Source organism: Ochlerotatus camptorhynchus, unplaced genomic scaffold, assembly GCF_037179485.1.
Source record: "Ochlerotatus camptorhynchus isolate MF236.1 unplaced genomic scaffold, CSIRO-AGI_Acam_v1.1 ptg000147l, whole genome shotgun sequence".
NCBI classification, from domain to species: domain Eukaryota; kingdom Metazoa; phylum Arthropoda; class Insecta; order Diptera; family Culicidae; genus Ochlerotatus; species Ochlerotatus camptorhynchus.
Window position 1 is genome coordinate 5,812 of NW_027040637.1, and position 72,089 is coordinate 77,900.

At 39.6% G+C, this 72,089-nt stretch overlaps 1 protein-coding gene across 1 annotated transcript; it reads left to right on the forward strand.

The window, feature by feature from the left end:
* Nucleotides 1–34,696: 34,696 nt before the first annotated feature.
* On the forward strand, nucleotides 34,697–48,682 carry LOC135701037 (homeobox protein abdominal-A-like). Its single transcript, XM_065221745.1, has 3 exons — nucleotides 34,697–34,837; nucleotides 35,384–35,470; nucleotides 48,207–48,682. Exons 1-3 carry the CDS (start codon nucleotides 34,697–34,699, stop codon nucleotides 48,669–48,671), a joined length of 693 nt encoding a protein of 230 aa, XP_065077817.1. The 3' UTR covers nucleotides 48,672–48,682.
* The last annotated feature ends 23,407 nt before the right edge of the window (nucleotides 48,683–72,089 follow it).

Sequence of the window (72,089 nt, forward strand, 5' to 3'; positions counted from 1 at the left end):
ATTTTCATAGAATTGTGGTAAGAATTTCTTGGTATTGTCATTAAATTTCTTTAAAATAACCCTCAGAACTCATTCTCCTCGAAAGCTGGAATGACAGTTTGGTTAAAGCTACACCCAACCGGTGGATGTAAGATTCGCTTACAATTATGTGGGATTCATCTTCAGAGAATGTAAGTGGAGACCGCATGAACCGAGGATGCGATATACCTAGCTGCGGTCCAATGCATGAAAATTGGAGACCGAAAAATGTAGAGTGTATTAGTGAGGTAAATTTATTATGTCGAAAAAAAAAATAGGAAAAAGGTTGCCGACTAGACTCGAACCACGAACGTTGCGGTTATCGGACCTGTGCTTTCTCCACTGCTCTCTCCATGCTTCTGAATAAGGATAGCATAAAAGCAAACAAGAAGCGTTCCATTCCTCTCACACTCGACTTCGTATGCTTTTTCTGCTGGAGAGATTCGCGGCAAGGGTGTGCGTCGTTCTACCATGTTATACATAAAAATCAAGGCAAATGCTTGCTTGTGTAGGTGAAAGCACAGACAGAACACGAAATAAAAAAGGCAAAAAACCATTACATCGCCTGTAAGGTCAACTTCTAACATTCGCTGCGATGTTCATGAACAGAGGATGATAGGAAATGGAACTAACATTCATTGTAATAGATTTTTGGTTTGCGTGTAGTTACTTAGTTTTCTTTATTAAAATACTAGTCTGTTGGGATAAAGTCCCATTAAAAAGTTCCTTTAACATGATCCCTAAAATTTTCCTGAAGTTTTCCTCACAATCTCCAAGAATTTTTTCTCATCTATATGATGAAATTCTTATCATAACTTCTATACAAATCGACTAAAGTTCTTCTCAATAATCCCATGAAATTCTTTTCAAAACCTGTTTGGAATTCTTTCTCTAAGATCAACCAAGTCCAAGACATTAACAATTTTCCAGGTTTTTAAGTGATTCGGAATAACTGTGACTTTTAAAAATGGTCATTGAACGCTTGCAGGCATTTTTGATATCAGTATATTCCAGATATACTACAAATTTAACCTTCGACTTAGAATACTTTAATTCAAACCTCTCTCCCTTTACCATTAATTGCCAGTCACATTTGTCACAAAAATGAACCACAACTGGCTCGTACGTTTTAGCTCCAGCATTTTTGGAGTCCTGGCGATGCGTCTAAGCTCTGATATTGAACGGATTTTCCACGCATGGTTCCTTTTTTACCTCTATAATGATGCGAAAAATATATGTTTCATTCTTTCTAAGAGATTTCAGTTTCTAAAAGATAACACACCAATTTATATAGATTTGTGACATGCACCATTTTCACGTCCATGGCTGCTTGAAATCTAAAATGAAAGAAATTTCAAATCCTACTATGAATACAAGCTGATATTTGAACATACTTTAAAACAAAAATACTACATTTTACCCATTGAGAATTGCATACTTGTGCAATCGGTGACAGTTATTCTGAATCACCCTGTAGAAACAGGGTAGAAGGCTATGAACAAAAAGTTTTGCTTCCCCTTAGTAATTCCCATGCAAACTTCAAAAGAATTGTGCACAGTGTTGGTTCCATAAAATGCTATTCGATTAATAGGTTCCGGAGTATAGGGATTGTGATTTTTCTTATAACATCATGATTTATTTTCCAAACATGATTTATTTGCCTAGCAAGACAACCTAGATTTCAATCGTATTCTGTCGTCGATACATTGCAAGTAGGGCACTTTTATAGCATTTGCACGTGGATGCGCCTCTGACCTGGAACATGTACTTGTAACCATGGTCACTCAAAATGGCTACAATCTTATGGTGACATTCACCGTAAAAATGGTGGAAAGAAGTACCTTTTTGTACCACTTAACGTTTAAATTTCATAAATTATTACAAACGGTGATCGATATTAAAGCACCTAATATAATAGCTACCTAAGAACAGCTATGAACCATGCAACGGCGCCATTCCATGTAAAGCAAAAACGAGCCATGGCAACGAATCGTATCCCTTCCAGTTCGCGTATCATCATCCGGAAAGGCCCACCGGATTGAAACGAACCATCCGAAGAACCGGTCGGTAGTGAATCGCCGCAGACATGCCTGGAAATGATATTAAACATCAAAGAAACGATAAATCAGCAAATTATCGTTAATTATTATGTCTCCATGGCTCTATCGCTCTCTCTTTCTCTTGGTCTCGGCATTTTCTCACAGTAGACGGAAGGAAAGATGCTACCAGACATCAAAAGCCCGCGGCTCTCGCTCATCGCCCACTGACTCGAGGTTGAGTTGAGATCGGTGAGATGGACCCAGCCGCCAGTGACGGGTTGCTATGACAGCCACATTGTGACGCCATCTTTGCTGTTAAGCACCTGCCGCCGCGCTTGACAGTGACACATCGAATAAGTAGGCGGTAGCGGTCGATCACGGTAACTGTTGGGTAATTGCCGTTTTTTTTTTGGTAAATATCGAATTAATTGCTTTTAATTATAATTAAGCGATTACCAGTTTGAAAAAAATGCCGCCGGAAGGCCTTCGAAAGATGCAAATCCCCACCACCAATGATAGTAGCGGTAGATATTGAACTCACTTTAGTTCATCTGCGTGGGAATATCACAGAAGGGAAATGAAGCTTGGAATTTTGCACTTTTCCTACCAAGACAGACCAACAAATGGGAGTATTTATTTTTCATTCCGTTTCGTTATGAGTTTTTCGATTTGCGGATTAAAAAGGTAATATTTTTTCAGCCTTTTCCTCACTTTGTTCCGCACGTAAGTTTCGCAAGACGATACAAAACGGATGGTAGGGATTAGTGGTTAACCAGCAGCAGTAGCAGGTACAGTCTCGGGGGTTGGTTGTTATGGGAGAAATAATTGCGGGTTGCTTTGTTCAACAAGTGCACCAACTGTTTTCACTTTTTTATGATTTCTATTATACGTTCCATTCTCGAACGTCAAACATTTGTTACGCCTAACCTCATTTACCAGAACGAGCACGGTTGGTTTGTAATAACTTCATCGTTCACTGAAAGCCTGTAATTAAGCTATTATACAGCCACCATCATTCTTGACGTGAGGATGGTGGCTCTCGGCAGAAATTAATTGATATTAATCCCGACTTCCTTCCTTAGCGCTCTATTCTTCACGCGGCGGATAGTGCCAGCCAAATGTTGTTCTTCGCCTGGAAACCGGTTTCCTTCTTGAACCCGTTCGTTCAGTTTTCTTTTAGCGGTCCAAAAATATGCCCTCTAATCCGATAGGAAAATAATTGGTTGTCTATTTTGCTAACGGCTTAAACGGAGAAATTCTTCAATGAACCTAACCATCACCGGGGCTGGCAGATAACCAGTTGGGCGTTCGTAGGAGGCGAAACAACAGAAAATGTAGGATTTCATCTCGGCTCGCAGTAAACTGTTATTGTTTGTGTTTGAACTTTTTGCTCATTATTTTAAAGGATTATGAAACTGACTCGAAGTGAAGCACATCTACGGGTTGCCATGGAAAAATGACACGTCTGTTTTTGGGAAAATCTCACACCATCGTTTTTAGGACTTCCTTAAATATATATTTTCGCTTCAGTTTGCAAAGCCTAAAGTCATTTCCGTCTCAAAGAATGCAATATCAATGATGTTGTTTTAACACATTGTTGATTGTGGTAACATTTTGAAAGAAGTTTTGGAATTACCAGCCGAAGTGAATTTGAACAACAGATTTTTTTTTATTTTCAAACCCCTATGAAACAACAAAGTTTAACACTAAACAATTTACTGATTCAAATTACCATTCCGTGATTATCACACACTATAACCACCCTCATGCTCGCTGTTTGGGCGTGTAGGCAAAACTTTTCAATGTGTAAAACTATCAAGTGCACGCCAAGCCACTCCAGCATAGATGGATGAACCACAACTACACACCCACACACACACACACACACTCACACTAACAGGTCTATTTGCAGCTTCATCACAGCGTTGTTTAACAAAACATGTTCAAAAACACGCCAAACTCCCACTCCATCGTTTGCTTGTTTTTAATCCAATTAGATCTGCATTTTTGATTTAGAAATGTTGTATATTTGTGCTACCTACCGCCGGCCCTAAGCTGTGTTCAGTGCACAAATGACGACGACGACGACGTGCCTGCAGAGAAAAATGAAAAAAAAACTGACCGTTTAGTATGGGCAGCACTTGAAATGGCATTATGTGTTGAAATTGTGTACGCCAAGTGTGGCTCCACTTTTAGTATATTTTTATACATCCTCACAGTAGTGCTTTTATACTTTGAGTGTATGCGTGAGCGTCACTTAGTCGTTGATAAATGATAAATAACTGTCAGGAAAAAATATAGCATTTTATCAGTTTTCACCTCCGGTAATGCAGCGGTGTGTGACATTTAGAAATAATAAATATCAAGAGGGTGGTCACCAGGGCGGTGTAGTTGGAGGCGAAGTCGTGGAGTCGAGATGATAGTAAAGTACCAACTCCGACTCCGACTATTCTGAAAAATAAAGTTAGGCCGACAACATAGTAGAAGCGATTCGATGCGATAGAAATTGGCAAAACGAAATGAAGCGGCAAGCAAAGCAACCTATGACATAGTGGAAGCGTTTTTGAAAACATTACGTAATGCAAAATATTTGTTCAAATTTGTTTCAATTCAGAATGGATGAGGAATATTTCGCTTCCTCAAGCACGATTAATTTCGTAAAGAACAACAAAAGAGAGTTTGTAGTTCACCCGATCAATCGAAATAGAAGGCGAGATGAGGTGTTGTTCAGATTGTACGAAGATCTTCGTAAAAATCCAGAGAAGTTTCGGTCTTACACAAGAATGGATATGGACACATTCGATCTGCATCAGTGTTCACTCGGCTGTCGACAAAAGCAGGCCACTCTCGATGTGTGCTACGCGATCGTCTGTTTTCTCGGCAGCAACTATTGTGTGGTCTTCCTCATTGTTCTTCATCAGCACAGTTCTTCCGGTCGATGCGTCGTCGACTTTGGAAAGCAACCGTTTCGTGATGAGTGTGTGAGTGCTGACCACGTTTTGCGTCCACTGCTGCAATGGACGCGCTCTGACCCTCGTTGTCGTACAACAATTTGCCATACAATGAAACTACTGGAAGCGGCTCCAGTTCTGATGGAGGAGGCTTTTTGGATAGCGGAAGATAAAGTGTTTATTGTGTTGTACCTTTTGACTATAGTTCTAAGATGTATTGTATAGTGACCAAGAATCCTCGGCTCTGTAAAGTTAATTCGGTTGAGCCTTATCAAATAAATTAACAAACAAAAAAAAACATTCGATCTGATTTTGAATCTAGTGACAAACAAGATTATCAGTCCACTTCCGTTCGCAGGCGCCAAAACACAACACGAACAGCTCTGTCGCTTTGCTGAACGCTTCACACCTCTTCGCATCGCTTTCACTATGATAGGTTTGGGCGATTCCCATAGAACGCTCATAGTGGGAGCTTTCACGCAAGCGCTTCGCTTATTGCCAACGCTTCGAATCACTTCGAATCGCTTCTACTATGTTGTCGTCCTTAGGCTCGGACGTCAAGTTACTCCACGAGCTCATCTGCACTAGAGTCCTCGAGTTGAGTATGGACTCCACTTGGATTAGGAGTGTGTTCAATTCTTCATGTGACAATTAGCTTTCGTTGAGGGTTTTATGAAGATGCGACTTCATGCATTTAACATTTGCCTCTCAAATTCCACCCTGGTATGGCGCTTTAGGAGAATTGAAGCTCCAGGAAATCCCACGTTGCTGACAGAAATCGTTCACACGGTTTAATTCAATTAGTTCGGTTAGTTCTTTTTCAGCAGCACGGAAGTAAGTCCCGTTGTCAGAGAATACGTTCCATGGATTTCCACGTCGGCCTACAAATCGATCTAGTGCCGTTAGGAAACCCTCAGTAGTCAGTGATGTCACCAGCTCTAAGTGTATAGCCTTGGTGAATATACATACAAACAAGCAGACATATGCTTTGATTCGTGTCTTACCACGTCCTGCCTTGATAAGAAATGGACCTGCGTAATCAAAGCCGGTTCTAGAGAAAAGCTGAGCTGCTGTCACTCGACACCTCGGGAGACCTTGAAGCATGTCACGTTCCTCAGTTTTCTTTAAACTAACTTCCTCTTGAAGATGCAATCAATTTCTTCACGGTACACTACTCGCTGAACGGTAACTACCAATGTCAGCAGGGCTTTGTTGTGTTCGACGTTAGTCCGTCTACCGCTACTGCGATCGACCTGACGTTTATTCGTTCGACAGTTAAAGACAAATCGATTGATGTAAGCGAAAATCCGTTGTAACTTCCGGAAATCGCTGCATGTCAGAATACCATCATACGGTTCATTAACTGGTACTGCTACTGTTACTATTTGTTCAATGGCCTGATCACCAACTGCAACAGTTTCTACTTCTTCATCATACTGGTTTACTATAGTCTATAGTCTGGAGAAGTTCAGGGCCAGTCCACCAAAGTTTATTCTTCATCAAGTCTTTTGGGAAAACTCCACGCGAAACTAAATCTGCCGGGTTTGCCTTGGTCGACACATACTGCCACGAATCACTCGGAAACAGTTCGCGTATCTTCGTCACTCGATTCCGAACAAACACTGAAGTTTCTGATTTCGTTTTCTTCAAGCAGCACAACACTATTTTTGAGTCCGACGAAATGCTAAAATGGCTCCGCCAGCAAAAGAGCTGTACACAACTCCAGCCGCAGTATTCCCATCTCAGCAGCCTGCGCTTCCGCCGATTCTTCACACTGTAACTCCTTAATGGGAGCCACTCGTGACTTTTCGCATACTAGACGCACCTCTGCAGTTCCGTCGCTCTTTACTCTTCGTAGAAAGATGCAGCATCATCTACCGTAACTCGTCACGCGATCTTTATGCTACTGATGCTACCAAGTTCCAATCAAAAACTTGTCCAAATCCGGAGCGGCTCATCGGAAACAGGTTCATCCCAAGTTGCATCATCACCTTTTTGGCGATCACAACAATCGGCGTCAGTAATCCTAACGAGTCGAGCAACTTGGGAAACCGGGCTTTATCGGGAATCCCATTTTTAGCAATTCTTCATTGTTCGCACACCACTTGTGGAGTTCAAATCCACCTTTCGAAAGCAATGCAATCAAGTCATCACGAAACTGCTTCACTTGCTCTAGTGTGTCAGCGCCAGAGAGTACACCATCGATATAAAATGGACTTTAGACAAAAATCGTAGGTATTTTCGGTGTTCTTCGTAGAACATTTAAACATTTTAGGCGAAATCTCATAAGTATGTCGAAACCTGACTCTTACACTGTTGGGCCTTTCAATAACACATCGTTCTTGGACAACTATGTAATGCTCTTCGCCGAGGCATCGAACACTGCTCTGAGCTGTCTGGCTTCATAACGCATTGATGCGGAAGGTAATAGCCCAAGTAACATTGCTAGTTTTATGGAGGTTAACATGCTACAAGTCTAAATCATGGTCTACAGAACTCTTATAAAACCGAAATTGTTACTTGGGAGGCGAACTACGTACATTTGGCCTCGTCATCGGGTACAACTCGGCAATGACCTAGCGCGAGGTATTCCACGTACATTTTCTTCATCTTCTGCATTCTGTCCAATTGCCTTTCTAAGGAATCAAATCGTTGTTCTGCTTGCTACCTGAATTCATCAAGATCTCCAACATTTTCACGGAAGGGCATCATGCCGACGTTTCTAAGAAGTGTTGCTCACATTGTTCATCGCACGAAAGAGCCGAATCACCCTCTGTTGAAGCACACCATCGGCTTCGGGCTCTACGTGATTTAAAATTGTAAGCAGCAACAATACAAACCCCCCGACCCGATGGTAGCGAAGCCCGCCTACAGAACAATGTACAGTTCTATTCCCACTACTGTATCAGTTGTGTGTATACTTCATTGTGTATTGTTATTGTTTACGTTTATATATAGTGAATTGTTGTTGCATCTTTTTGATTTGGAATTTAATTGTTGGTGCTATAGTATTTAAAAGAAGACGATTTGTATGTTATTTAAGTAATACGTTAATACTCCGAGCAGGCATTATGCCTCTCGGAGGCAATAAAAAGTCAATTATAGGTGGACAAGTGGTGACATCTATGGACAGGTTCAATAACTGTGTTATGCTTAGGGTAAAGGCGGTAATCGTTGCTTGCACGAATACCCTCTTTCATCAATCTTCCAAAACTTCCTGAGCATCTAATTCAGCTGTTCGTTGGACGCCTCTGTCGAAACAGCCTGACATACCTTCACTTTACTGATCCTCGAATCGCCGGCTACTGGGCCCGAGACCAGCCAGTCCAGGAGGCTTGCTTGCAACACAGTCTTACCTGCGTCGAAACGACAGTCAAGATGGCCGAAATGGGTTCCCTCCAGCAACGGTACCAAATGACTGTAAAATCGCCCAATACGACAGTATGGTGAGGCATGCGATCGGCGAACTTAATGGACAACTAAAGAGCCTGAATTTATTGGCAAATCAAAGTTGGCACTCGTGGAGAATAGAAGAACTATAACAGTGATGATGGTTTCAAAATTTTCCACGGGGAAGTATACGAATGCAATCTTAAAATGCTTTTATTTTGCAAATGGAACATTTTATTTAAATCTGGTTGCTGCTACAGTGGTAGAAAAGCTCAAATCTATGTGTACACCTAAAAATCTGAAAAGAAATTAATTTTTCTGTATTATTTGTCTATTGAGTAGTCCTTATGTTTTCTACTAACATAGCATCAACCAGATTTAAATAAAATGCTCCATTTGCAAAATAAAAGCATTTTAAGATTGCACTCGTATACCTCACCGTGTAAAATTTTGAAACCATCATCACTCTCATAGTTCTTCTATTCTCCACGAGTGCCAACTTTGATTTGCCAATAAAGAGACGACATCTTATCAATTTGACAGGTCTTCTGCTCGATTGGAATGACTTTTCCTATGACTTTGACAGACAATCGATTGTTCCAATTTTGACATGTCGCCTCTTTATAAATTTAGGCTCTTTATGGACAACAATATTGTGAGAGCTGCGGAGAATTTTTTGTTTTGTTTTATTAGTTTGCTATGCAGAGCGAACGATAAAGAAAAAAAAACCACATCATGGGTGATGGGTTTTGTATTTCGCCCAAGTTTGAATCCCGCTCTTGCCAAGAGTCTTCTGGGATGAACATTTTCTCACTTTCCCTACGTTTTTCTTCAGGTACCCTTGCCAGTCATTGGTACCAATTGGTATGGACTTGGATGGGAAATCCACAGAACTTTATACTGATGTCCATACAAGTCCCTGGGAGATGTCGATACGAATTAACCCCAAATATTCCATCAGATCTGGACCGATGTACGATTGCCTTAGCGAAACAGTACAGGATTTATAGGAACAGATCAATGTTATCAGAAATGCAATTACATTCTATTCCGTGAGTGCACCCCATTATAGTCACTATATTTATAGTCTGGCGGATAGAATTTCGATCTATCAAAAAGCGGAACCTATTCAATATATTGTAGACCAACAATTGAAAAGGTTCTATCAACTTTTATAAACAAAACGTTGATTATTCTTTCCTCGCCAGTCGAATGCAAATTACCATCATCATCGGATAGGGGAAACTTTCCCCTACCCAAATATGGTGTTAGTTTACATAGGCAAGCCTTGAGTCACGAGAAAAGGGTTTCCGAAATTTTGTTCGCAATAGCTGATGTGCTCTTTTCTGTTGTTGGTCGTGATTTGCTCGATTGGTTCCGCTATTTGACAGCTCAATTGGTTCCCGAGATTCTATCTGCCAGACTATGAATGTAGCGACTATACAGCCCATCACCAACGATCCAATGTGTTTTCTTCTGTTACACTAGTTCGTCTCAAAAGGACCCGGTGCCAATTATAAGGCCTTGCTCAATCTTAAATGTTTGATTCGCGGCAGAGGAGGTTTCGGTCCCGCATGACGACACTAAGTAATTTGATGTTCGACAAGATCCAATGAGTGTGCAGATGAACAACAACAACTACAGGGTACTGTCTGCAGTTGAACTGCAGATGCGAAGCATATCTGGATCGCGCACCATTCCCGAAGTATGGCAAATATGAAGTGGGGGGACATTTGTGGCACATTGGCCACTGGTTTTGATTGGTGGTACATTGTGGAAGGTATCACAACTGCAAAGGATCATGAACTTGGTAGGTTTGAACGTGTGTAATTGGGTGGTGGTAGGAGTCATCATTATCAGCGGTACGATAGGTTTGGGTGATATCTTCGAGGTCACGTGTTTCTGAGTCGATCAGAACTGTTTCGAGGATCAGAACTTTTGCCTGTTCGAGTTCTGAGTTTGATTTTATCGGGGAGCATTTTACTGGCAGCTGGTGAAAAGTTCGTCCACCATCGATCAGGCTAGAGCTTCGTTTCTGCACACGTTTCTTGTGGCCGGGTCGCATAGGTTGGATTGCTTTCAGTTTCTCTTCCACCGCCCACTCCACTCTCGTTCTAATGAGAATGAAGCTTAATGTTTGCCATGAACCATGGCGATGAATTAGAGAAATTGAAAATTTAAACACAGTCTAGCTTCATGGTTGCCAAACTCATGGGATATTGACACCTTGATTGATACACATCGGCCTACTTCGGAACGATCAGCACAACGCTTGGCGCAGCTTAATCCCTTGGTACAGATTAAGGTGTGCAGAGTTGAATACCCATTGACATAACCATATTGTTAATGTATAATAAAGGATGTATTTGATGAAAATGGCACACACATATTTACTTACCAAAATTAAACCGATTATCGGATTTTCTTGAAATTTTCTGGGAATGAAAAACTACTAATAATGAGTCATGAATTATGATTTACATAATTTGTTTTATTCAATTTCGTCTCTAATCCCGAATGCTCGCTCCTTCCTTTTCACTCCACCCATCAAATTTTGTACAACCGATTTTTTTTTTTGTCTTTACCCAAATTTTTTTTCTACTCCAGCTCTGTTTTAATAGTTTTGGGACGCTTGTGAAGATCCGTATTCATAATTGCCCAGAATTTTTCAATTAGTCGAAGTTCCGTTGTATTTGGTGGGTTCATATCTTTTGGCGCAAAATTGACTCCGTTGGCTCGGTACCACTCCAACACATGTCGAGCGTAGTGGCAGGATGCTAGATCAAGCCAAAACAGAGTTGATCCTTTGTGCTTCCTTATGAATGGCAAGAGACACTTAAAGCGATCTTCCGTGTAAATCGCACCGTTGATTGTTCCGGAAGCGATGAAGGGAGCGCTTATTTCACCACACCCGAAAATCGCCTGCCAGATCAGGAACTTCTTTGCAAATGTTGATAATTTCTTCTTTGGAACATCCTCCGGAACATCGAACTTAGACTTGGTAACGAAATATTCTTGCCCAGGTAGTTGACGTAAGTTTCGTCATCCATCACGATGCAACACGATTTAGTGAGCAGCTTCGTGTAAAGTTTCCGGGCGCGGGTTTTCGCAGTGATGTTTTGCATTTCATTCCGGCTTGGGGCTTTTTGCACCTTGTAAACATGTAACCCAGCACGCTTCATGGTTTTCTGCACAAAACTGACTGACACGTTGGACTTTTTAGCGACCTCTCGAATTGACATGTTTGGACGGTTCTTGAACTGTTGCACCACTTTCCTAGCCATTTTACTGTCCATTGGACGCCTCTGGATTTTGATTTTTTTCACTGACAATTTCTTGTTTCGATGACATAACTGGAACTACTGTATGAATAACTATGAAACTTGACAGATGGAACCAATCTACTATGAATAGGATTTACTCAAATTTTCAGTTTTTTCACTCATACGGTTCAAAAGGTACAGAAGATTTTCGGTGTGCCATTTTTATCGAATACACCCTTTATTTGGTAAAATGTTACTCAACTGCGAGTTGGTTTAAGATGTCAACTGCTAAGCGCTCAATTTACAGTGTACTAGTCACCTTTCGTGTCACTGGTGTCACTAGTGTCGGGGAAAATCGTGTCTTGGGGATAATAGAAGCGTGAATCATATTGTTAATTTATAATATTTGCAATCATTCTTTAAATCTGATGATGAACTATTTTTTACAACAAGGATTTAATATTAATGTGCGTGGTTGGCTACCCGGGTACCCAGCTCCCAAGTTTTCCAATATTCCAGAATTATACAGTTTTTCCAGATTTGCTATCAGACAAGATAGCGGCCATTTGTGGATTCTATCAATCTTGACCTTAAAGACTTAAAGGATTATCTTAGGAAGTTTGTTTAGATGATTATTAAGTTCAATTGGTCCAATCCAATACTTTTATAAAATGGTGTTTAGAGTTTAACAGTTCAGCTTACGTTGTGGGTTGCGCATATGGTCGAAATGTATGAATTCGTTTTTTATTTGTCAATGCATAAAACAGTTTTAGCAGTTGAGTGCATCTCGTGCAGCATCCAACAACGTCATCCCAGAGTGACAAATAGCCATTCAGTGAGCGTGGTAGATATGTCTGCAATTCATTGAATTTGCGTCACTTGAAATAAACTATACACTAGTGAGCGCGTTCAAGTGACACTTCGTTTTAGAAATTTAATTTATAATAAAAAAGTTTCTCCTCTCAACTTTTCCAATTGCGCTGATGTTGCCGCAGGCTGATATACCTATCTATCTGGCGCTTTGGTGTGATGACACATTGGGAATCGCCGCGAGACGGACTGGTGGTAGCACGTGGATAGAAGCAGAGGAATCCGGCGCATCCACGCTCTACATAGGTACATACATATATCAGCTGGAGCAAAAGTTGAAACTTTTAATGCTTGCGGATGTATGCATAAACGATGTGCGGTCGGTAGTCGGTAGCGGAGCGATAACGTCCGGTCCGGGTCAGAGTTATATCGTATAAATTTAGAAAATAAAATATGGCTGCCAATTCGTTTTCGAGAGGGTCCACTTGTGAACGAGAGCGAGCGCGCGCGTTTGCTACTGCTTGTTTTTTTTCGGATCCACCGACTGGCCATCCTTCTAGGCAGTGTAGCCACATATACAGATTTTTCTGGAATACTACCGATTTTTAGGCAATTTTAGATTTTACAGATTACAGATTACTTCAAAACAATATACAGATTTATACAGATTTTAAGAAAATACCCACAGAAGCTTAAAATCGATAAACATGTGTGGAGCTTAAAAAACGGATGTAAAACGTAGCATTACAGCTTCTAGGGATCAAATGTACAGATATTTTGCAACGTTGTTTTAATCAGTAATACTGGCGTACAGGATCTTTAGGCAATGTTCCTTTTAACGAGTTTTATGATACTCGCAGTTAAACGTGACATTTCATACCGTCAGTAAATCCGTAGTATCACAATTCAGTAGAAATTGTATCAAAGAAGATGCATTTTCACCACGTCGAAAATATGCTCTAATTTTAATTGTCACGAATGAAAAAATAAATGGCATTCGGGTAGTGAATGCATTGGCATTAGATGGAATTGAGCACATCGATGTAAATGTACTTTTCATAATAACATGATTTCCATTAATTGTGTAGGGTTGTGTCACGAAATCCCAACAGTAAACAATTTTTTGGCTTTAAGTTAGAAATTCAAATCTATTTTATTATTACAAATAAACACTTTAGATTAAGTTTACTTACAATTTTAGTGTAGGAATTGTCAAACTGGAGAAATCTTATCGTGAATCCACGTTTCTAGGTTAGCTGTAAATATTAGTTCGTAATTTATTTTTTAAGCTCAAAGAGTTTTAGTTTAGCTACGTGCATTAGCCTTAGCTTCGATTTTACTAGTTTAGGCAAATTCAATAGTTTTAAGCACTAGTAGTAGCTAAGTTATTTATTCGAGTTAAATACGCCCGGCACTTCCCTAATCGTATACAATGACTTTCGAACTGTTGTAACGATGACTATCGATTCACCGCTAGTTTTGACTTGTCACTTATCATCCATGACAAATCGATCGGATGCGGCATGCTGGAAACCGTGTCGATCTACATAGGCAGCGTTGCTGCATCGAGGGGTGTTGTCGTTATATACCCCCGCCCATAAACCTAGGTGTTGTCCCAGATTTGCTGGAGACTCCATACGTTTACACAATTCTCCGACGTCCAACATTGCTGGCCTAACTACAGGTCGCCGTAGAACTCCACTCGCTGTTCGCACTAACGCTTGGCGAACTTTTCCATCACGTCCTTTGATGACTTTTTCCACCCTTGCACGGATCCATTGATTTCACCCAGTCCCATTCACCACAAGAACTAGATATCTCACTTCTAGCTCCTTGCCTTCCTCGAACCACTTGTATCGGCGGGTTATCACCGGCAGGTACTCCCTTCCAAGCAGTTTCGGCATTTGTGAAGGTGGTTGCTATGGTTTCGTGGCTGGCCGCAATCTCCTCCTGAAGCTGCCTGTTGGCTCCTTGGAGCAAGTGTCATTAGCGGAGTAGAACTCTGCCGGTGACCCACGATGACTTATGAACCTCCATACGGCCAAACACATGACTCCGCAGACAAGCTATGTACTACCTCCATGTGTACAGCGCGAATTGTGAGACACGTAAATAGCGCGATCCAGCGTTTCACCTGACTGCGGCCCACTTTGACTAGCACCGGTCCAAAATAATCTACCCCGACGTACGTGAATGGGCCTACCAAGGGTTGCAACTTTTGTTCGGGAAGAGGTGCCATTACTGGTGCTTTTGGGATGGTTTTGGAGATCTTGCAAAACACGCAGTTCTTTGCAACCTTCTGAACGAGAAATCTAAGTTTGGCCACCTCGTAGCACTGTCGCATTTCGTTCACCACTGTCTCGCGGTTGGCATGACGAAATCGACGGTGGTGCCAATCGGTAATGAGATATGTCACAGGATGACACTTTGGGAGAATAGCAGGATACTTTGCTTCGAAAGGCATATATGTTGCGGCTTCAATACGACCACGCATTCGAAGAATTCCTTGCTCATCCATGAAGGGCCAGGTTTTGTAGATGGAGCTCAACTTGGACACGGTAGTGTGGCGATTCTCTGGAGTACCTCGAGTTTTCTCTAATATGGTTCTCTTTAGTAGAATTTCCGCCCTAGCTACCCAAGTAACCAACAAGCCCGTTAATCGCCCTTTTTGCTATATAAGGCTGCTATACGACTGATATAAAGTTCGGAAACCCTATATTTACCTTATATCGCAAAAAGGGCGATTATCGGGTAGTTAGCGGGCTTGGTGGTTACTTGGGTAGCTCTGAGTACCTTTAACTGTAGATGCTGTCCAATGTTCATTCGCCGCGAGCTGCAGATGAAGCGGATCACGTATGCTGTCGTTCGCTGCAGCTTCTTCCACCGGTTGAACCGGGAATAATCCATCGGCGGTGTAGGATTCCAGTGCACCTGAACTCTTCGTACTTCTTCGTGGGTCGTCACTACTGGAGGCTATTCCGGTCAAGATTCCTCCTCGTAGCGATAGAAACTCGGGTGCTTGCAACCAGGATCCTAGATTCGGCGCGTTCTTCCATTTTGTGGCGACATCCGACACGATTTTCTTCGATGGGACCCACCTCAAGTCCTTTGGATCGCTCAGAGTTAGAATTTCTCCGATTCGAGCCAACACAAACTTGTGGAAACGCCGGTGGTCAGATCGAATCCACGCCAACACCGTAGTAGAGTCACTCCAGAAAAAGCGTTGAGAGACCGGAAACGTGTGGTATCCTAGAACCGAAGCCAGGAAATGAACTCACAAAACTGCTGCATTCAGTTCGAACCGTGGGATTGAGAGCGTCTTCAGAGGAGATACTTTGCTTTTTGCTCCCACAAGTACCAGCTGAACCCTGCCATTATGTACCAATCGAAAGTATATGGCACATGAGTACGCTGTATCGCTGGCGTCCACGAAGGCATGTACTTGCAGACCTTCAAAAGTATCCGGGAATGTTGAGAAGTAGCACCGTGGGATTTTTAAATTATCCAGCATCGGAAAAAGATCCACCCACTGGCGCCATCTTTGGTAGAGATCTTCGTTTATTTGTTCATCCCAGCCCGTTCCTGATGCCCAGGTTCCTTGGATGAGGATTTTTCCGTGAACGAGAAAGTGGGAAATAAGCTCCAGTGTATCGAAGAGGCTCATAACAGCCTTCAACACTTCTCGCTTGGTGGGAATGTGTATTACATCAACGATAATACCATAGAGATAACTTTAAGACCAGAAGGTCCCGAAGAAACGTGCTCAACTTTTTGGCTCAGCTCTGGTACTCTCTTCGGTCCCAAGCTAATCGATGCACCCCTCGAAACATAGGAAAATCCACGAACCCCTCATTTTATCTGTCAAACTTTCATAGCGAATCAAAACAAACATACTGTAGTACCAGAATGTGGACTAGAATGGGGTACGTTAATCGATTTGCTTGGGACCAATAGGCTATTCAAGTAGTGAGCCAATTTAAAATCGTTAGTTTCCACCGGTTGATAGTACGAAGATCTTCTCGTAGATTCACCGTGTAAGTGGAACAATCTTCCTTAGGGAGCCACTTCATCCCAAGTACAGATTCAGAAGTGCCTTCTCTTTCTAGCATCAGATTCTTCGGTTCTTCGGCAGAAAGTTCTCCTATCTCACAAAGAAGTTGAATTGAGTTCGAGCGGAATTTGCGGATGTTGAAGCCTCCCTTTGCGTGAACCAGTATCACCTCTTTGACGAACTCCGCAGCTTCTTCGACGGTCATGAAGCTGTCCAAATAATCATCCACGTAATGGTTTTTGACTATGACAGCGGTCGCACGTGGATAGAGTTCGGCAAAATCCTGTGCATTGAGGTTTTTGACGTATTGCCCAGAAGCTGGTGAACAAGTAGCGCCAAAGGTTGCTACGTCCATGATAAAAACCTGGATTGGATCCGAAGGACTATTTCGCCAAAGGAAGCACTGCGCCAAACGGTCTTGGATACGAATCAACAGTTGGAGAAACATTTCCCTGATGTCACAACAACCGGCCACGGGAAACTGGCGGAAGTGGCCGAGAACAGCTGGTAAAGGTGTCAGTAGATCTGGTCTTTTCAGAAGTTTAGAGTTGAAAGAGACTCCATTCGCTTAAGTTTACTTACAATTTTAGTGTAGGAATTGTCAAACTGGGGATATCTTATCGTGAATCCGCGATTCTAGGTTGCTGTAAATATTAGTTCGTAATTTATTTTTTTAGTTCAACGAGTTTTAGTTTAGCTACTTACATATGTTGTAGGAAAATTCAATAGTTTTAAGCTCTAGTAGTAGCTAAGTTATTTATTCGAGTTTAATACGCCCGGCACTTCCCTAATCGTATACAATGGCTTTCGAACTGTGCGTAACGATGACTATCGATTCACCACTAGTTTTGGCGTTCCTCCTCATCGCTTGTCACTTGTCATCCATGACAAATCGATCCGATGCGGCCTGCTGGAAACCGTGTCGATCTATATCTAAGAGGAAGAGGTGACATTTGGCTTCTTGCTCTTTTATTTATATCTCTATCTCTATCTTTATCTATCTCTATCTCTATCTTACGCACATGAAATCGGCCAATCAGGAGCTGGTTCACGTTTGACAGAAAAGTGGCCCCGTATTGTCACCTCTTCTCTTAGATAAAAATCATTAAAAATACCTTGATTTTCAAAACGGCCCATCAACAAAATTTTTCGAATCTTTCATAGGCCCACATGCTAGTGACGTAGGACGTAGAAGGGCCAATGATTAAAAAATTTCAAATCAAATGCTTGCGGCAGGGCCGATGATTTGTTTTGCATTTATTTGACGTTAAGCAAAGGCTTAGCAAAGGGCCTACCATTTCTGATGACAAACATAACGGTTTTTGTTAAGCATAAGCATAAGCATTGAAACATTGAAAGGTTGGTTCACAAAAAGGCTTATTATTGAATGAAATAAATTTTTCATCGATTTTCATGTATTTTTGAAAAAAAAAATCCTCTCTTTTGGATGCTGTGTACTGAGATACAGTTTTCACATTCATTTAAGTGCATCCAGCTATATGGAAAAATCGTACCCATAAAATACATAGAATAGCCGTACATCCATTCAATGTGGATGCAATTACGTTATTTTTTTTACATTTAAACGAGTAAATTGTAAAATTGAATAATGAAGATTCTCCCTTCACACCCATCCTCTCGTTATTAAATCTAACGAACCATTCTCACCGAATGGAACCTAATGAAGCATATCAGTTTCCACGGTAGGCGCTAGTCACTGCTCCATTCGGGCTGAATAGGGAATATCGTTGTCGTCGACGACATTCATTCAATTCATGGTGCAGATATCTATAGGAAGCTGCTGAGATCTGCGCTCGCTGAGTTTGCAATGCAACTGACAACCGTATGATTACCGTTGATAATTACGACGATGATGCCCGCTGATGGGATAATGAGGTACACACATTAATACCAACTACCTGTGTGTCAAAATGAATGGAAGCAAAAATGTATGCTTTCTTCACTTACGTGAATTTGCAATGCTGCAGGCTGACTGGCAGGCTACAATCCCGACGGTAAATGTGAGATTCAATGCAAAATACATTGCGGAAGAATTGTGGCATGTGCGATGTCGTCTGCAAAATGGAGGCAAAATTGTTTGCGAAATTCAATGGGAGAAAATAATTAGAGTGGTTGCCACAGGTGAATGGGAAGCGCCCGCTGGCCGCATTTTTCTAAAGGCCAATGCCGGTCATACCTACGTATCTGGTCCCAGAGAACGAAAGTTTGTCGATGATGCAGATAATGACACCATTTGCTTACGACCGACGTCCGAGGTAGGGGATATATGGGATTGATGGCGCTAAGGTAAGTAGGTACCTACATAAACCTATAGTGAGACGGGTTCCTCCCTCTTAGTAGAGCGTAGCGCAAGAATAGACAGAAGACGAGGAGATGGTGTCAGCTTTTCATCCTGCACGTATGAGTGAGTACAGGAGAGACCACTCGTCTCGGCACTCGAGTGGCTCATAATAACTCACTAGTGGTTACTTTAACTATAATATATTTTCATTTCTTTTCAAATACACGTATTTAGAGACCTGCTCTTTTTACTCATTTTACAATTTCGAAGTGTGAATGAGGCACTCACCAACCAGCAGCAGCATAACATAAGGCCACCGAGGATCCGCCGGGACTCCAACCAACGCGCCATCCTAAGGTTAAAGAGAAAGAAAAAAGAGAATATGAAATGAATATTTACATCGTATACCTACATTTGAAATCCGGATACGATCAACGGTTTGGTATGGAGGATGCTCGGGAAGGTTGAGGGATAGTTTGAATTGACACTTCAACAAAGTTTGCGGAAAACATAGAAAGCAGGGTTCAGAGTTCTTTTATTTTATTATTCAGGAATATAAAACTAGTTGGATGTTGGGTTGTGTCTTTTCCAGGAGCTAAAATTAAATATTTAACAGAACAATATTAAGAAGAAGTAAGGTTCCTTCGACGCTATAAAAAAGCTATTACAGATAAATAAAGTAATTACATGTTATAATGATATTTTGAACTTGTAAGTTTCTAGAAGAGGTTATATAGTATATGTGTGACACATAAAACCTTTATAATAATAATAATTTGACCACCATGGTCAACCACCCCCCCCCCCCCCCCCCTCCCCCCGCATGCTCATAGTGCAGTTAAAGATTCTCGGTCCTACTCTCCAACTTGGCTATATGCAGCACACAGCTAATCGATGTCCAGACGGTGAGAATGCCAATAGTTTCATCGTCTGGGACGTTTTCCACATTTCACACAAGTAGATATGGGCCGTATAGGCTTATTGGGGAAATGACTCTAATGCTGGCCTATGGTCTGTTCCTGATTTTTTTGTAGAACAATGCATCATCTAGACAATACAAATTGAATGCTAGTGAAACATTTTCAAAAAATGTACTTCGAAATATTTGTATGGGCCCAATATTAGGGACACTTAAAGGGTGTCCACGATGAAATTGCCACACACAAAATTGATTCGCAAAATTCGAGTTTTCATTCGATTGCCATCAAATTTTCAGGGATTGAGAAATAACTGTTTAACTTCATTTTACCATTTTACTCGTATTTTATTTACAGTCCATACGCAAATGCCCGCACGTTGGCCTTAACCCCGGCCATAAGATTCTGCACAACCTGTGAATCAACGGTTTTTTGCATGTAAACCCATACTTTCTTCAGTTCCTCGACTGTCTTCACTACCTTAGGTCGTTTAAGAAGGTGCTGCTTCATAATCGCCCAGTACTTCTCGATGGGGCGGAGCTCCGGAGTGTTGGGAGGGTTGAACATTTTCGGCACGAAATTGACCTTATTGTCCGCATACCACTTCAGCACGTCCTTGGAGTAGTGGCATGAGGCCAAATCCGGCCAGAAGATTGTTGGGACGTTGTGGGCCTTCATGAGAGGAAGCAGCCGCTTCTGGAGGCACTCTTTTATGTACACCTGTCCGTTCATCGTGTCCTGGTTCACGAAAGGTGCACTCCGCTTCCCGCACGTGCAGATGGCTTGCCAAACCAGGAATTTCTTCGCAAATTTGGACATCTTCTGAGTGCGGACATGCTCCGGAACGCTGAACTTATCCTTGGCCGTGAAAAACAGGTTGCCGGGGATCTGTTTGAAGTCGGCCTTCACATATGTTTCGTCGTCCATGATGCAGCATTCAACTTTCGTCAGCATGTTGAGGTACAACTTCCTGGCACGGGTTTTGGCGGACTTGTTCTGCTTCTCGTCGCGATTAGGGGCCTTTTGTACCTTGAACGTTCGAAGCCCAGCCTTAGTTTTGGCCTTCTGGACAAAACTTCGGCTTAGGTGCAGCTTCTTAGCCACATCCCTAACGGAGGCGTTCGGATTTCGGTTGAAGGTCCCAACTACGCGGTTGTGATTTTTGGTGTTGTACGGAATATTTTTTCCTTCACTTCTGGGCTCCGATCGGTGGTCAACCGTTCCTCGAACCGCTTAATCACTCGCGACACCGTGGAATTCGCGATTCCCAACGTTTTAGCGATGGAACGATGCGAGAGATCCTTGTTCTCGTGATGAATGCGCAAGATTTTATCACGCACGAGGTGTTCTTTCGACTCCATTTCCGCGAGTTTTTATCACAGGACTTTAAAACTTGCAGGATGTAAATAATGCACTATAAACTAAATCCACCCAAATTTTCATTAAATTCTACCCAATGGTTAAAAAGTTAGAGCAATTTCATAGTGTGGCAATTTCATCGTGGACACCCTTTAGACCGACATTAGGGATTCTATTTGCGATACTGTGCTATCTATAGCTTCAAATAGATGCACTCATGCCGGCGCCAGTGTTGTAGTGGTAAGCGTGACTGCTTTCTAACACCCCAATGGATCTGGGTTCAATCCCAGCCGAGGTCGGTGGGATTTTTCTGAGGCATAAAAATCTCTGGTCACGTCTTCCTTCTGGTCCCTTCCTTCACGGAAGGGAAGAAAAGCCGTTGGTCCCGGCCCATGTGTGTGAATGGGTGCGATATTCTACGCAGGTGTGGAAGCTGCCTTCCTGCACATTCGATTGCCGTCAATGGATGGCAATCGATGTCCGTCGGTGATTGGCACTAGATTGCGGAACAGAGACCGACGTTAAATAAAAGAAGAAGAAATAGATGCACTCCTTCATCTGCCTTCCTCCACTTCCTTTGTCGCAGCAGCAAGAGAAAATTGTAATCAGAACCAAACGGTCCATCACACAGAGAAGTATTTGGGTCAAAAAGCTGGCCAAAATTATTTCCATTCATCTTTGAATTGAAACTGGCTTGTTTTGTCATAATTACATAATAAATGGACTTATTATTGTTAAAAATTGGATTTTATCCTCCTAGAAGCTATATTATTGGCTTTTTTATGAAAATGAAAAAAGTTAAATAGACCTTTTCCGGTTTGAACTATATTTGGTGGAGGTTCTTATTCGAGACGAACTTCTAACAATCCAAAAGCTTGTGCCGATCGATCCACTTGAATGCCCCGTGGGGTAAACTGTACAAACATCTGGAAAACATTATTTTAAGTTTCTTATGAGTGTGAAATGATCTGAAAAGTTGTCAAATCAATTGTGGATGATAAATGTGCCTTTGGCTTATGAATAAATTTGCCTTACATTTTTATAACTAATTTATTAAGCTTGAATGGAAAGTGAAGTGTATATTTGATTAGAATTCTTTGAATCATCAGTCATAATGCTTATTCGTTATCTCAACAGATTAGAGGTTATAAAAATTAAATCAATACTTCATGTCCCTGAATCAGCGGCGTCTGATTTACTCTCACTGGCATCTACACACAGGCATGGAAAATCATTTGCATTCATTTCGTGCATTCATTTCGTGCATTCATTTACATTCATTTGCCTCTAACTTTTTTCTTCAACAGCATTCCACAAAATGATGTATAGAGCTTTTGTAGTTTTTGTTTTAGTTTTTGAGCTTTTGTATAAATTTTGTTAACAAGTCAAATCCGTATCTCTTATGCATGAGGAACCAGAGCAAACAGAAGCCACTACTGTTTTTCAGTGAATGTATTTTACATTCACTGAAAAACAGTACAACTTCTGCCCGCTCTAGTTCGTGATGCATAAGAGATACAGATTTAAGTTATGAGCACAAAACCTATAAAAGCTCTAGCTTTTCCAAGCCTGTCTACACACGTCGAAAATCCTGTTTTCAGAAGTTGTAATGTTTCATGGGATAATGACAAGAGCAAATTTTCATTATGTCGTAAGTAACGTCCGCACCGATCCGAGAAAAATAAGTTTTGTTTTGATGACCGAAAAGTTATTCCTATTTCCAATTAAACACATATAATCTCATAGTGATAGCAATGTTTAACATATTTAGCCGGGTTTTAATCATACAAAGGCAAATCGCTAGCTTTCATGCTAAGAAATACTGGTTTTTGAGTCAAAAGTTATTATACGTCGTTTGGTGGCCCCTATTGTTACTAAAGTCAAAGTGTATTTACCAGGATATTCGGGAGAATTATCAATTACGTCTCCTTACGTGCAGCCCATTCATCATTTTAGGACCACCGAAATCATCTTAGCAACAAACAGTTCGATTTATTCACTTTAATAATGAGAAAGCGAAACGACGAAAGTACACTTTTCACGGGTTTCTCAGTGCTGTTACTTAAGTCAAACGGCATCTCCATAGAAATTGGGTGACTTAAGTAACATCGAAAACTATTTTGATCGGAAGGTGATTACGTCAAAAAGCAATTCGACTGGTAAATAAATTTAAAAATGGCATGTGATCCGATATTCGGACAGTATATAGTGTAATAGCAGGAGCATCGATTGACACTGATAGCTCGACTTTGTTTACCTTTGTTACATTCGACGTAATGAAAATTTGCTCTTGATGAGATGTTTTTCTTCTTTGCCTTCGGTCTCATGCTTGTAATTAACGGATCGGAGTTCAAAAGTAGCCTGTTAAGAATGTCACTATTGCATGCCTTCCGGGAAAATTTATTAAATAAGTTCAAGCGATACGAACGGAAATGCTTATTTCTCGCCTCGGCTGCCTCCTCGGAAAGCAATCCTATTAGTAAAATCGCGTACTCAATCTTGATAGCACCGTGCATTAACACTTTGTGGAGAGTTGGTGCCATTGGGTGCCATGGATACAGATTGACGTACAACTCAGCAGTTTGGAGTGCATAAACATCAAATTTCGTTGCATCGATTTCGTATCCCTTTGTTAAAACTTCAAGAATTACCTTAAACCTGATGATAAGATTAAGATCAATGCCCGTGATCTCGGAAGCTTTTTCTGGTCAGTGAAGCATCTTCGAGCGGTGTTGATATTCCCACTTCCTGCCTTCGGAATGTCTACCAACAGCCCCATATCCTGCTTGAATGCATCCTGTAGTTTACGCTTCGTTTCTGCAACTACCGTATGCGTGATAATGTTTGCACCGTTGAGCAATGTCAAAATTTAAAAAAAATCTCAAAAATTTCGTTTTCGAGTTTTTTTATTTATTCAAAGGGGGGATGTTTCTCAGAGTCTTAAACTATGTTAATCATCGATCGAGTTTCCACTTGCTGCAATTACGGCTTCCACACACTTCCGGAATGCACGGCAGGTTCTAATAATGTAGTCTGGATCCATTTCTCTCCAGGTACGGGTCAATGTTTGTCTGAGGCTTGCTGTACTCGGGTGGCGTTTCGAACAGGCCTTGGCCTTCATGACGCGCCATATTGAGTAATCCAGCGGATTTAGATCGTGGCTGGATGGCGGCCACATATCCCAGAACGCCCAGAACGGAAGATGTTCCTGCAACCACTTCTAAGTGCGGTTCGAGGTGTGGCACGGAGCCCCATCTTGTTGAAATACAACATTTGGCTTCGGACCGTACTGTTCTTTGATCCACGGAAGAACATACTTACTTAAAATCCCGATGCAGACCTCCGTGTTGACCTTGTTGCCTTCTGGAATGAACACTGGGTCCATTTTTTTTTGCCATCGGAAACCACCAATCCAAACACCATAACGCTAGCAGGATGCTTGGTCAGATACACGTTCTTATGCTCGTTGGCCACGTCTTTTACCGGAAGAGAACTAATATACCGGTCGGTTCTGGAATTTGATACGGGATCGACGGTAAACATGCTTTCGTCGGTGAACAGGATTACCGGATTTTTTCGCTTAAGGAAGTTCAAGATTTTCTTGCATCGTTCGACTCGTAGCTCCCGGATGCGGTTGGCCCTCGACTTCGCCCCGTAATCTTCCTTTACGATCTTCCGTGCCGTAAAGTCACTGATCCCGTGTTCCTTTGCCATTTTCCTTATTGAACGCACTGGATTCACCCGAATCTTTCTTTTGATAGCAGCGATAACCCTCGGAACCCGAGCTGACCTCGGACGGCCTTTGACCACTTCGCGGATAGTTGTCCTTTCTTTTCTCGGTATAAAACCCTTTTGATGGTCCATCGGGACACTCCCACGGCGATTGAAATGTCTTTTTGTGACATCTGCGCGTGGGACAAATCACGAATACGCTGCCACTTCGTCTTGATGCAACTGTCAAACTAAGTAAATCATTTTCTTTTATACACAGCCTTCTACGGTATGAGCTCTAGGTTACGTGCATGCAAAGAAAACTAAGGCATTGTATGCACAGGTGAAACGGGAATCTTATTTATACGATGGTGCAAACATTATCACGCATACGGTACAGCTTTTTGCTGCTCTGTCTGGGCTTGCCAAAACTTGATCGTCAACTTGTAAGAGATATGAAGAATGGACTCAAAAAATCTGATCCTGGCATGTAGCGTCGACAAACCGAACCTCAATAATTCTGGATTTTTGTCCTTCTGATGATGATATTGTATTTTTTGCTGCGTTGCAGACTTTTGCGTCCACCATTTTAAGGATAATTTTGTGAGCGATATGTACCATTTCCCCAGACTTCGTTGACGCTTCTGTTTGCTTCAAATCTTTAGCTTGCTTCTCAATATTCTGAATCTCCTCAGTCTTCACGCTTATTGATTCTCGGATGAAACGATATCGTATTGGTCTACAATACCGCGGCGAAGAAGGAACAGGGTTTTGCCTAATGATTTTCTCATTGCCGTTAACATAAGTGCGCAAACTGAAAGGTGCAAATTAACTTTGAAAAATATTAGCATCACTGTATTCTTCTTCGTCAAGCTTTTGCTTGTACTGGAGACTGCTGTGAGCCATCACAGCCCCACTTTGATACCAGTTCGAGGTTCTCTCTCAGAGACACAAACGCGATACAGTATGGTCCATTAGATTCTGCAAATGTACCTCTGCACTTGTATCAGTAATAAAAATTACGTTTTCATTTGGGTAACACACAGCTTTCTCTCTTTGCATAACAGAATACGAAGGATATATTGCTTTATTAAAATCCTGTACCTATTACCGAGCTTTAAACTTATGTTATCACCCAGTACTTAACTACAAATGATAACATTAGGAGCAACGAAAATATTAAAAAATAAAAGTACAAAGGAAGATAAGGGAGTGGGACATTTCGTCGAAGGTCATTTCACCGAAGGGCATTTTACCGAAGGAGATGTTGCCACCAAAAATCCATCTTGTCTTTTTTTTTCAGGAATTTACTTTACACAATTTTCAAAATCAGGATTAAACAGTTACATAATTAATTTTTGCTTCTTTTTGAAACTGATTTATATAATTATTTCAAAAATATTAAAAAGCCGTAGGAAGTTTTCCTTCTGTAGAATTTTTTCCTGAATTTACTATTCTTGAAATTACTTTTGAGACCAAGATTATGTAAGATTTAAACGCAACTCGTTCTTTTCTTGAAATTTGTTCCATCAAAATTTAATGATTTTATGAAATTTTTCCATCTTTCAAACGTAAGCAATTCAATTTAAACAAGACTGTTATACTCGATCAATCCCGAAGAGCACTGGCACTCCCGATATTGCAAATGTTCCATATAACAAATACGACGCACACAGTAAATTTTAAAAAAGATGTAGACTACTTAAATACCACTTACGCTGGCATTCTATACACTATCAGAAACTATAAAAATAGAAAACAAGGACATCCCAATCTAGATAAAAATACACATTAGACTGATGAAAAATTTGACTTTTTCGCTCCACAGTGCTTAAATGGTTTCAAATCGGGTCCTGATTAGCCTCCCAAAGTTACAACTCATTTGGTTAGAAACAGACTTCGCACAAGCTGTTTGAAGTTTGCATGTAAATTACTATGGGAAATCTCAACTTTTTGTTCATTGCCTTCTAGTCTTTTTCCATATTGAGTTGCGAAACTGTTTGATAGCCATTCTTATAGAAAATTTTCTCAGCTACAACTTTGCCCAAAATCGTTTCTATGTAAAACGAGACAGGAAAAAGTTATTAATTATTTAAGAGATTGGTAAACAATGACATGATCAAGCAGCTGCTCTGTAGGCAACACTGTATTTTGCGGTGTGACATAGTAGCCATGATTTTTGTGTCCTATTCAACACCCCAGAAACACCAATGTTGCCTGCTGATCAGTTCATTGAGCATGATCATAAGACATCAGTGCATTGAACCATTGATAACTTTCGATCCTTGCATTTAATCAAAAAGTGATTTTGAACAAAGTTGTAGCTGGGAAAATTTCCTACAAGTACAGTTGAAAGCAGACCGATATGGTGAATTATTAGATAGACCTGAACAAAAATCTTGGTTTTACCATAATAATTCCCATACAAACTTCAAATGGTTTGTGCGATCTCAGTTTCTCACCAAATGGGTTTAAATTTTGAGAGGTTAGTCAGGATCCGATTTGGAATCGTTTAAGTATTGTGGAGCGAAAATTTCAAATTTTGCATCACTCTAATACACATACGAGGATAAAAGCTCCATTAGCATAATTCACGATTTTAAATGCATCGTTTGGTTATTATCATTTGTAGTTCCCTCCCAAAAATATCACTCAATTTAAGTTAAAAATAAGTACCAAAACACCAAATACCTACTACAATATGCCATCACCCGTTTAGTTGGCTACACACTGATTTTTTTCATATGAACACCCCCCATGATTTAAATAAAAGATTATATAAAGTGAATATACACATAATTCAGCTCCCTCTTATTGACACTGAGATATGGATAAATCATGTCTGCCAACAGCTCACCATAAAACTAAAAATACTAACTAATACAATACTAAAACTGCCATTCACAAAATACAATCTAATTGTGATTTTGGCTGTCTTCTTTCTTTCCTTTATTTAACGTCGGTCTCTGTTCAGCAATCTAGTGCCAATCACCGACGGACATCGATTGCCATCCATTGACGACAATCGAATGTACAGGAAGGCAGCTTCCACACCTGCGTAGGATATCGCACCCATTCAACACACATGGGCTGGGACCAACGGCTTTACTTCCCTTCCGAAGTAAGACGTGACCAGAGATTTTTATGCCTCAGAAAAATCCCACCGACCTCGGCTGGGATTGAACCCAGACCCATCGGGGTGTTAGAAAGCAGTCACGCTTACCACTATACCACCGGCGCCGGCAATTTTTGGCTGTCGAAATTTACGGAACTGCAATTGAAATGTTTCTGCTTCATCTTGATGATCATTGAACTTCTCTGGAGTTTTTGCTATTTTCCCGAAGTTCTCATAAGTTTCCTGAAGTTCTCAAAGATGTCCTAGATTTTATAAATTTAACTCGAGTAAATTTGCAATCGTAATTCTTAATTTGTAATATTTCCTATCTAATTTAGGGGTGCAGTTATATCTGGATGACAAAATGAGTCTCATTGTGTTTTTTTGATATGCAATTTTGGTCATATAAGCGCATACTGCCGGTAACCGAAAGTCAGTATTTTTTTACAGTGTATTTTAATCAATTTTGAGTTATGCCTTGTTCAGACTGGAGAGTTATAACATGTTATAATTGTTGTCAAATAATTGCAACACAGAAACCTTGATGGTGGTTAGCGCTATAACATGTGGAGAATATAATTTCAGCACAATGTGCTGAGTGACTTATCCTATGGTAAAATCAGAAAACTTTTAAAATCTTCGAACGCCGTTTTCTCATTTCCAGTTTTTTACAGATGGGACTGACTTGCGATTATGGGCAGCATAGTAATTTGTATGGGCGTCGAAAATTCTGCCTGATGCATTTTTGTACGAAGGTTTGATCAGAGCAGCGCATGGAGATCAAAATGTCTACGCCCACTTTGGTTTGATAATAATTACTCAGTTTTCGGAGCTGGTTACTCATGGAGTAACTGGGTTTAATGAAAAATGCAACATAGCTCGAGATATCAAGGACATGGTTTAAGGAAGCCTTTACGCATACAATTTGTTTCGCCACACTTCGCATTTTCTCCGGCACACAACTGAATATGAGTGTTCGAATCTGTAAATGCTGCCCAGTGATAGTTACCGGGAAACAAGCAATGAGTTATAATTTTTTTCAGATCCGCACGGCTTCTGTATACTGAGGTTACCCCAGACAAAATGGAGTGATGGAACAGATGTAGCTTCTCTGAGCTGTGTCTTTTAATTCTGCGTGTATTTGGAACACTTAGGGATAGAAAGATCAAAAATTAACAAACAACCTGTTTATCAGTTCAAACTATCTGATTTCAATAAATCATAAATAAGGGTATGCGGTATTGCTGATTCACACACGCAAACCAAAAATTTATTGCAATGAATGTTAGTTCCATTTCCTATCATCCTCTGTTCATGAACATCGTAGCGAATGTTAGAAGTTGACCTTGCAGGCGATGTAATCCTGATGAATGTGGGCGTCGAGTCGAGTATTAGTACAAGACACTGAAGAAGTCTGCACATTGTAGACGAAATACGCGTATCTGTCAAGGATAAGCAAACAAAGTAGTGGAATTAAATGGAAAATACTAATCCTTCTCTCTCTCATTATACAGGCGATGTAATGATTTTTGTCTTTTTTATTTCGTGTTCTATCAACGGTTTGGACTATACCAGTAAGCTTATTCTTTATAACATTGTAGAACGACGCACACACTTACCTCGAATCTCTCCAGCAGATAAAGCATACGAAGTCGAGTATGGAGGAAATGAGCGCTTCTTGTTTGCTTTTAGGCTATCCATATACAGAAGCAAGAAGAGAGCAGTGGAGAAAGCACAGGTCTGATAATCGCAACGTTCGTGGGTCAAGTCCAGTCGGTCCTTATTATTTATTCGACATAATTAATTTCACTCAATAATACACTCCACATTTTTCGGTCTCCAATTTTCTTGCATTGGACCGCAGCATCCTCGGTTCATGCGGTCTTCACTAAAATCCGCTGATGATGAATCCCACATAATTAATTGTAAGCGAATCTTACATTTGCATAGCATGCATAGACATTTCACAAATAAGAAGAAGCAACATCCGCAGCTATTAAACATAACCACAACCGGATAATAACTATCATTCTTTGAAGCCTCGGTTGAAGACAGATCGAACCCTCTTGATGCAATCGACCCGATCCACTGGATTATCAGTTATATCAATCAGGCTATACTGGAACCACATGTAACCCTAGAGTCTACTAAATAATTATGGAGACGGGTCTCCTCATGAAATGAAGTAGTGTAGCAGTCCATAGGTTGGTTGGAGGATCTTCTTGTGCCAATGCGCTGAAATGCAGTTTTAGTTTACTTTTTTATTCAAATAGCTCCAGTTTTGTTTAATTTATCTTGCGAACTTCCATCTGAATTGTTGTTTTGAAAGTTTGAATGCGAACAAGGTCTACAACTCGGTCTTCAAGGTACGATTTTGGTTCAGTGTTCGAAAATCCCAAAAGCAGCTGTCAGTGACGATTGTCAATTTCGGTTGTCAAATCTGACGCCAAATGCAATTTTTTCTCTGAACTGGCAATCTAAGATCAATGAGATACAGAGAGAGGTGAAGCAGATCGTGAAATAAGGTTGTATTAGTAAACTAAAAAATCAACGTAAACGCAAGTAGTGACGTCACTAATTGCTTGTATCGTACAGGGGTTTTACTCACACAACTTAACCGATTGCTTCACCTCGGTAATCCAGCTCATTGATATAAGATGGCTATGAAAACAGCAGAATTGTGGAAAATGGTTTTGCGGGCTAGATCTCTCAGTTGTATACAATATTTCCGGAGTGATTTGAGATTTGGGCGTAATTGCTTTTGAAAACAAACACGTCAATTACTGATTACTCTTAAATAAAAGCTCAATCTCACAAACAAACTATACCAAATGATAGAGGAATCATTCCTCTACCTCATAGTGTTATAACTTTTCGAGATTGAGCTTTTATTCGCGAGAAATCGGTGATTGACGTGTTTGTTTACAAATGCAATTACACCCAAATCTCAAATAACTCCGGATTTGCTGTTTCTGATGGTTATTGCCGGAAATACAAAATATTAAGTAAATTATGCAAAAATTTGGTTTCATAAGGTCTTACAGAACCACAGGTGAAAAATCCAAATGGTGAAAGTTTCTGTACAATTTTAGCCAAAATTTCGTTTTGTTTCGCTGTGTAGGGTTTTCATACCGCATACCTCATACATAGTTGAAACTTTTGGTGTGACTGACAGCTACAAAGTCATACAAATTTTACCGATATATTTTGAAACATGCCTAATTACTACAAATTATACTTTATCAATTATAGTCAATTATGTTTGGATCATCAGTTGATTAATTGCTTACTTGCCTCCATGAAATACACATTAATTTTGCGGTCTGAAATAAATGTAACTCAAAAGATATTGCTTTTACGCGCTCCAACGATTCCATAAACCACAATGTCGTTGGAATCGGTGTTCATCTATTAACATAGCAAAGTTGGCTTTTTGGCAATCAATGTATCTAACAAAGTATGCATAAATTAAATTTATACTATTCATACTAAACCAAATACGACAGGGCATTAAGAAAGTGTTCTCATCTTCATTATAATGCTATCATCATCACCTTAATATCGCCCACCTCAACAGCTGCTCTACTTTAATCCAATCACACAAACATAAACTCCTTCTGCTGTAACAAAAATAAAAGAAGGTTTCCCAGCAGTTTAAGAGCCTTAAAGAGGTTAGGAACCCATTTGCTGGGTGAGTCAGAAGCAAACTCAACAACAATTGCGACTTCCCGTCGGGTTGCGAATCATATAAGAGGACTTCTTGAAGCCCGGTCAGACAACTCTAGCGTAATATTTTTACAGCGATTGCGATTTAGTGTGAAGCCAACCAGAAGGTAGACCCAGTTTTTTTTTTTTCATTTTAGCATGCCGCAAAAAGCAGCTTTTCTTGCAATTACAACGCAACCGTGATCACACAATAGGGTGAACCGCTGCTGCGTCTCGAGGATGCTTGTTTTTCTGTTCACCCTCGACTAGGCATGTATTTTTTTTCTACTTCCATATATTCCGTTGTTCGTCCAAGAGGATACCTCCTGCGCTTCATGGCCTGCTGAGTTTTTTTTTTATTTTTGGACCGCAAGCACTTTGTACATGCACGCGTGAAAAAGGAGTATAATAACAAAATATATTAATCAGATTACAGAACCGAGGAACATTGTTCGCCGGGCGCAGTAGGATTTCGATCGGGCTGGAATGGAATTTCAAGTGCCGTGGCAATCGGGTGAAAAGAAAATTTGCTTTGTGTTTTCTTTCTTTTTTCATGAAATATCTATTTAAAACCTATTTGGCATGAGAAACTCATCCTCGGGGCCAAAGGATTATATCACCTCTTGTTGTGAACGGTGACTTAGTTGACCGTCAAATAGGGCTTGTTCAGATTTTCGACACCTTGAAACAGAAATATAAAATGCAGTTACCTACTGTTCTATTTCAGATTCCGCGGCGGAACATCTCAAAACTGAGTCTAAAAAATGTATGAATATGTGAGCAATATGATCGAAAACGTTAGAGAATTTGGCATGCGATATGCGGCTTTACGATTATCCTTTCCAAAATAAGACGTGACCAAAGGGCTGGACATGTTATTTCTAAAGCACCCTATAAGCCTAAATCATGATCCACGTAAGGGGCATGTGAAAAAAGGGGTATGTAGAAACGGTGGATATAACTCATTTTAGCAAAAATATATTGGGTCAAAACCGCCTGAAAATTAAAGTTTAGAACCAGCGCTTGCATTGGATACAATAAAATGATCATTGTTTTCATCCCCATCACCAGGATGCCATTGTTACTTCAATGTCACTTCGAGCTAGCGAATCAAGTTGCGCGCATCTATCTTTACACGGTATTCCGTTAAAATTTATTTGGAAAAAAATAAATACCTGTTCTTGGGCCTTAGGAGCACGATAAACTGATGCACATGAATTTTACAAGTTTGAGAGTAATCTAGAGCGAGTTTTTTGACATCGCTTTCTCCATTCATTCAAAGCACGCTACCCGAGCAAAGCTGGAGATCAAATTGCAATCAAAATTTTCTGCTATGATGTAATTTATTTTGAATACTCCAGTTGATCTAATTTTGGTTGACTCAACCAACGGTTAACACAGCAAAAATGAGAGCAACATTTTACACTGTTGAATCAAACAGAAAACTAATCTTGCTTTCAATTAAATCAATTTGATTACTGAATTTGCATTCATCATTTTGAACTGAATACTGGCCTGGCGTAAATGGTTAGTATTCATGCTTCTCACGCTGAAAGACTTGAGTTCAAATCTCACCCCGGCCAAGTCACGAATGAACTAAAATGTTTTAAATCAAACAAATAAACAATAATCGTTAGTTCAACGACATATGAATTTAGATTACATTTTCAACGAGACTTTATTAGCAGAACTTGAAGTTAAGTTGCTTTCAATTAAACAACTTTTGACTGCATAATGAAAGCACAATATGATATCAGACTTATGTCGCGACAAATGAAATCAAAATGAGTTTTCATTCATTCATCATCGGCACATCAATTTGCTTTCATTTTGTTAACCGACTTTGCTCGGGTAGTGTACTTGGCTTAAGACTAGGACGAATGGCATAACATTCTTAAAATCTCCCACGAAGTCCACAAAAAGGAATGATGCGAATGCAATTGATACAAAATTTTCAAGCCATTCCCGCCCACATAAATCGACAAACCGAGTGAGGAACACCCCGCATAAATGCGAACCATTACTAGACCTTACCGAAAATGGTTAAAAATTGATTATAATTCCTGCTAAACTTCAACTGAAATGGTTATGGAACTTTACCTGAACGTTTGTGTGATAAATTTTTAACCTTATATATTATGTTTTTTTTTTGGAAATGAACCTTACAAATAATGTGTTGTTAAGAGCCATTACCATTCCAAATCATTGTTTTCTCCATGCATTTTTGGGAAAGGAATTATATTGGAACCATTTTATTTATCATTTGAGAACTTTAATGGTAATGGTTATGGTAGCCGGTAAGGTTCATAGATGGTTTTGTAACATCGATCAACTTTATGTGGAATATATCGCGAATTGGTTATCTGTAAATTACTGATTACCAATTCGCGATATACTCCACATAAAGTTGATCGATGTTACAAAACCATCTATGAACCTTACCGGCTACCATAACCATTACAATTAAAGTTATAAAATCATAAATAAAAAGGTTCTAACAGTTAACTTTCCGAAAATGTATGGAGAAACAAGAATTAGGAATGGTAATGGTTCTTAACAACCCATTATTTATAGGTCAACTTCCAAAAAACCATAACACATAAGGTTAAAACTTTATCACACAAACGTTCTTGTAAAGTTCCATAACCATTTCAGTTAAAGTTCAGCAGGGATTATAAAGAATTTTTAAACATTTTCGGTAAGGTCAAATTATGTTTCGCGTTTATGCGGGACCTCTTGCTTCCGGTTAAACTTAACCGAAACGAAGAAGCTCAAGCTGAAGCATTTCCAACCCCTCGAACAGAAATTTCAGTCTACTTGAACCGAAAGTATGATTGTCGGAGGAGCCTAATAAACTAGGTACACCTCGCGTGTAGAGATGGTGGCGCTGACGATTCCATCAAACACGTAGCCCTCCTACATTCCTACACTGGGGCACTAATGAAATTAGAACACTTTGAAGCTCGTGAAACTTTTGCGCCCTACATAGGCAACACACTTGGCGTTCACTTCCGTACCCGGTGAGACATGTAAATGGTGTGGGGTGCGAGGTGTACACAAACGCCATGATACTCGAGAAGAAACGAAATGCTGCCGCGTACTGCACCACCACAGTCAGTGTGGTGCTTGGCACTCTGCAGGTTTGCAAGAAAACATCGAAAAAAGTTCCTCCTCAACGCGAGTATGCACGTGAATCACAGAAAGAGGTCTGAAGATGGCTCTTTACAGCTCTTGCGCACACAATAAGGCGCGTCAATAAAGCTGTATTCAGACATGAACGATATTGGCACACGCGGGGCGGGATTTGCGTTGGTAAGAGAGAGAGAGAGAAAAGCACTGATTGTCTTCCTCATCCGCTCCGCTCAGGCACGCTCAGGTCTGAATACACCTTGCAACGCTCTCTTTTTTCCCTCGCGACTTTCAAACGATTCGCGCCATTCTCGTGTGTCTCTTTCGGAAACTGCTCTACTGCGGCAAATCTACGACAGTTACGGCGGACGATTCCCTTTGGTTTGCCCGTTTTCGACTCTACGTCTACTTTTTCCTTCGGCCTACGCCATCTTGTTTCCCTCGATTGCGTCTTCGCTTTGGTTCACTGCCCGCGTTCCTGATGGCTCTGGTTGAAATCAACATTTCCTTCTTATTTCAAACCAACCGACGGCGACGACACACCCAATCTGCTGTAAGAAAACAAGACTCATAAACCTGAAACTGATTTTTGTCTCGCTTCCCGTCTCTTTCTTCTTTTGCAGGTTAAAATATGGTTTCAGAATCATCGATACAAATGCAAACGGCAAGCCAAGGAGAAGGCAATGGCAGAGCAGAACCAGCATAATCAGGTTAGTATCGGTGCTTAACTTTGGATATTTAACTGGATGCTGCGTCATATATGTTGTACTAGACTGGCCCAAAAAAAAAGTAAGAGGTTGTATCCAAGACACGTCCGAAGATTTGACGTAGGATTACGTGCTCGGTATTATTCGGCGATTGTATTAGGGAAATCGCTTTTTGCAGGCAATCGGTGATAGTTTTGATCACCATTGCAACAGTTGGTCATTTGTGTAATTTTCAAAAGTGACCTATTTAAAAATGATAAAGTGTTCATTTTAGCAGATTCGTAGAAAAATTCCAATCGATTGGCTTGTTTGGAATTAAAATCCATCCGCTATTGACAGAGTTTTAAGTAGTCAAAACCTGGCCACTTTTCGTAACGCGGTCGATTTTGGTTTTTTGAATTTTCACCCCCAATATGTTGCCGAAAGACGTAAGCCTACGTCAAAATAAAAGTTCAAATTTTTCACATGCCAACCCCTAGGTTTGTGCCTTTGGGTGACAAAACCACTCTCTGCTTGTTTCAGCTCATTTTGTTGTAAGATGAGTTGGCGCTTTTAGTTTGAATTTAGTTAAATATATTTGGTTAAAATATATTAAAAAATGACACCCCTTTACTTATTCGTTTATTAAAAAGTTTTCATTTTTTCAATTTGGTAGAGATTTACATAGCTTGTAGGTTGAACAATGAGTAACAACTCTACTGAAGACTATATCATGAATCCAGTTAGATTGATTGAGATATTCGCTTTTGAATGCATATGAGCATTATGTATTTGAACATTTTATCCAAATCGCATATACAGGGTGTTCGGTTCCATAGTGCAAATAATTTAAGGGGCGATAGAAGATCATATTTGAAGTAAAAAATTGTTCAACGCATATGATCAAATCTCAAAAATTACTGAGTTATTGAACTTAGTAATGTTTTGGTCTATGCTTGCCATAACTTGACTCTAACTCGAAAACTATGCTATTTAGCACAAAACTCTTTCCTCCATTGGACTGCTTGGTAAATTTCGCACTTAATAGTGTCGTTTCTACTTCAAGTAAGCTGCATTTAGATACATAATCGAGGGATAAACATTAACGGGAAATGTTTGTTTTCTGCAAGCTGTAAGTTTCTGTTTTGAATTTTCTGCTTGGTCTCACTTATTGCACTTTTCATACCGTCACTCCACGATCAAGTGTGCTATGCTCGCTGCAAACAGACGTCAACAGCAACGCACTGTGGGGTTGAATTCGTGTTTTACGCAACCGTTAATTAAAGACCCAATATGATGTGTTTAGTACGAAATTGCGACAAAACTAAACAAACAAGATAGAAAATTGGTGTCAAAGAGAGAGTTGTAGAGCGCATCGAGAGGCATCTTTTGGTTAGACAAAACAGTACACTTTATTACGTATTTTTTGAAATAATAAGGGAAAACCCGTTGGAAAACACAAGTTCTAGACTCGTTTATCCCTAAATGTGTCTTTATGCAGCTTACTTAAAGTAAAAATGACACTATTAAGTAGGAAATTTACCAAGATGTCCAATTTATGGCAAACATAGACCAAAACAGAAAAAGTTCAATAACTCAGTAATTTTTGAGATTTGATCAAATGCGTAGAACATTTTTTTCCTTCAAATATGTTCTTCTATGCTCCTTAAATTATTTGCACTAAGGAATCGAACACCCTGTATAAACATTAAACCAAAAGCGCCAGCCCGTTTTACGTCAAATACAGCTGAAACATTCAAAGAGTGGTTATCTGGATGTTAGTCCGTGAAAAAATTGAACCTTTAGTTTCTAGTGATAATCTAAATGAGACGTAGCAAAAGCTGCCTATATTTTGTTGCAATATACGAACAAAATGTACATGTAAATTCAAGAATTAGTATCTCCATAATACTAACTTAAATCGTGATGTTGTTTTCAGCAAATTTGTTCCTTATACTTTAAGCTACATGTGCTGAAATTCTAAGCTTAAAAGAGTTTGCTGAACCAGTTCTATGCACTAAAGAGTGAAGGAATGTTATTTCTCCATATAGTTCAACCCGAATCTTCATATAAACTTTCCAAAAGCGCCAGCTCGTGTTACATCCTAATAAGCTGAAATGTTCAGATAGTAGTTCTCACCTAATGGCACAAATCTGGGGGTTGGAACATTGAAGAAAATGATAAAAAAATGTATCCCATATAAATGTTGATAAACGTTGCCAGTATTCCAGATTTTTAGAGATCTTGCCAGATACACATACAGAGCAAGCTGTGGCAAAAAGTTCAAAATAATACTACTATTGATTCACGCTCTCATCCATGAAAAAATGCATAAACTGAAACATAAATGATATGATGGCTATCTTGCAGTACCACTTCTTATTGCCTATAGAACAAAACTCAGTCAAATCGTTTATTAAATGTTTACCCTATATTTGCTGCACCCAGCGTGAAAAAACGGTTTCCCACATCAAATTGCATCACGGAAAAAAATGCTGTTGAAAATTACCTAGTTGACCGATTCTTTTAAAACTTTCAGACATTAAAATATAACCCATTATTAAGCTTTTGACATATTTATTTCATTCAACTTCAATATCATAACCGTACGCTCGCACCTCACGCTTAACTCCACTCATTGAGTTCAGTACAACATCTGACTGCAGTTTCTTCAAATTTGACCTCCTTGGGATGCTTCCGTAGTGCCTGCTTCATAATAGTCCAGTATTTTTCGATGGGCATTAGTTCCAGTGCGTTGGGGGAGGGAGGGGAGGGGGTGTTCATGTCCTTGGGTACAAAAGTAGCCCGGTTGGTTTCGTACCACTCCAGGACAACATTTGAATAGTGGCACGAAGCTAGATCCGGCCAGAAGATCGTAGGGCCTTCGTGTTTCTTCAACAGAGGAAGCAGACGCTTCTGTAGACAATCCTAGAGGTAGATCTCCCCGTTTACAGTCCCGGTAGTCACGAACGGCGTACTCCGTTTGCCACATGAGCAGATCGCTTGCCAAATCATGTATTTCTTGGCAAACTTTGAAAGTTTCTGCTTCCTTACATCCTCCGGAACATCAAACTTGTGCTAGGCGGTGAAGAACAATAGCCCCGAAAGCTGCCGGAAGTCCGCCTTGACGTAAGTCTCATCATCCATGATGAGACAATGAGGCTTCGTCAGCATCTGGGTGTACAGTTTCCGGGCCCGTGACTTTCCCATTGTATGTTGCCGTTCGTCACGATTTGGAGCCTTCTGCTCTTTGTACGTATGCAGTCCCTCCCGGTCTTTGGCTCTCTGAACAAAAGACTTGGACAGATTCAACTTTTTGGCCACATCCCTGACCGAAGCATTGGGATTCCACTTAAACGCTTTCACGACACGCTTGTGATCCTGATCACTAATAGAACATCCATTCTGACCGCATTTCTTCTTCTTTTTGATGCTCAGAGTTTTATAGTAACGTTTAATCACACGACTCACCGTTGACTAAACGATTCCGAGTTGTTTTCTGATGTCCCGATGAGACAGTTGATGATTTTCCAGGTGTTTACGCAAAATCAATTCGCTACGTTGCTTTTCGGGTGACGCCAACTTTTCCAACTTTAGGCCTGCATAGAGATCGAAGCGAAGCGAAAATCTCATACAAAATACTACATTCTTCACCTGCGTGAAAAACGCAATTGGCAAATATTTCGCTTCGCTTTGAACTGTAAACAGATACGATCCAGCGAAATCTTATTTTGTGGATCGTATATTTTTCGCTTACGTTCATTTTTTTTTTTCGCGCATGTAGCGCTAGCGAATAGAGCAGCAGGTAAGCGAAAAGTTGACGTTTCGAGAAAGAGCGTATCTGTCAGATTTTCACTTCACCGGAGGTGTAAACTGACCGATTTCGTTTCACACTGCGAAAAAAGGAAACTGGAAAATGTTCCACAAACATTTTTTCACAACCTTTTTCGCTAGCGAAATTTCATGATTTTTCGCGTGCTTCAATTTTCGTTTTGCTTCGATCTGTATACTAAGCTTTTCAAAAAACTGACAGCGATAAAAATAAAGTGTAAGCAATACACTCTAAACAACTACTACCCAAAATTTCAAGAGAAAATACCCAATGGGTAATTTTCTACAGCGTTTTTTACGTGATGCAATTTGATGTGTATGTTTTCTGATATTTTCACTTTTGAAGATTGGAAATGACCAACACATCATTCAGAATTAAGGTTCAGAGTTCCATAAAATGTCTGCTTGGTGTGAAAGGGCCATAACTTTTGGTATTATAAAAAGAAGGTTACTCGATTTAATTTACATAAAATCTACTCGAATGGTATGTACTGTTTTTTATCTTGTTCGTTTATTTGGAAGGCTCAATCGCGTTCGCATTACGGAGCTAATAGTTAATTGTTCTTTGTTTGAAACAAAATTCACTTAATTATATGTCTAGTAGGAGTTGGGCCGAATACTCGCGGCCTACCCGAGGTTAGAAGGGTACAACTTGAGCATTTAAAAAATATATCCTACGCAAAATTAGAAATTAAATTGTTTAAGAAATCTTGAACATGAAAGTTTTTTTATCTAGATGCTGGAAAATAAATTCTAAATGATGGATTCAGCTCATTTGAAGATTATAACCATGAAAGATTCCTTTTCCAGGATAATTTAAATCAAATTCGAATTAGAATTCTATGTTGATTCTGAAAACGATTCCTGGGGAGTTATGAGAAGAACCCCTTGTTGAATTGCAACATAACTCTGAGGGATTGTGTGGAGAAGTTTTTAATTTAAATTAAAGGCAGTTTTTTCTGAGTATAATTCTAAAGAAATGCTCATTTTAAATACAAGGAAATATAAGCAGAAAATTCTAAAAAGAACTCAATGGAAATTCTGGTTAATGTTTCAACGGAATTTAGAAAATAATAATTGAGGATATTTTTAAGCCAATTATAAGAGGAAAACGTCAAAAGATTTTGAATTCCATAACCTTCTCAGAGTACTAAGACATATCTGAAAAGAATGCAAAACTGATGCTGGAGGGTGAACCAAGGAAGTCCTGTAAATTATATCAAGGCAATTATAAAGACCAAAATAAGTGAACTGTTGGGAACAGTTTGAGAGAATGATAATGTTGTAGAGTGATTTCTATGTATTTCAGACAGTGTTAAGAGTTGTTTGCAGAGAATTCCTAGAATGTTACTGGAAAAAAAAACAGATTACATACCAAGTTTATACTAAAGGAATTCATTCAAACCGTGGAATTGTACAAACCGAGAGTGGGCAAAGTTTGGAACAAATATGCGTTTCCTCGATGATCAAAGGCAGAAAGATTTTAATTTGTACAATCGACAAACCACCGGACGATAGTCAAGATGTAATCGTAATCAATGACCACGTTTCCTCCCTTAATGAGCTTTGTGTAAAGTATTCGACTGGTGACGCTCTGCTGGTATGTGGTGATTTTAACCAACCACGCATGCGCTGGTATTCAATTGACAATGTGATGTTTCACAGCACTTTTTTGGATTATGGATAATTTGGGCCTTGGCCAAAGGAATCATGTGCGCAGTCCACTCGATCGCATTCTCGATCTTGCCTGATTGTGAGGCTAATGTGATTAGCTGCTCAGCTCCGTTGCTACCCGTTGACTCTCAACACCCCCCGCTTGAGATCTCTCTACCCGCGCTTGTGGTGTGTGACTAACCGATTGAAAGACATGAGGAGCGACCTCTAAACTTTCGAATGATTGATTTTGCGGCCCTTTCTGGATTTTTGCTAAACATTGACTGGAATGCGAGTTCTACTATCATCGAGGCCGATGAAATGGCGGAAATTTTTTGTTACATTTTGAACAATTGGCTTGTTTTGAATGTTCCACGAATTCGGCCGTCAGTTTCGCCCGGCTGGAGTACTCATCGTTTTTGGGATTTAAAACGCACTCGCAATGCTTGCCAATGGAAACTACGTCGTCAATGAACGACTGGCAACAAACGAAGTTTTCAATAAACCAGCAATGCGTACCGGTTTGTGAAAGCCATTCTCTACTAATCTTACGTATTGCGTGTGCAAATGGGTCTGAGACGAAATCCACATGGTTTTTGGCGCTTTGTTAACTCCAAACGGAAAAGTGCAGTGATCCCAACGAATGTCTATTTGAACGAAACCTCAGCGTCAGCTACATGGTCATGCCAGTTCCCGCCTCAAACTTGGAAATCGATGAAGCCACCCAGGATGTTCCTACTGATTTTGTTCAGCTTGGACTATTTGCTGTAAATCCCAGAAATGGCTGCAAATAAGCTGAAACGTTCGTTTGTCTCTGGTCCTGACAGTTTACCTGCAGTTATAATATGTCGTTGTATCTGCCGCTTTAGCACAACCGTTGTGTGATATCCGGAGTGATTTGAGATTTGGGCGTAATTGCTTTTGTAAACAAACACGTCAATTACTGATTTTTCTTGAATAAAAGCTCAATCTCACAAACAAACTATACCAAATGATAGAGGAATCATTCCTCTACCTCATAGTGTTATTACTTTTCGAGATTGAGCTTTTATTCGCGAGAAATCGGTGATTGACGTGTTTGTTTACAAATGCAATTACGCCCAAATCTCAAATCACTCCGGATATCTTCAATCGCTCACTTCAGCAAGCAAAATTCCATCGCATTTGGAAGCAATTGCAAGCTTCAACCCAGTGTAGACGATTTTTTTTATATCAGTAATATGAGTTCATTATACATCAACGAATACGCGTTTGTTGATATTCACCACTGCTTGATTATCCAACCCAAAATTTTCAAAATCAGAAGCGATCCTCAAAAGCAAGATAATCAAATTCATTTTGGGCAAAATGATTATTTTGAATAATTTCGTTTCGAGAGCCTACAACCAACCGGTGATCTTTCGTGTTTATTTCAGTTACCATGGAGACGTAATTTGTGATTAGCCACGGTCCCTTTCAAATTGTATCATTATTTATGAACGGCCTTATATTTGAAATCAAGAGCAAATTTTCATTATGTCGTAGGTAACATTCGCACCAATCCGAGAAAAATAAAGTTTTGTTTTGATGACCGAAAAGTTATTCCTATTTCCAAGTAAACACATATAATCTCATAGTGATAGCAATGTTTAACATATTTAGCGGGGTTTTAATCATACAAATGCAAATCGCTAGCTTTCATGCTAAAAAAACACTGGTTTTTGAGTCAAAAGTTATTATACGTCGTTTGGTGGCCCCTATTGTTACTTAAGTCAAAGTGTATTTACCAGGATATTCGGGAGAATTATCAATTACGTCTCCTTACGTGCAGCCCATTCATCATTTTAGGACCACCGAAATCATCTTAGCAACAAACAGTTCGATTTATTCACTTTAATAATGAGAAAGCGAAACGACGAACATACAATTTTCACGGGTTTCTCAGCGCTGTTACTTAAGTCAAACGGCATGTCCATAGAAATTGGGTGACTTAAGTAACATCGAAAACTATTTTGATCGGAAGGTGATTGCGTCAAAAAGCAATTTGACTGGCAAATAAATTTAAAAATGGGATTTGATCCTATATTCGGACAGTATATAGTGTAATAGCAGGAGAATCGATTGACACTGATAGCTCGACTTTGTTTACCTTTGTTACATTCGACGTAATGAAAATTTGCTCTTGAAATGACGTTTCACATTCATCTAGTGATGTCCGATTTTCATTCGAATAATCGTTTAATCGATTAACGAACCGAAAAGTAAACTATTTATAATCGGTTAGATTATGCCGATATAAGCATTAACATCTCCACAGGATCATCACCGATCGTTTCAAACATGTGCTGCACTCTCATTCGTGGAAAAATGGCAGCACAGCGAACAAAAAATAATCGATTAGTTGTGAATCGAGTAATTAAAAAATGGGACATCTCTGATTTTGGTGTGATTGTTTTGATAAAAATGAGCGCAAAATTTCATCTCTTCCGAGGGGGCAGCAAAACCACAAAATTACCTTGAATACGGGGGGGTTCTCATTGGATGAAAGGGGCCGTGAAAGAAGACACTAAAATAGAAAGTTTTTCTTCCGACAATTTCATCTTAGTATTCATCTTTGCTACAACCTCGATATTATTATCAATTCAGCATGAGGCAATAATTTTCCATCAATCTGTGTATAAAACCAACACAACACGTTCTACAGCGCTGTTTTTGTGTAACATGAAATTAATCGAGATGAAGATGAATATTGATATTGACAACTACATAGGCGATAATAAACATCCAGCCACGCATGTTGACTTCGATACCCAGAGGTTGCCTTGATCAAGAGAATGTGTTTATGTCAAAATTCAAATTCATGCAGGTAGTTGGTCTATCGGTTAAGGTTGTCTTCGTTTTCAGCTAAGTTGAGTGTAGAAGGAATGATTTGTATCAGCACTGATCACGAGTCTCTCAGCTGTCTCGTAATTGTTAAGGGCCACCCACATTTGATCCGTTTGCGTTGCGTTGACGTAAATTTGACGGTTAGACAATAGATTTAGCTGTCATTTTGCCGCAACGCGTCCGATCCGGATCTAATGTGCGTGGGCCTTTAGAGACGCAGCTGTCTTACCGCACTCATAACGAATATACGTTGTATCCGGGCACATGAACTCGTCTATGTTTGTATTGAAAATGATATGTTAAATTATACGCACCACGGATACAAAGTTTATTCGTTATGAGTTAGGTAACACAGTAGGCAAGGAGGCAAACGTAAAAGCTCTATCCTAGAGCTGTACTAAAACATCATCCTCTGTTCGAATGAAACCTCAGAACATTCAAATCGAAACATCGAAATCGATGTTTCGAATGATAACTGCAACCGGATGGCGATTGTTTTGTAATCAGATCCTACTTTAACTAATTTGTTTGTATTACTTCTGCGTGAAGTTAACGATTTACATAGTTGAAGATGCTAACCATCAAATAACAGACTTAAAGTGGTCATTTTTATACGATCGATGAGGAGATGAAATTATAGAGTTGATAGTTCCGTTAGAGTACAGCAGTGTGGAAATTGTATCTAGAGAGTAGAAAGCGAGCAAGGACAACTTTGAGGAAGGTACGAATCGGGTTGATCATCTCTCTTTACCAAACTCCCCAGTTGGAGAGGGATGATGAGGGGTATCCTTCCGCCACCACTGGCAAAAATAGATGATCGCCGATTTGCTCATGTACCAACGATGTGTAGAAACAGTTCTATTGATTGTACCGCACTCAAGTCGTTATCTGAAGGGAGGCATTTGACGCTTAGCATCTTCAACTATGTAAATCAGATCATGCTTCTCTCAAATACAGGATGAACATTGAAGGATGAGAAGCGCATGGACTTCAGTTGAAATAGGTAATGCTCTCTGTTGAATGAATGTCATCCCAAATTGAAATGCATATGGAATTGGTTCAGCCCCATAACGCAAATCATCCAAAACGAATAACGAGGTGAAAACATATTCATCACTAACAGAGGTGTTAACACCATTGGAAAAGCGTGGAAACAGAAGATTGTCTATTTTGTGGTAGAGAATGTTTCCTCTATCAACAAACGATTTTTGTATCCATTATGGAAAGACTGTTAACTGGTTTTCAATATGGAAATGTGAACAATAGAATTTCAAATCTAATTTACAGCATTTGCAAGTCATCCTTGTTTGTTTTACAGCAAATTTTCAAATAATTTCCAATTTTCCTTTATTTGGATGACAGTCATATGGATGCTCATCAGTTGTTGACGAATTCAACCATAAGGCAATCATTCGAAATTCGAAAGCATATTGTTAAAGGGCTCGAGCAATACTATAATCATTCGAAATATTGCGGATGTTTTCGTACAGTGTAGGCTCTGCTCGATTGGCTCTGGTTTGACAGTTCGTTTGGCTCAAAATCAGCAAGTCACCCCTCTCTTATACTAGACCCTCTCTACTCTATCCCAGGAAAAAGTGTTCGCGTGCAGGAATATTTATACATGAGACCACAATAGACGCAGAGTTGAAAAGTGCACTGCAGATACAGTGTGATCTGGGAGATGTACCAATGGCAATCTCAATCCTGCGATACAGCACTGTTGTGGCAATCGACAACGGAAACAAAGCGCAACGTTGCAATCATTGCAGAGCATTATGGATAGGCAGAGAAGGTGGCGGATAAAGCATGTATGGTTGTAATTCAAGTTATAGGTAGATACCCAATTCAAGAAATGGTTGCGATCTCATACGAAGGTTCCGTGATCACTTACTACGCACCTCCAAGATGGGCATTGGGGCAGTTAGTGGATGGACTTACTGAAGAGCTCATTGGACGGAACCGATCGTCATTAGAGGATATTTCAATGCTTGGGCAGTGGATTGGCGAAGCAGATGTTCCAACGGAAGATGGTATAGACTACTGGAAGCTCTAGCAAAGCTTGAAGTTTGGCTGTCGAACAAAAGCACAGTACTTTCTGTAGTTCGTCGCTGGTGGCAAACATGAACTGGAGATTGTTCGAGTGGTACAGCCGGAGTGACCATCAGGCGATCCGGTATAGCATCGGCCACCGGAATCCTGTGATAATACGGAGGACGAGAACTAGCGAGCGGATTGACGGCGCCGGTGGTGTAGTGGTAAGCGTCACTACTTTCTCACCCCAGTGTTCCTAGGTTCAATCCCAGCTGAGGTCGTTGGGATTTTTCTGAGGCGAAAAAAGCTCTGAAGTAATGCCGTTGGTCCCTGCCCATGTGTTCATGGGTGTACGATATCCACCCAGGAGCGATTCGATTGCCATCAATGGACGACAACTGTAATCAAATTGAGGTTTCATTTTAATGAAACAGCAGAAACTTAATTTCGAATTGCTTTCATTTTGATATCCGACTTGGCTCATGGAACCAATCTCTTCAAGATATTATGGCTACAGCAAAATCACGACGCCCCATTTCAAGACAATAGGGGAAATTGCTCTAATCTTGGCCTATGGATCTAAGATTGGGCCCATCGCTAAAAATCTGCTATTTATCAATTTTATCTAAAGGGTGATACGGTCAAAATTTGGTCAATATCAACTTGACGTATTTCTTTCAATTTTGCATTTAAAAAACCTGAACACCCCTCATTTTGAAGGTGTGTGTGTGTAGAATGTTGCTCCTATTTTGATTTTGGAATTCACTCTTCAGTTGTCAAAATGCCGTCCAAGCAAGAAGAGCAGCGTATCAAAATTTTGCTCGCGCATCGCGAAAATCCGAGCTACTCGCACGCAAAGTTGGCAAAATCGCTAAAAGTTGCCAGATCAACCGTTACAAATGTAATTAAAGTGTTTGGGGAACGTTTGTCGACAGCCAGGAAGTCTGGATCGGGGGGAAATCGAAAACCGGAAGCCGCTGAGACGACAAAGAGAGTTGCCGGTAGTTTCAAGCGAAACCCTAACCTCTCTCTCCGGGATGCCGCAAATAAGCTGGGTGTATCGTCTACAACCGTGCATCGAGCCAAAAAACGAGCCGGACTATCGACTTACAAGAAGGTAGTGACTCCAAATCGCGATGATAAACAAAATACGACGGCCAAAGCGCGATCCCGGAGGCTGTACACGACGATGCTGACGAAGTTTGACTGCGTGGTAATGGACGACGAAACCTACGTCAAAGCCGACTACAAGCAGCTTCCGGGACAGGAGTTTTATACGGCAAAAGGAAGGGGAAAGGTAGCAGATGTTTTCAAGCACATGAAACTGTCAAAGTTCGCAAAGAAATATCTGGTTTGGCAAGCCATCTGTACCTGTGGCTTGAAAAGCAGCATTTTCATAGCTTCCGGGACTGTCAACCAAGAAATTTACGTGAAAGAGTGTTTGAATAAACGTCTGCTGCCTTTCCTGAAGAAACACGGTTGTTCCGTACTGTTTTGGCCGGATTTGGCATCTTGCCATTACGGTAAAAAGGCCATGGAGTGGTACGCCGCCAACAACGTGCAGGTGTTTCCCAAGGACAAGAACCCTCCCAACACGCCAGAGCTCCGCCCAATTGCTAAATACTGGGCTATTGTCAAGCGGAACCTAAAGAAGACCAAAAAAACTGCTAAGGGCGAGCAGCAGTTCAAGGCAAACTGGCTTTCTGCGGCGAAGAAGGTGGACAAGGTGGCTGTACAAAATCTGATGGCAGGGGTCAAGCGTAAGGCCCGGCAATTCGGATTTGGAAAAGCGGAAGCCTAACTGAATATTTTTCCTGAATTTTATACTAATTGAACTTGAAAAAGAAATTTAATTTGATTTTTTAAATAAACGATTTCACCGATTTACACGCGCTTTCCCTTGACCAAATTTTGACCGTATCACCCTTTAGATGAACGCGTCATTGGGACGGTACTAATAGATATTTTTGATTGTTATTGAAAATTTAGTCGATTGCTGAATTTATGTATGGGCCCAAATTAGGGACACTTAGGTCGACATTACATACATTTCACTTACATTTTAAAAACTAGAATAAACATAAATAATTCGGCACTGTCTATTATTATTGGGAATCATCTCTTTACAGTGCATTACGTTTTTGTCGATTTGCGCTGAAATTTTATTGTTCTGTATTTATATTTAATTCAGGAGGACATTTGCATCGATAATGTTGCTTTAAAATAAAGACACTTCATTACTATATCATAGATAACAAGCATTAAGCATCTCTAACTCCATATACCTTTACTACATAAACCTTGTCAAAATCATCAAATATTATAAACAAACACGCCTTGTTCAGAGCACCCACTAATGCAGTTCTCGTTTTTCATCCAGTCAGCCAGCTCACCACGACGTGTGGCCGTACCAGTACTAGTTAAAGATGGCAAGCCGTGTTCCGGCGGCTCTAATTCAAGCGGTTCTGCTCAACAGCAGCAACATCAGCAGCAGCAGCAGCAGCAGCAGGCTCAACAGCAGCAGCAGCAAGTAAGCGGCAGCAATAGTTCCCTAACGTCCAGCGGTGGCAGTGGAGGTGGAGGCGGTGGCGGAGGCGGTGGATCCAGTGTGATTCTAACCAGTGATTCTAACAATACCCACTCACCGGACACGCCCACCACAACGCTGCTATCGTCGTACAACGGTAGTCACAATGTGACCGGCCAGATGCTGCAGCAGCCGTGCAATAACAGTCTCATGTCCAACAGCCTGGCCATGGCGTACCGGAACCAGAACAACTTCATGGCCAACAGTCATCAGCAGCAGTGCGGCAGCTACTTGCCTCTGCAAACCCGAGCCTGGTAATATTAGGTGATTTGTTAGGTTTTTTAAACTTTCTTTAAGCATTCACGGATTCACTGCGGTGTTGACCATTTCTGTTCTCTTTGAAGACCACGTGAAACAAAAGACAAAATCAACTGTTAGCTCTCGAAATAGTTCGTTTTACTTAATTTTATAAATTAATATATTTTAGCTACGCTGTAGATTTGATTTTCTCATGCGTAGAGAAACGGAATACTTACTAAAATGAAAAGCTGTAAATATTAACATAATAGCCAATAAGACGATTCGAGTATCTGCATTTTACACGTCACTGACCGGATGATGGCTAAGCACGAATCGCGACCGGTCACTGACTTGAAGAATGGGAAGAACTATATGGAAATAACACTGGATTTGAAATTTAAGTACAATTGTTACAGTAGTAAGCATGTAAAAAGAAGAAAACATGTGGAACACCAACCGGCCGCGTACATCGACAAAATTGCAATAAAATTACTCATGTATTTTGTAAATTCCTTTTCTCGGAAAAAAAAACAACAACATCCATCTCATTGTAGAACCGATGGGTGTCCTTCTATCGTTAAAACTGAGTTAGAGTGTCTAGAAATTTTCTCATTCTAGAGCACTTCTTAACTTAACGCGATAAAAGAACACTCCCAAACAAAAATGGCACCGACAAAAAGTAGTAGGCATATACAGCTCCCAAATGTCAGCACGACAGGACGAACAAAACAAATCTCAAATTAATTAAAGTGTAAATAGCATTGAACCCGTTAACGTTTGCCAGCAAAAGAGACACGACCGAACAAAAACCAGAAAATAATTAAATTCAATCCGGAGGCCACAAAATTTAAAATTAATTCGATCCCATCATGCAGAAATCGAACTGGTTATCGCAATTGAAAATATTTGCCAATGCAGGAGCTCAGATTGCAGCATATTTGTACATATAGGTACTCAGTTTAAAAGCTTTTTTTCTTCCTGCAAGTAAGCCGACGGAATGAGCAAACATTGAAAAAAAAAATCAAATATTTATTCCCTCCCACCCCCACAGCTATAAATTTGCATACACTCACACACCTTCCCTTCACGCATTGAAATTGTATGAATAACTCAACCAGAACAACAACAACAAAAACAACAAACTGCTGCAAATGCAAATAAGCGGAACGCAAGTGTAATAAAATTCCAATGATATTAAAGGGATAAAAGCTTTTCGTCGGAACAAAAGTATTGAAATTTTAATAAACGAAAGTATGGTAAATCAATCAAATAAGAAAGTTATTTAATTTAATTCATATCTATAAGGGATAATCTAGTGAAACGAAGAAGATGAAGACAACAAGAAGCAGCAAAATCATTTAAAAAAAAACTAAATACACCCTAAACAAGGCATGCGTTGCGGATAAGTTTGTATTAAATTTGAAAGAATATAGAATGTGGTAACTAAAGGCGAAAAGAAGTGAAATAAATATCAAAGTAATGATCAAGATGGTTGAAGATTTATTTTCAAATTGAGAAATTACGTCCTTAGTAAGGAATCTAGAAACGGATTAGGGTCTCAACTAGGGCCTGGCAGCCATGACCCATGCTGCGTATAGGAATCAGAGATCGATGTGTACCTTGGTCGTTTTTGACGTAGGACTACGTCTGTGATTTCTATATGGGGGTACTCTTTGTGAAAACCGAAAATGGAACATGTAACAAAATTATGAATGATTTTGAACATCAATAACTCAACTGCCCCTGGACCAATTTCAATAATTTTATCACCATTCGATCAGAAATTTAGGCATCAATAGCAACGACTGATAATTTTCAACAACAAACTATTGAAAAAATTGTAATGTTCAATGTACAAATAAAAAGTGATAATTTTATCACTGTTTTCATGAAATAAACGTTCTTCCCAAACCCAGTCGTCATAATCGAGTAACACTTGGTCGCACATCATTCTGCTTTATCCTTAAAAGGTATAGGTAGTCCACTCTTCTACCTAACAAGCAGCAATGACTGGTCGCCAAGCGTCTTCGCAAGGTTCTTCGTAATAACCGCCATTCGTCGTCTGGCTCACCGTGGCGGTGTCAAACGTATCTCCGGTCTGATCTGCGTGTTCTACTACGAAGGTGACTTTGAAGCAACTGAGACGCACTCTGTACGGTTTCGGAGGTTAAATCATAACCAACTTTGGCAACAAAACGACCCTTTTCAGGACCAACAAGCTTATTACAGTAAAGAGTTGGAATAGAAATTATCTTTGGCTTTTTAATCCATATTCAGAACCACACGCCCCCAACGACTACACAAAATGCTCTCCAGAGTTGTACACCCCTATTCTGTATTTCATTTCAAACGAAATTCTCATACAAAAATATTTTTTTTGTATGAGAATTTCATTCGAAACGAAATACAGAATAGGGGTGGTAATCTTGTAACCAAACTTGGAAGCAGAGGTGCAAGTGATTTTCATGGATACTCTTCATCAACTTTCTCTTTGGAAAATATACTACAAATTTGGTACGCCTACAATTCAAAAATGGAAAGAGTTAAGATAATAGATGATCGATCAATTAAAAGAACTAAATGATCTTCACATTTGTTCCGTCCACTAGCGGTCCTACGACAAGCTTCCGTTCGTGCCCCTAGGCACAGACCCTTCTACTTTTCTCCTTGATTTGTTTTCCGTTCAGTGAGTACTACAGTGATACAAAATATCATGACACTCACTCGACACTCGTCAACGCATCAACTGACTATCCCTGACAGAACGATTTGTCACGCAGTGAGAGGTTCAGCCATGCAAACAACAATCACCAGTAATGGTCGCTGCTAATGATGTAAAGCACAACGAAATCAGCAGTACGATGATGAGAAAAAGCGAAACGACAGAAGAAAATGAAAATAATGCCTACGCATTCCAAGTTCGTCTCGTCACGTGCGATTGTGTGAGTGACAAAAAAACCTTGCAAAATTAAACGGAAGCTGTTGGGCTCACTCTCATAAGCAAGCAAAGAAGCAACTGGTTCAAAACGAGCACAGATGAGTGTCATGATTGTCGGGAATGACCATATCGGTGATAGATCACCACCGAAGACGACATTCACCAATTGACCACTTTGTCAAGCAGTTTTGGCGTGACTTTCTACCAGCGATTTCACAAAACTTGACTAACTAATTTCTATTTTTTGTGAAACGCACAAATGTTGGCTACTTTTTTCGAGGTTCTAGAAGAACAAATCTTAAAATAATGTTTCATTTCAAAGTTCGAGTGGTAGTAAACGTCATTTTATCTGCTCGAATGAAGTGGTTAATTGCATTTTACTTCTTTCGTCTACTTGATGGATGGTCATGGAGAGTGCTTCGACAAGCACATTGATAGGAATGTACCAAGCTTTACTACCATCAGCTGTTTGATGATCGTGATTGTGATAGGTCGCAACTCCAATGCTACCGATGCCAGGAAGGCAGCTCCCACACCTGATCCCTACCTATCGACCCATTAACTCATGGACCGGGAACCAACGGCTTTACGTGATCAGAGATTTTATGGCTCAGAAAATCCCGGCGGTACTGAGTTGGATCGAACCCAGATCTTTTGAGGTGAGAGGCAGTCACGCTTACCACTACACCACCGGCACCGAGGCTTGGTCGTGATTAGATGCGTTTGTTTTGTTTTATCTATCGTTAGAATTGCCGTTTGAATTCATTCCAACGAATTCCAGTACCATTCCAGGATTAAAACATAGTTACGGGAATACGGGTTAAGAACGCCCGGCGGGGACCACATCCATATCCTCTAGTTTCTTATCAATACTTAATACAGAAAAGATTCTGAAACACCTTGTAGCCCCAGAACTTATGAAGCTTCAAAACAATAAATAAAAGCAAACTTCTCGTTCGGTGGGGCTTTCACGATCTAATTAATAGATCACTGAAAATGCTGAGGTTTTGACAGAACTATTCTGTGGCTACCACAGTATGTAACATTTGATCGTCCATATACAGTAGCGTAAAAAGCATGCTGTGATGGGTTCAAAACTTGACAATCTTTGAGCATCAAATAAAACACTTTTTGATGAACAAACGATGTTTCTGACGTTTATTGGCACCTGTTTTCTTCAGTAGGCTGTACTGCTTCTGTGACTGTAGATAAAGGTATGTAAAAATGCATGAAACATATGAAAATCTACCATGTTGTGAAAAATGTAAACCAGCGGTAAGACGGGCCACTTTTGACGGGGTAAAAGCGTAACCCTTCTTTATCTCGAAATAACTTGAAAATGGCGTCACCCGAGAAGAAACGTCGCGAAGTGATTTTGCGCAAGTACCTGGAAAATCCTCAACTCTCTCATCGGGACATCGGAAAACTACTCGGAATCGTGCAGTCAACTGTGAGTCGTGTGATTAAATTCTACTACGAAACTCTGAGCATCGACCGGAAGGAGAAATGCGGTCAGAATGGATGTTCTATTAGTAATCAGGATTACAAGCGTGTCGTGAAAGCGTTTAAGCGGAATCCCAATACTTCGGTCAGGGATGTGGCCAAATGTTGAATCTGTCCGAGTCCAAGTCGTGCAGAGAGCCAAGGACCGGGAGGAACTGCATACGTACAAAGTGCAGAAGGCTCCAAATCGTGACGAACGGCAAAATACGGTAAGAAAGTCACGGGCCCGGAAACTGTACACCCAGATGCTGACGAAACATCATCATGGATGATGAGACTTACGTCAAGGCGGACTTCGGGTAGCTTCCGGGGCTACTGTTCTTCACCGCCCAGTGCAAGTTTGATGTTCCGGAGGAAGTAAGGAAGCAGAAACTTTCAAAGTTTGCCAAGAAATACATGATTTGGCAATTGACCTGCTCATGTGGCAAACGGAGTGCACCGTTCGTGACTACCGGACTGTAAACGAGGAGATCTACCTCAAGGAGTGTCTACAGAAGCGTCTGCTTCCTCTGCTGAAGCATCACGAGGCCCTACGATCTTCTGGTCGGATCTAGCTTCGTGCCACTATTCAATTTGATGTGGGACACCTTTTAGTTTTCTCCATCACGGAGACGAACTAAAGGGTGCCCAGGGCTGAATGCCTCCTTAATAAAAAAAAATCTCCAACTGCATAAGGGTCATTCTGCGCCAAGTGTCCGAGGCACGTTCCGATTTGCATTAAATTTGGAGGAGAAGTTTATTTTGGACTAAATTTTTTGAAATCCAAATTTCTGTGTCGATCGAAGCACCCCTCGGTCCAATAGTTTCTTTTATCAATATCTTCAGAAAAAACAAAGCTACAATTAACATTATAGAGTGTTTTTCAGAGAAATTAGCTGTATCGAGAAAATTAGACAGGAAATCGAAATGTAAATTTGCAGGGCTGTTACAACAGGCGGGGATTTTGCAAATTCCGTGGATTTTGAGATTTTAGCGGATTTCAAACATTTAGTGATGTCACGAAAATTGCGGAATTCATTTTAAGCCGTGTACTATTTTGCTTTGATCAATTTTTTTGTGCATTTGGCTCTAGTTTTCTCAATTTTTTTTTCTGATTCAAAGCAAACACCCTACAAATAATCGATAAATTATCACAGTTCCATAAGTCACACCGGATTTACACGGAAATTCCTTGGGGTCTGTCCAATGTGAGACATTTTCATGATTTCTGTTTTATTTCCAATATGAACATAGTATTTTTAGTTGTCTCATCATAAATGAATCGAATATATGTGACTAATTGCCATATATTCCGGATATTCTAGGCTCTCCAAATCATCCTGGAGTTCAGTTGATTTGTTTTACTAGATTAAGCAAGACTGAAATAATGTCTGTAGTATCTAAATATGTCCAAACAAATCCATAGTGTCTATATGAATCACGCTCGACCTATTGCTTATACTTAGATGTTATAGGTTCTGAAATCGTTCTAAAGATCAAATTATTTATTCTACAAGATCACCCAAGACCAGCGATCGAAATTCTCGCTCAGATGCAAGATAAGTTGCGCATCACTGAAGCGTGTATTTAATGAATTTCATAGCGCCTCTCGAAAACTTGAAGCTCCTTGTTCTGTGTATGTGGCTGAACTGGCAGCAATTCACTACACTTTGGAAACTATTGCTTCACTTCTTCCGCACCACTACTTTATTTTCACGGATAGTCTCAGTTCTGTCGAGGCTATCCGTTCCATTAGGCCCGTAAAGCACTTCTCGTATTTTCTCTTGAAAATACGAGAACTGCTTAGTACTTTATCCGTGCGCTCTTTCATCATCACCTTCGCGTGGGTCCCTTCGCATTGCTCAATTTTGGGCAATGAGAAGGCGGATTCACTTGCGAAGGTGGGCGCTATGGAAGGCGACATTTATGATCGACAAATCGCCTATAGTGATTTTTTCTCGATTTATCGTCAGCAGTCGCTCGTTAGCTGGCAACATCAATGGAGTGAAGGGAGCTTGGGACGATGGCTACATTCAATTATCCCTAAGGTGTCGAAGTTTGCATGGTTCAAAGGGTTGGACTTGGGTCGAGACTTCATACGCGTGATGTCTCGTCTCATGTCCAATCACTATTGTCTAAACGCTCACTTGTTCCGTGTGGGGTTGGGAGACAGCAATCTCTGTGAATGTGGACAAGGTTACCAGGACGCTGATCACATCCTTTGGTCTTGTGCGGAGTATCGTGGAGTCAGATCTGAAATGTACGATTCCCTTCGGGCTCGAGGTAGACAACCTAATGTTCCAGTTCGGGATATTTTGGCTAGACGCGATCTGGAGTTTATGAAACTCATATATGTTTACTTTAAGGATATTAACCTTAGATTGTAAGTTTGATTAACCTTGTGTTTAGTTTGTGTTTTGTACGTCTGGGGTTTTTTTTTTTCAATGTTTGTTTTCAAGATGAATAGAAATAATGTCATGCTTTAGGATTAATTAAATAGTTATATCGTAAACCACATTTAAAACCTCCTTCTTCCCTTTTCCCATCCAAAAAATTGTAAATCTCCACTAACCTCGAGACAACCGCGAGTACTCGGTCCAGTTCCTTTAACTTTAAATATAAGACAGTAATAATGTATAACGCAAAGGATAACTCGGCTCTGTAAAGTTTATTCGATTGAGCCTGTACAAATAAAGTTATTATAAAAAAAAATCACTGAAGCTGCTTTTCGCAGAGCTGATAATCGACAATACTTTCATCTCCCATTTTCCTCTTCCATCCAAACCATGAAAATATCGCTCTTGACAATTTTGATGTGATTTTTTTTTTCTAGATGGAATTCAAGTGATTTGTAAATAGATTTATGGAAGGAAGCTCAAGAAAAAAGCTTTAAAATTCGAAGAAAATCTAAGAATGAATTTGATGATTTCTTTGGATTGATATGCAGCGATTTTCTGTACTTTCATGTCGAAATGCGCAAGGAACTCCACAAGAGAATCTCAAACTAATTTTAGAAGAATTCTGAAATAATTCTAAAGGAAATGCATGAGAATATGGCAATAAAATCGTGTCGAAATACGCGTATCTGTCAAAAGATAAGCAACTATGACGGAATATAAAGGAAATAAACCAACACACTACAAGCTCTTCATAATGGGGTTCCGTTAAGAGGTTCGACAAATTTAAAAGATTGATTAATTTTTAATTGATTGTCACACTAGTGCAACCTGGAGAGTGAGTTCTGAACTAAACTATTTACCCCAGGATAGGTCGGTAACCTTTTATTTAGTACACACACTTGGAAATTATTATCGTATTCGGTAATTTTTACCGAACTTTCAACAGCTGAACGTTCGTTAATCCAGACTACCGAACGATCGTTAAACAGTATATTTTATGAAATGTTAAAAGTACCGATCGGGTTCGGTGATTTTCACCGAACGATTCAGTAGTGTGTATTTTATGAGGGGGCAGCAACACAAAGGCTTTCGGTGAAATGGTGTTTGCTGAAAAGGCATTTGGCCAAATTTTCCATAGTAAATTATTTTTTTGCCCCTCCCTAGCTTGAAAACTGGCTACGCCCTTGATAACGCTTACTACATCAACTTTTTCTTATGAAATATTTTTCGTGATCCTGTATACCTGCTGCATTACCGGTGCCGCTCAAAGTTTCACCGTCCACTACTCACTCACTTTTATAGTTAAAATTGAACTACAGTTGCAGTTACAGTTGAACATGGCAATCAAGATGCAGATTTGACAACTTGAAATGCTATACACACTTACATTTTTTCGCGAAGATTCCAACAGCCGAGTAGTTCTGCAATTTATTTTGCTGAGATTCGGTAAAACAATTGCCAATACTCAGCTAACAAATAAAATGTTGCTGAGATCTCAGCTAACAAACAGATATTTTGCAGAGATATCAGCAAAAGTAAATGCCGAGATAATCGGCTGTTGGAGATTTTACCGAGTTAGATTAAGTGTGTACAGTACAGGGTGCGTGACGAATTTTTGCAGTAAATAGCATATTTGAGAAAAAATACACCAGTTAGTTATTCTAGCAATGAATTTTGTGCGATTTATTTTTTTTCGCAACATATGGAAGTTGTAAGTAAATTTATTCAAAAAAATTGCCTTCCCTTTCGACGACTGTAGTTAGACGCTTCCGGAAATTGCAGTATGCACGTTTTAAAATGTTTCGATCCATAGATGTCATCACTGCCTTGATTTTAGCTTTTAGCGACTTAAGTGTGGTGTGAGGGGTTCTATTAGTATCCCGTTGGACGACGCCCTATACAAAATAATCCAACGGATTGATATCGAGACTGCTTGGGGGCCAAATTTCTTCCTCCCAAATTTACGAAATATTTTCCGTAAGCCATTTCTGTGCTTTATTAGCAGTATGAGCAAGTGCTCCGTCTTATCACTTTCCCAAGCCTTTTTTAATATTATACACTGTTCTTTCAGACACATTTACCGACTGAATTATTTCTTTCATGCATACTCCGGCGCGCAACAAAGCGACAACGGCTGACAGATTGCTCTCTTGTTTCGACATCTTTACCTTTACTCAACATTGTTTGTTTAAATCTTACACCTAACAGTATAAGCCATCCAGTGCTGCCAAATATATCTAAATCATGATGCACAAGCATGAGAAATTACTATTTGAAATTTACTGCAAAAATTCGTCACGCACCCTGTATTTTAAACCGACTTCAAAGTTTGCTTCATTTTACAGTTTGTTCTGTAATTGGTTTTACAGAGTTCGTTAATTTAATAATCAGATAACTGTACATTCGTTAAAATTTTACCGAATTTCAATCAAATGAATTATGTTTGCCGAAAAATCGGTAATGTTCTCCGTTTATCGATTTTTTTCGGTAATTAATTACCGAACAAGGGAAACGTAGCTGAGTGGTGCATATGTTAGATTAGGGCACACAAATCAATATTAAGTAACCATAGCGATGCCTTGTGGGTGAAATCAGAACTAAACTCTTTTTCATAAAATACACACTACTAAAAAGTCACGTAAATTTCGGTTCCCTGAGACCGACACATGTAGGCGGGCCTTTTGACATAAGAATCAGTTGAAAGAAACGTGAAAATCAATTCAATCAAACATTCTCTTCGTCGACTAGCTGATGTTTCGGTTTGAGAATAGTTAATTTTACATGAAATGTTTGTTTACGTTCTATGATTTACGTCCAATATGGATTACGTCTTGTGTAAAAGTAGTTATTTCTAAGTGTGTAGGTTTTGCTCATGTGAAAAACTTGGCCCAAGACAGGAAGCTTCTATCTAGTCAAGATGTTAAGTTAGGGCACACAATTGAAGACGAGAACCATTTATATGAGCAGGATCTGTTGATAGCGTTATATAATGTGTATTTAAGACGGCACAACTTGATCATTTTTACCTTACCGCCATCTAGTGAGTATATTATGTCATAAACTATCCATATTGCAGAAAGAAGCAACATCCTATGTGGTTGGGATCTCGTGATATAAACATCTCTAACATCAAAACATGCCACATCATAGGTATATTTTTACAGTGACCCCTCCCCCGAGCGATCCACCCCTCAAAAAACATCTTATTATGTAAATAAAAAGTCTTCCCCGTAACGTGGGTAGATCACTTTTTCGTAATGTAATATCTACCACCGATTATTCAAACTAGGGGAACATGATTTTTCAGTAATTAAAGGAACACATCCCAAGTAACAATTCTGCAATCATTTGGCATCCATTCTGATTTATGATGGTTTTATAATGGCAATGAATAATCCATTTAGTTTAAATACAGCATTTCACAGTGTAAAACGTTCCTGCTTAGTAATTAACCTTTTTACTGTTTTAAAAACCTTTTACAGTCTGGCGAGAAGTCAAAAACTATCTTGTTTTAAAATTAAATTTAAATTAGTTCTCAATCCCACCATGAAACTGTTCTAAAAATCAATCATAAACTTCATTAGCAATTTTTTATTATTGTCTTGATAAAATAATCTAAACCTGTTCTATCATTATAAAAGCAATCATAAAACCATTCGGTTTTAAATGAGAGCAAAATGCATATATTGTTGCCTTTTAGGCTTTTAAAACTGTATAATAAAATCTCATCTGTTTACAAATTGAACTTTAAGGATGGATCCTCATAGTGAATAAAAACCAAATTTAGGACAAGGATATCTCGAAGGATAAACGAAGTTGGAGGAAAAGTTCAAGCGATGCTAACGACCGAAGGGAAGTCGATTTCAGTAAAATTTAGTTCTTTAGAATAACCAGCACGTCCAGCGGAACGGGTACCATCAACGACTGAGCATCTGGTGGAAAAGAGTAAAGTGAGTGTGGTCCTCAAATTCATAAAACATTGTCAAAACAGTCTGAAAACAGACCAGTCTTCTCTAGACCTTGCGAATAGGTAATAACTTGCGTCAGTACCAACAGCAAACCACTGAAACTGTCAGTTAGCGGACACTAGTTGGTTTCCGATCCATAGCTGCGATTTTATTCGGTGAAAGGGTAATCACTTGGAAAAAATTCATTCAACCGTACATTCCTGCATCGTTCGATAGTGCACTTCCAGAACCATCCGGAAGAAGGGGATATTTTTGGATCTGTGCGAAATGCGAAATGTTGTGAACACTTTCTGAGTAACTGCTTCCAAGCCGAAAGATAAACAAACAAACTTTGACGTTTAACATTTTGTAGGCAACATTACCGCCATAAATGCTGCCATAAATCTGAACGGGTTAGGATCAAGCAAAATGGCTTTAGATAAATACAATTCAGTCTACAAGTTTTCTTCATAAAAGCCATTTCCACTGGCGTGCAGAGGGTGGGGCAAGGTGGGGCAATTGCCCACCCTTTTAAAAATAAGATTTTTGTTTCCACATTTACAAAATTATTATATAAAATAACTTGATTTGAAGGTAAATGAAAACCTTTTATTGCGTCAATTCTTTTGAGATGGTGCCTGAAAATTGCACCACAAAGGTGCATGAAGGGACAAACTTCAATGAAATTTTTTGGTCAAAAATTGCACCGGTGCATACAAAAAAATTCTAGTGTAATTTTTTTTTCAAGGTTGCTCATGGAGGGTTAAAGCAAGAGGGCAAATTTAAGGTTGAAAAAATTAAGCTTCGTGATGGTAACAAAAAAAAAGCTTTTTATTGAATATTTCTGGTGTAAAAATATCATCAAGGTGGTGCATGGAGGGACTAATCAAAATGAGTAACTAATCATAATGAATTAATTGAATCACGCTAACAATCTGGAGCTGCACATTTAACTGAAAAATTCTGGTGGAAAGTTCACAACATGTGAATGTAGAAGCAAGGTTTATTCATTTTTCTGGTGCATAATTTGCATCGTTCTGATGAATGTAAGCTTCACTGAAAATTTATGGTGGAAAATTTTGCACCATTATGGTGCATGAAAAGGTAACGCCTGAAAATTGACCCACAAAGGCGCATGGTGAAACAAACTTCACTGACAATTTTTGGTACACCGTTCTGATGAATGGAAGAGCATGATTTATTGAAAAATTCTGGTGCAAAATTTGCATCGCTCTGATAAATGAAATAAACAGAAAATTTCTGGTGGAAAACTTGCATTGGTCTGGTAAATGAAGGCACAAGCTTTATTTAAAATTAAGCTATATTGAAAATATCTGGTGGAAAATCTGCACCACAACAATAAACGAATGGGTACGCTTTTCGGAAAATTTTTGGTCTTAAATTTGCATCCTTCTGCTGAATAGAGAAACATACTTTAATAATAATTTCTGGTGTAAAATTTGCACCATTCTCATGATTGAAATTTATGATGAAAAATCTGAAAATAGGGGCAAGCTTTATTTGGTGGAAAACCTGCAACATTCTGATGATAGAAGAAGCAAGCTATATTGAAAATTACTGGTGGAAAATGAAAAAAAGGAAATCTGCACCAATCAGAAGATTGGAGAAGCAATTTTTATTAAACATTAACGGTGGATTTGCATCGTTCTGGTCAAATAAAATTTTCTAGATCAAAATTTTCTGGGGACAAGTTTTTATTGAAAATTTCTGGTGTAAGATTTGCAACAATCTGCTGCATGGAGGGTCAAGCTGCATTGAAAATTCCTGATGTAAAAATTGCACAGTTCTGGTGAATGGAGGGGCAAGCTTTATTGAACATTTCTGATAGAAAAACTACAACGTTTTGGTGGATGGACGGACAACTTAAACTTGACTTCCGAGAAGAACCTCAAGGGTATTGAATTCTGAGGATTGTTCCAAAAGAAAAGATTTCTGGGGATGATTCCATGAAAATTCTGCGAATGATTTCTAGTGAATCTTGCAGATAGTTTCAAGATAATTTTGAAAAGAATACCGAGAGAATCAAATTTAGAATGAAATTACAAAGGTATGTTCGGGAAAGTTTCAAAGAAATTCTGAGGATAATTTCAAGCTCATTTTGGGAAGAATTTCTGGAGAATTCAGAGGAAATTCTTCTGAAACTTTAGGGAAATTTCTGTTCCAAGGTGTTATGAGAAAAAAAGGTCTAAAATATTCCGAGAAGAACCTCAAGGATGTTGAATTCTTAGGACAGTTCTAAAATATTTCTGGGTAGACTTCAAATAAAATTCTGCGGATAATTTATACTACATCCTGCAGATAGTTCCAAGATAATTTCGAAAAGAATACCTAGAAAATAAAATTTGGAGTGAAATTCCAGAGGGATATTACGCAAAATTTAAAGCGAATTCCGAGGATAATCTCAACCTCATTCCGGGAAAAATTTCTGAAACTCTAAACGAATTTCAGTTTTAAGGTGTTCTGAGAAAAAAACATGAAGAGTTCAAAATGTAATTCCAGTGGACTTCTGAGAAGAATTTCAAAAGAGCTCTTAGGAGAGTTCTTAAAAAAATCCGAGAAGAACCTTAAGGATATTGTATTCTGAGGACAGTTCCAAAGGATTTCTGGGGAGTATTCCAAGAAAATTCTGCGAATAAAAAAATAGATTTTGAGTGAAATTCCAAAGGGATTTTGAGGAAAATTTCAAGGCAGTACCGATAATTTCTAGCTCATTCCGGGAATAATTTCTGGGCAATACTGAGGAAATTTTTCTGAAACTCTAAGGGAATTTCAGTTCCACGGTGTTCTGAGTAAAAGTCAAGAAGAGTTCTAAAAATAATTCCAGAGGACTTCTGAGAACAATTTCAAAAGAGCTCATTGAGTTCTTAAAATTTCGAAAAGAACCTCAAGATATTCTGAGGATGGACTTTTTCGCAAATGTACAAAGGTTGAAGATGCTTTTGGATTCCCTTATTGAAAAGTGGGTATAAGTCTGCTATTTATTAATTTTATCTAGATGAATGCGTCATTGGGACGGTACTAATGGATATTTGTGGTCGCTATTGAAAATTTAGTCGATTGCTGAATTTATCTATGGGCCTAAATAAGGGGCATTTAGACCGACATTACATCCATTTCCCGTATATTTATAATGATCGGCCGACGGAAACATTCGTGGGTGTGAGACGGGTGTTGAAAACAGACGCGACGACCATCTTCAATGCCATTGCTGAGGTCATGACAGCGATGCAGATTTCTTGGGAGCAGGTGATGGCAGTATGTTTTGACGGTGCCAGCACAATGGCTGGCAGCACTTCTGGAGTACAAGCCAAGTACAAGGACAAAAACAACCATATACTTTTATGAAGAGCTTTGAGTGTGTTGGTTTATTTTCTTTTAATTCCGTTATAATTGCTTATCTTTTGACAGATACGCGTATTTCATCTACTTCTTGAAGACTTCCTCAGTGCCAAGTACTCAACACCACCGATCAAGATTGGATTGATCAAGAGCAATATACTGTTGGTTCACTGCTATGCTGTTTGAACCTTGTACTTGTCGAAGCAGTGTGTATGCGAAAGGAAAATGCGATTCTTATTGGTCATTCATGTCGGTTTGTCGGTGCTATCACCACCATCTGACGTGACTTCAGCTGAATCCAACCACCAAGGCAACAACATTGCAGCAAACGTATCATTTCGGTTAAAGCCCTAATATCGCAACCATTTGACGAACTGATCATCATCGACATCGATGGGATTAAATTGCAAATTTCTTTTGGCTGTCTGAAAGCAGTTTGCGCCACCGGAGCAAAAAATAAACAACATTAGCTAAATTGAACAGTAGGGAAATAGTGGGAGGTGGACAGCACCATCCACCACATACTTTGGAGTACTCCTCATCCCCAGATTATTTATTTTATGAATTTGTTAAGGATTTCTTGAAAGCAAAAAAACTTTTTCACAAATTGCCCATGAAAATCAACTTTTATGCCTCCGCCATATTACAATTATTTCGTTTGTTTTTAACAATCTTCAATTTTCAATCTATATTTCCTTGGATATAATTTTATTTTAGTTAATTTAGTAATAAGAAAATATTTAGAATGCAAAAATCATGGGGAATAAAAATCTCGGCTAAGCTTAATGATCGATCAGAAGAATATTTTTTTTTCTTAATGTAAAATAATTAGTCAAATTGATGTTTTCCGTGGGCGGACTCAAGTTTTTCGATGTTTTCACGTACATTTCACATTAAATTTTATATGGCACCTTAAACTAGGCCACTTCATGAGAACTATTTTATAATTTTTGAAATTCGGCAGGATTTTTATACGATCAGTTTTTATTTTAATTATTTTGATAAGATCGGATGGTATTTATGAATCCTTTTTAATAGTACGTTCATAGTACGTTCAGACTACAGAGTTATAACATGTTATAGCGCTATCTTGATGGTGGTTTCTGTGTTGCAATTATTTGACAACCGTTATAACATGTTATAACTCTCCAGTCTGGACATCGTTTAACTTGATTGTTTTTTTTTTCTAGTGAACTTAGCAAGCAGCTAGGGTAAATGGCTCGGATAATGGTTTCAATTGCTGCGATCTACACACTAAGATTATTTCACAGTTTTCTGTAAAATTTTACCGAAATCTCAACAGCTGAACGTTCGGTAAATAATTTTACAGTTTTCCTGTATTTATTTACAGATATCTGTGAAAAATTCACAGATATTTGTGAAAAATTACAGGAAATCTGCGAAACTGTTTACCGAACGTTCAGCTGTTGAGATTTCGGTAAAATTTTACAGATTTCTGTAAAAAATTCTAAGTGTGTACCAATGGACAAAGTTGGAAATGAATCTACATGTCTACTGCAGAGACGCAAGCATCTTATCAAATTTGGATGGCGAGATCAGTTTCAGTGAAAACGCGAAGTGGAGGGATTCCATGAACCTTCACATTAAATCTAGATAGAGCTGGAATTAGGGCGTAACAGCTTTTGTAAACAATGACTTCTATCAACGATTTCTAGGAACTCAAGGCACACTCACTCAAACCAACATTACCGTCGGGTACGGGAAGTCTTCCTCTGGTGTTGTTGATTGGCGTTGGCGAGCCTTAATTTTTTAGAAATCATCGAAAAAAGTCATTGTTTACAAAAGCTGGTACGCCCTAATTGCAGCTCTATCTAGAAATATTTGGTTTGCTTTTCTGTAAGATTATGTACAGCAAATAGCAAAAACATGTTCCCGTACCATGTTGTTTTTGCACAGCAACTTACAGAAAGCTGCAACAACCTTCAGCAAACGCAAAAAAGCAAGTACGGGATTTATAGAAATGCAAAAGTAGCGTTTTGCCCCAGTTAGGTGTTGTATGCACTCCTCCTTACTTAAATTATCAAAACAAAAAATTAGCGAATGGTCATAAGCTCGATTCCCCCAGCTTGTCCTTGTAGCTTATAAGTAAAACATGCTATTTGTAGCATCTGATTGATTGATAATTTAAAAAAAAAATTTTTTTTTTTGCGAAATGAGCATTTAATATCGTGACTTAATAAATCCTTGGAACTATCAAAAATCTAGAAATTCATAAAAAAATTAGCATATAATATAATAACCTTTGTACTGAGGGATTTGTGTGATGTGTGTACCTCTTCAACTAAGGTCGAGCATTCGCCATTCTTTACTCAATTCATACAATCCAACAACCACACTACTCGGTTTTAATGAGGTGTTTTAGATTCATTGCTCTCGATTTAAACACCACCGTTTTGTAAGCCTCAACATCATTTTTAAGAAAAAAAAAATTCAAAATCCTGACACCCCGACAAGCAAAACACCTCATAGCAATCACAGCGATAACGATCATCATCATTAAGATAAATGGTTCCTGTTTGAAATTCATCACGAAAATGTTTACAACGCCCAAAAACCACCCGCTCACAGCGTTTCTAAGAAATCCAACGTCTTGATCTTTAGCTTCGCAAACGCCTCCTTAGATTTACTTGTCCCGACGACATTAATTTCCATATTCATATCCTCTCGCGTTTGGTTCCTTTCTGTCCCTTTTGTCACCGGCTGAAAATTCATCATCCCTATCGCAACGCCTGGATCTTTACTTGGTGTCACCCCTTTTCCTTCGGCTGCCACTCGAGATTCGCGAAAATTTGTCGTTGATTCCCCCTCGTGCCATCCTTGTATGGCCCACTGTCGGCCGCTCTCAAGAGGGTATGAATTTTGAACATTCATATCTTGTAAGCTCTTCATAGTATTTTTTTTTAGTCGTTTTCCGTCTCCAAGATGTTGAGCTTGGCCCTTCTAGAACCAAACAGGGAGCTGACGACGACAGAAGAGCGGCAATTGGTGCAGTCAGCAGATGATGGAACATTTCGAAAGACCAAGCTTATGCAAAAATTCAGATCCACCCTTCGAAATTGTGCGCGGAACATCTCGAGTGTACAAGTTGTCGTTCGTGACTTTTCTTGTCTTTCTACGCTGCAGTCAAACTTTTCAAGCTGGCCCCGAGGGGGCTGAGGGATATGTTGGTATATGAGACTGAGACATTTAATGACAGCGACCCTCTCTCATACTCCCATTATTCACTATGTTATCGCGAGGCGTGCCATTTTTAGATGACAGTGAACGCTAATTGGTATTGAATAAATCAATTCAAAATCGCACGACTTACAGTATACCTACATATAAGGTAGAGTTTATTTAGTTCTGAACAAAATTGGTGGGTAATCACACATGCGTGGGAGGTAGGTATAATTAATGATTTTCCGTGTTAGTTCAGTTATGATGATTTAGGAACCAGTGAATAATATTGCATGTTCCAAACATCACTGCTTTCTGAATGCTGTTCAGTTGTCTTCGCAGCTCCAGCTTTTCAAGCAAACTTATAAAGGTACGGGGAACAATTCCGGTCGTTGAAATCACTACCGACACAAACACGCACACTCTCCAGGTGTCACATCTGTTACACTCATCTTTCAAATCGTGGCACATAGGTACTTCGTTATCTTGGCCAAGAACGTTAACTGAACATTGTGATCAAACGGCACAGCGATATCGATGAGGGTTACTCGCTTCATCATTTCGTCGTAAACCATAATGTCAGGACGATTGGCATTGATGTACTTCTGTACTAAATCTACTTTGAACTTAAATAATTGACTTGGCGTTGTAGTCAAAACTCTATAAAAATACTTCCAAAAACTCCATTGAAATTTGTATCTTACATACCTTATTATTCCTAGAATTTATTCTAAAATTTCCTCTAAACTCCTCTGGAATTTTCATCAAAATTATCGAATAAGTTGTTCAAAGTGATTGTATGCGGAAAATCTAGAAGAGACGATTGTTATTTTCCAAAGAGAGGACGAAGTATATGTTTTCCCGGTTCATTGTCGAAATTCGCGGACTTCTCCCGGTGATTTAGAATTTTCGGCTTTTTCCCGATTTCCCGATTCACTGGTCACCCTTTATCCAGTATACAATAGGTCTTATCCTTCTGAATAACATTACTAGAGATGGCAATCTCCTATCTATACGTCATGAAACCTCTGTTGATGTGTTTCATGAAAGAGAAAACTATCAAAGTCGAGCGCTCTTTCGCTCATCCGTTTCACCGAAGCTTGAAAGGAAGACCAAGCGATTGGACATTTGTTTGTGTACGACGACTGAGGTTCTAGAATGCTGCGAAGCTTTTCGACTTTAACAAAAAAAGAAAGCCAGCAGTCTCTTCGTCGCATCGATTTGGTCGATTGAAGCTGATATTGTGACGCCCTGCTCATTACACGTAAACCACAACAACCGAACAATACATCATGTGCGATCGAAGTTATCCCGCTGTGTAACAAACGGGAATCAAGAAGCATACTAGTAAATATATAAGAAAGTTTTTCATCTGGAACAAACTCATCAAATCTGTCATCATCTCTGTTCAATGGTGCGGATGTATATATTATTAAATCAAATTGCTCCAACTCTTCATTCACTCGACTCAAAAATAATAGAAAACGACCCAGCACTCTCCAAACTATACCAAACGTCTCCTAAAAATCTCACCAACGAAGCTAAAAAATATACTAAACGTATACATTGTGCATGGATCCCAATCTCACACAATAACCACCGACAAACCGACATGAATGCCCACCATTTCACGCATATTTTCCTCCAGCCGATTCAAGTCGCAGATAGGATTAACCTTTTTTTCATTTTCATTTTTTATTGGCTGGCACTTTCATCACCAATCCCAATCATTCACTTCGATCAGCAAAAAGTCAAGCTCTGCATGATCGAACGATATCTATTCTTTTAATCCCGTGAACAAAGATGTGGCTCATCGCACTAAACGAACAATAGATCAGCGCCGTCAAGGTCTTACCGGGTAGTTAATGAAAATACGAGAGCGTACCAATCACCATTGCATCAGCAACACGAGAACAAAATATGTGTTGTTTAATAATTTATTAGATAAGGCTCAACCGAATTAACTTTACAGAGCCGAGGATGCTTGGTCACTATACAATACATCGTAAAACTATAGTCAAAAGATAACCAGTGCTGTGCATTATCATAACGGTTATTGTACCTTGACGGTCATCCTCATATAACCGTCACATATCAAAAATGACGGTCAACTAGCATATCACTTGGAAACACCTTTACTTCACAAGACCGTCTTCATCAAAGCCATCCATGACAGTTAGATTAAATGACAAGGAGAGAGTAGCAAAATCATTCACTCACTGATCATCTCTGTTGAACATTTATAAGTGGGAAGTGAGAATAATGCTCCCTCATTTTCCTGTTCTTGCTAAAAGTTGTTAAGTATACATACATATATACATACATACATACGAAACATTTTGAAGAAAATGTTGGATTTTCATTTTCCTTGTAACAAATAAATACGTGGGTGCTGTTACGTTACAATGTAGAAAAATATCCGTTTATCTTCAAAAATGCCATCTCATAACTTGGCACTATCACTTTTTTTATGATCCATCGGCAGTGCTGTAAATTTTCATATCATGCGATTGAAGATGAACCAATACAACCATTCAATCAATTCTGTGTAAACGAATTTTCACATGACCATAATTTGAAGAGCCCCTTTCTCATTCGAAGTTGTCACTGTCAATTGAGTCACTCACTATTATTTGATATACGACAGTGGAGTATGGAAGAAATCCAGCAAAATGGTCCCGAACAGACAAGTCGACCCGATGTCGGATCAATGTAGGGCTAATTTAAGGTCGATGTCGACCCAATGTCGTGTTGTTGTCGGGTCAATTTTGGGTTCATGTCGGGTCAATGTCGGGTCAACATCGGGTTGGGGTTTGATAGAAGTCAGCTTGGTGTCGGGTTGGCTTAGTTTTTTCGCCGGAATGTCAACCAGAGCTCCGTTTGTGTGTAGGTTACACTCAATTGAATGATATATAGCGTTTTTCAAATGAGAATGATCCATGCTTTCGTCAAATGACTAAGCAACTGATATCACCCATTCGGAGGAGGTCCCATTTGATAGCGAATAGCTACTTTTCTCATTTTCATCAAAAATGTTCAAATGATTTTGAGAATTTACAGCACTGTCCATCGGCAATATCAATTCTCTCTTACGTACGCGTCATTGCGTACGATGCTTAATAAATCTCAAAACTGACACAACTCACAATTGACAAGCTCACGAGAATTAAATAATGTCTAAACAAATAACTTACGTTTATGGTTACGTTTCGTGCGACAAGTGAAGCAAAAAATCTTAGATTTTTGAACTGCTCCGAAAAATTGCATGGACTATCATGCAACCAACAGCTGGACCTTCGACAAAATCAGTGCGAAACCGAACTTTTTGTCAGTGCGAGCCTCAACCTGAGTTGGGTTTTAAAGGAAACGAACAAACTGACGTTTTTTCAGAAAATAAGCAGATCCAATCTTGATACCCGATCCAGGTTGGAACTGAATAATAAACGAATTCGCTATTAATTTTAGCGATGATTTATTGAAATATACCTCGAAATATACTGCGTTTCCTTACGGACTTCAAAGTAACGATTTCTTTGTTGATGGATACCAATGGTTGCTTTGATTGTTGAAACCTCAAGTGAAGAAAATGTGTATTTATTATGCACCGTGCAATAATTCAAGACCAACAATTGCAAAAGCCTCAACTCCATTTTGTAAACAAACCTTGCAAAGCCATTTTGTCGCGAATCGAAGTCCGCCAACGCAAACGAACAAAATTAAAAGGTAGGGAAAATTCTCCTCTTCCCGATAGTGATTTATACCCCGTTCACATTACAGCCTATATCACGTGATATAGGCTGTCTTGCAATGAGCACTCATACATAGGATTTCCAGTGAAAACTAGATGTATGAGTGCTCATTGCAAGACAGCGTATATCACGTGATATACGCTGTAATGTGAACGAGGTATAGGTTTGTGAATGTAGGTTTCGTTTCGAAGAAAATGTGTAAAGACTGCTAGGTTAAAGACAGCTCCAAGTATCAGCATCAATACCAATGGTGGAAATATTAATAGCGAATTCGTTTATTACCCAACAAACAATTTTACCTGCAGACTAGCTTATACAGGCAAATATTAGCTGTATAAGCCAATTTTTGGGTGATACGATCAAAATTTGGTCAATATCAACTTGACGTATTTCTTTCAATTTTGCATTTAAAAAACCAGAACACCTCTCATTTTGAAGGTGTGTGTGTGTGTAGAATGTTGCTCCTATTTTGATTTTGGAATTCACTCTTCAGTTGTCAAAATGCCGTCCAAGCAAGAAGAGCAGCGTATCAAAATTTTGCTCGCGCATCGCGAAAATCCGAGCTACTCGCACGCAAAGTTGGCAAAATCGCTAAAAGTTGCCAAATCAACCGTTACAAATGTAATTAAAGTGTTTGGGGAACGTTTGTCGACAGCCAGGAAGTCTGGATCGGGGGGAAATCGAAAACCGGAAGCCGCTGAGACGACAAAGAGAGTTGCCGGTAGTTTCAAGTGAAACCCTAACCTCTCTCTCCGAGATGCCGCAAATAAGCTGGGTGTATCGTCTACAACCGTGCATCGAGCCAAAAAACGAGCCGGACTATCGACTTACAAGAAGGTAGTGACTCCAAATCGCGATGATAAACAAAATACGACGGCCAAAGCGCGATCCCGGAGGCTGTACACGACGATGCTGACGAAGTTTGACTGCGTGGTAATGGACGACGAAACCTACGTCAAAGCCGACTACAAGCAGCTTCCAGGACAGGAGTTTTATACGGCAAAAGGAAGGGGAAAAGTAGCAGATGTTTTCAAGCACATGAAACTGTCAAAGTTCGCAAAGAAATATCTGGTTTGGCAAGCCATCTGTACCTGTGGCTTGAAAAGCAGCATTTTCATAGCTTCCGGGACTGTCAACCAAGAAATTTACGTGAAAGAGTGTTTGAATAAACGTCTGCTGCCTTTCCTGAAGAAACACGGTTGTTCCGTACTGTTTTGGCCGGATTTGGCATCTTGCCATTACGGTAAAAAGGCCATGGAGTGGTACGCCGCCAACAACGTGCAGGTGGTTCCCAAGGACAAGAACCCTCCCAACACGCCAGAGCTCCGCCCAATTGAGAAATACTGGGCTATTGTCAAGCGGAACCTAAAGAAGACCAAAAAAAAAACTGCTAAGGGCGAGCAGCAGTTCAAGGCAAACTGGCTTTCTGCGGCGAAGAAGGTGGACAAGGTGGCTGTACAAAATCTGATGGCAGGGGTCAAGCGTAAGGCCCGGCAATTCGGATTTGGAAAAGCGGAAGCCTAACTGAATATTTTTCCTGAATTTTATACTAATTGAACTTGAAAAAGAAATTTAATTTCATTTTTTAAATAAACGATTTCACCGATTTACACGCGTTTTCCCTTGACCAAATTTTGACCGTATCACCCTTTATAAGCTAATCTGCAACTAAAATTGTTAGTTGGGTATTCAGTTCCAACCTGGATCGGGTATCAAGATTGGGTCTGCTTGTTTTCTGACAAACGTCAGTTTGTTCGTTTGTTTTTAAAACCTAGCTCAGGTTGAGGTTCGCACTGACAAAAAGTTCGGTTTCGCATCTTATGCTTAGTCTGACAGTGGTTTTGTTTTTGTTGTTGACTATTGTTGGTTTTAAGTGTACATATGAAATTCGTTTAATCAACAATTGATTTCGCACGAGAGGCAAGTCATGGTGATCTTGCTGGCCACCGCCACCGGAATCCGCTCTTTGTTTCCATAAATTCGGTACACGGCTGCACTTCCGTTCCCAGGAAATAGTAATTAATTTCCATGAATTCTTCATCGTCTGCGAACCAACGTGCTATCCTCTAATGGAACAGGAACCGACTGACTACGCTGCTTCTGTAAACGGTGTCGCAGAGTTATGGTTCCGTGGTCGTACTACGCTCAATTCGCCATGAGCCTGCAACTTGGATAGATTTGCTGCTGGGGAAACGTCCAGTGCCGTTTTTATCATCAAAAGCCGAAAACGAAAATCTAGGCAAAAATGATGACAAACAGAAAGCTGCAGTAAACATAAACAGTAAAGATAAAACGTCATTGAGTGTATGCGTTAAAGTTACCCTGTTAAAAAAATTTACTTTGTTGATTTCCACTTGACAGTCAATATCATTAATATTTAT

Bases quoted from the DNA above. Each gene is read 5' to 3' on its own strand.
- LOC135701037 (XM_065221745.1), top strand. From the start codon at position 34,697: ATGATACTCGAGAAGAAACGAAATGCTGCCGCGTACTGCACCACCACA. The intron at 34,838-35,383 runs GTCTGAAGATGG...CTTCTTTTGCAG, and splicing joins CACGTGAATCACAGAAAGAG to GTTAAAATATGGTTTCAGAA. The intron at 35,471-48,206 runs GTTAGTATCGGT...TTTTTCATCCAG, and splicing joins AGCAGAACCAGCATAATCAG to TCAGCCAGCTCACCACGACG.